Source organism: Miscanthus floridulus, chromosome 1 (assembly GCF_019320115.1).
Source record: "Miscanthus floridulus cultivar M001 chromosome 1, ASM1932011v1, whole genome shotgun sequence".
Taxonomy (NCBI): Eukaryota; Viridiplantae; Streptophyta; class Magnoliopsida; order Poales; family Poaceae; genus Miscanthus; species Miscanthus floridulus.
The window spans coordinates 22,561,594-22,631,191 of record NC_089580.1 but is presented as its reverse complement, the minus strand read 5'-3'; the positions used below and the strand labels follow the sequence as shown (position 1 = coordinate 22,631,191).

Genomic DNA, 69,598 nt, shown 5'->3' with positions numbered 1-69,598 from the left:
AGAAAACCTAAGGGAAAGTCACCTGAGTGAAGATGTAGGCTATACTTAAGATATATTTACACAGTACTTCATGGCCTTTCAGATGCTCTGATAGCAAGGGCAGAGCAACTTTTTTTTTCAAAAAACTTGGCACTTTCATATATCTTAGGCTAACATGGGGTGCCTCTTATGTTTGCATTGTGCTATGGCCTATAAAAATGAATGTCTATTTCTAATATTCTTTGTTGAGCTCATGTGTTAAATCTAGCTTACTAATAACTTATGATCATATATTCATGTTAATTTGGATTTAACTTCCATCTGCTAATATTCTATGGATATCATGTTTCTCCCTACACCTAGACATGCCATAATTTAAAAATAGGTAACATAGAAACACGCATATTTTAAATAAATTTATTAGTTTACTAAGCATACATATATATGCTTCCTAATTTTTCTTCTCTATGGCAGGGCCAAACAGCTAACAACAAGGAAACTAAACGGAAGGATATTTTGGTGTATAGGGCAAGGCAATGTGGATGGCTGCTTTCGCTTACAGTTGTGGATACAACTTTTGTTAACTGATGCTCTTACTATGTAACTTTTGGTCGAAAACATGGCTTTCGACAACCTAGAACTTTTTTGGGCAACATAGAACAACATAGATGATGCCTATCTACCTTTTGAGGAGTACTATATTAGTTTCTGTAATGGCAAGGTTGTAAGCTGCTCTGTTGAGAATTTCTCACTGCCCACAATGTTGCCATAGTTCTTCAGTTAAGGAACTAAACCTTAGATGCTAAATTACCATCCTGGTTGTTGAATATTACCAATCTCCAATAATACTGTGTATATGAGCATTACCTCCTTGGCAACCAATAATGGCTATCCAACGAAAGGAGTTTCCTGCTGCTACTCCTTGCGCTGGATAGAAGAGGACGACATGTATGCTTGCTGGATGGATAAGAGAGAGAGAAACTACCGCTCTACAGAGCAACTCTCGCAACACCACATGATCCTTCATCTTCAATAGATGCTCTCACTTGGGGATAATTTTATCCAATAAATTTGATTACGGGAAATTTTACTTTTAAAGTAAGGAATACACATGTATCACTTGGGGATAATTTCATCCATTGAATTTGATTACTAGGAATTTTACTTATATAAAGTAAGGAACAAAGCCACACACTGGCCATATGCGGCAAGGCCGCGAGCATTTTTAGTGTTTTCTAAACTCAACTCAAGCAATAGCCCCCAAAATCAGAGCCCTTACTTTTCTTATTACGATGTGTGGGACACATCTGTCATTAACATGATGCGTGATGGGTGCTGTTTGGGGTGCGTCAGATTCGAATGTGGTCGAGATGGCCATGGTGGCTCTTAATTCGTCAGGGGAGGATAGAGGCGACTGGGGAGGGTGGAGCTCAGGTGAAGGCTACCAAAGGAGGGTGTGGCAATAGTGGATGCGACCATGAAAGGGGAAGAGTTGGGGGGCAGAGGTTGGATAGAGGATGACGGTGAGAGCATAACAACAATATAGGTGGTGAGGAAGATGGTTTAGGGTTGGGGAGATTTTAGCTAGTGGGGACGACGAAGGCAGTGCCCTAGGCTGGATTTTCTTAACAACGACGATGGGGTAGCTCATTGTGTCAGATTATTTTGCCCCGACAATATCTAGCAACGTGATCACATAGATGGAATCAAATGGTAGCACACGAGACATAGAGATTTTTACTGGTTCGGGGCGTGGTACATGCTAATCCCTACTCCAGTGGTGCGACTACTCTTGTATTCGTATGCTTAATTACAGGGGTTGTTGCTCCTAGCTACGAGGTAGATTGGAATGGTGAAGGTTGGATCCCGAGCTCGAGGTCCCTAGCCTCCTTTATATTGGCAGGAGAGGTAGGGTTATAGAGAGGATAATCGGGCTAACAGATTATGTTCCTAGTTTGTTATAACAGATTAATCTTAGCTATCATCCAGATACGCCCACCTTGGTTTGCCTTGATCTCCACGTTGGTCGACCGTGTCAGCCCTTGTGGGCCTCCCCTTGATGGCTGCTATGCTAATAGCTCGGTGGTGGTCATGTATACAGGCGGTGCAGGTACGCCTGGCCCATATCTCTGACAGTAGCCCTATAGGACTTAATGATAAGCTAGCATGTAGCTTTAAGCCTTTGGGACATCGTAGTTTCCCTATAAGTTCTGCGTACTGTGAGTACACAGTGAGCATCTTTGGGTGCCAAAGTCTCGAGCAGTGCAAGTAGATATTCCCAAGTTTTGGGGAGCCAGCATGTTGTCATTTGAGTACCAAGAGCATTTCTTAGGTAGCGAGAATCTTCTTCAAGCATCGAGTGTGGTGGTGGTACACTGTACATCAAGGGATGTTGCCCCCTAGCAGCTGTAAGTGACTGGCTCGAGTGGTTCACCCCATATCGAAAAACATAGTTTCCTAGGCGTAGCCCTTGGGACGTTGTCAATGCCACGTTCGGGTGGTGTACCCGATAACCAGAAGCGTAGCTTCTAGGACATTGTGGATGCCAAGTTAGGGTAGAAATACTGTTGTACTCGAGAAGCTGGTTCCCAATGTATTCCGGTGTATAAATAGTGGTTGCACATCATTAAGTCCTAGTCGCAAAACAATAATGAGGATGGGTAGGTGCACCTCCATCGCCCGTGTGTCACTAAGCTAGTTGATTTTTAGGGTGACCTATTGAAGGTCGTTTTGTTATCAAGCACTAAGGGTGTCACATTTTTCTTTGAGACCTGTTAAGCAACGTGGTACGAATTGTTGTGAGCCTCGCTAGTGGAAGAATAAGTACATTGTCCTAGAGCCCTGAGGCTAATGTAATAGTGTCCTGGTGTGGGCACTACTGTGGGCGAGTAATGAACGCGTGAGCAGCTGTCGGCAGTTGCGTGTGTTACTCTTCGAGCTGATAATGGGTAGAACGAGTGAACATCCACTTGACTGAAAGGAAGCGGTAGGACAAAGCTAGACCAGTGGGGGCACATCATAAAACTCTTTTTCTAGATTCCAGGAGCTCGTACTTTGGTTACAGCCATGGGCCAACTAGTTTTCCGGTTTCCCCAAAGGGGCACACATCCATTGAAATAAGGTACTTCGAGCTCGTCTGGGTATTGGGAGATTTATGTGACACCAAGTGTCAGAGGTTTTAGAGCTAGACTAGTGGCCCTCCTGAATACCCCCTGACTCTAGAGGGGCAGGGTCGATAGCAAAAGAATCGCTACTACTTACACCTACTGAGGGGGTGAGCCAGGCCGAGTACACGATCAGAGTGTCAGACCACTCGCCTACACCAACTCGGGTGAGAGTGTATTAAAGGCAGACTACCAGGGTCTATGGATGAGTATGCTTACCAGAAGTCGAGGCGTCGGTGTTTACAACACATTTTCCTACGCACTAGCGTGTGCGGTTGGGATGCCATCCGTGCACCGGTTCCTGCTTATATAAAGAAGGGGAGGCATAATTTTATCTATGCACTGTTGATCTTACCTCCCTTTCTTTAATTCTTCATCTTCCTCTACCTCTATCCCCTTAGATCCGGTCTGATGGAGAGCGTGGGGAGCTCGAGAACGGAGGTTCCTAGATGGGCGGCAGGCGAGCGCTATCCACCCATCCGTCCTGCTTTCATTAGGTAAGTCCTTGGACTGACCCAAATTGGGTGAACTTGGGGCTTTGTGCATCTTCTCACTGGGTGTTCCTCTAGGCTTCCTGTGCTTGATGATGTAAGTCCTCCCAAATCACTGGGCGATGCTACGGTGATGGAGGTTGTAGCTTCACCGACAGTCGTGATGGCTGGGGATGAAGTGAGCCATCTCTGAGCGTAGTTGGAGGCCATACAAGAAGCGATGGCTAGGTTAGAGCAGGAGGTAGCCCTTGCCATGGCGTCTCACACTAATGCCTAGGCACAACTTCTTGGTGAGTTTCTAGTGAGATTTCCCTGTTCATTCTTCTGGAGATGTCTTGCTTTGATGAGCGGTTGCTTTGATCATGCTTCCTAGTCATCCAAGAGCAACTGGCCGCTGCCCAAGGCAAGGTGGCGAGGCTTTGTGATGCCAACGTCATTCTGGCTAAGCAAGTGATGGAGGTGGAGCGCGACCCTGATGCTACTATGGCTGATTCTTCCATCGTGGTGGGTCAATTTCGGGACCATCATGCTGCCTTGCTGGAGACGCATGGTGGTGCTATTGACGTGCTCTCACCGACAGGGGTGAACATAGAGGAGTGCCTCAGCAATGTCCCGAGGTTGTTTAGAGAAGTGGTTCGTCACGCGGTTCATCATGGAGCCACGTTGGCGTTGGCGGCCGCTACACTCTAGAGCGGCAAGGACCTTCGCGACATGGCAATCAGATTTTCACTAGTGGAAAGACCTGATGATGTCGGTGTGCTGGCCGTGGAGTTTAGGGGCACGATGGGCGCCATTGCCGAATATGAGAGAGTAGAGGATGTAATCCAGTCTGCTCCCCATGATGTGTAAACTGCATTAGCCTTGGAATAAAGACTTTTGCACTTTATGGTTTGCGTTCTCTTGAGTAATGGCTTGGTGACTCGTGTAATGTTAGTTATAGCCCTTGGATCACCGCAATAGGTTATCATAATGTATCGTGGTGGTTGACTAGAGACCCTAACATGACTTGCCCAAATGCTGTATACTCTTGGAAATTTTTTGATCGGGTAGCCCCTAAGTGCCTTGGCAGATCAGTGTGATCTGCTAGGGTGCTTAGTTTAAGCTAGGGACATACTGATTGTCATTTTGATTAGAGCCTACAACCTTTATTACGGGTTGGTGGTCACACTGCCCATGATTTGGACCCTAGTATAGGGCTGCTTTTTTAGGCGTAGAACCGTCGCAACAAGTCGACGTTCTAGGCGTTCATGTAGACTTAACCATTCATGTTTGCTAGCTTATATGTTCCTATCTTTAGCACTTCGGCCATGATAAACGGTCCTTCCCAAGGGGGTGTGAATTTATTTTTCCCCTTGGTTGTCTACACTTGACGCAGAACTAGATCACCTTTCATGAAGTTTAGTGGCCGAACATGCTTGTTGTGGTACTTTTCGCAGCTGTTGCTGATATCTTGCGGAGCGGATGAGTGTCATTCCATGATGCTCATAGAGCCTGTTGAGGGAATCCTATAAGGCTTCCTCTGTTGTTTCCTCATCATAGGCGTGGACACGAGGAGAGGCGTAGTCGATCTCCTCGGGTAGTACCGTGTCTATGCCATAGATAAGGAAGAAGGGAGTGAACCCCATTAGCCTAGTAGGAGTGGTCCGTAGACCCCATAGGACTAGCTGAAGCTCCTTGACCCATCTACCCATGAACTTTTTCAGTTTCCTAAAGATTCAGGGTTTAAGGCCTCGAAGGATGGAACCATTCGCCCTTTCTACCTGACCGTTAATCTGGGGGTGGGCCACTGCAACCCATCTTATGTTGATCTATTGTTCATCATAGAAGTTGACAAATGCGCTCCCTATGAACTAGGTGCCATTGTTAGTAATGATCATGTTCATGACCCCATACTGGTTTATGACTTATTTGATGAACTCGACTATCGCCTTCGAGCTAGGTGTAGCTATAGGCTTGGCCTCGATCCACTTGGTGAGATTGTTGATCATGACAAATAAGTGGTCAAAGCCCTCGAGGGAAGGCAGGAGTTTCCCAACAAGGCTGAGTCCCTAGACGGTGAAGGGCCATGTGATTGGGATCGTTTGGAGTTCTTGAGAGGGGACGTGTTTTTGCTTGGCAAAGTACTAACATCCCTCACAAGTCCTCACGATGTGTTGTGCGTCCTTAACCGCGGTAGGCCAATAAAACCCTTATCGAAAGGCCTTACCCACCAAGGTGTTTGGCACTACATGGTGACCACAAGCCCCCAAGTGTATATCTTGCAAGAGTCTTTTCCTGTCTTCCATGGGTATGCACCGTTGCAAGATTTCACTCGTGCTTTTATGATGGATCTCATCATCCCTCATAACGTAGGATTTAGCTCTTCGATGTACTCGATCGGCCTAGTCCCTATTGATAGGGAGGATGTTGTGTCGCATATAGTTGATGAGCTCCTGCACCTAGTCTAGGTTAAAGCCTATGGCCTTGGTGATGTTGAGTATGCTTGGCTCGGGGAAAGGTTGAGTTTCAACTTCCCAGTGTGCCGAGGGTCTCGTGAGCTCATGGAGGAACACGCCGCCTAGGGGCATGTCTTAGGTCAAGCCGATTCTAGCGAGGCTGTTAGCCTCCTCGTTGTCCCTTCGAGGGATGTGGTGTAGCTCGAGTCCATCAAACTTTGCCTCAAGTTTTCTGACCTCAACGCAATAAGATTCCATCTTGTGGTCGTGGCACGCTGAGTCTTTCATTACTCACTCGATGACAAGCTCAGAGTCTCTCGAGGCGACAAGTCTCCTAACCCCAAGGGTGACTATGGTTTGTAGCCCATGGAGCAAGGCCTCATACTCTGCTATGTTATTGGTAGCTCCCTCAAAATTTAAATGGAGTACATACCTCATTCGGTTCCCTTTGGGGGAGACCAAGACAACTCCCGCTCCTGCTCCTTGTAGCATCAAAGAGACATCGAAGTACATGCTCCAGTACTCTAGGTCAGCTGTAGCTGGTTCAACGTGTGCTTCTATCCATTTGGCAACAAAGTCCGCTAGAGCCTAGGATTTTATGGATGTGCGTGGCACATACATGATACCATACACCATAAGTTCTAGGGTCCATTTGGATATTCGTCTGATCATGTCCCAATCATTGATGATCTCTCCTAGCGAAAAGGAGGTGACCACGGTAATTGGGTGTGCATCAAAGTAGTGAACCAGCTTCTTCTTTGCCAAGTACACCCCATAGAGTATCTTTTGGATGTGCGGGTAGCGAGTTTTGGTCTCGGCCAGTATTTGACTGAGGAAGTATACCGGTCATTGGATGGTCTGAATGTGTCCTTCTTCCTTTCTCTCTACAACTATAGCCATGCTGATCACTTGGGCGGTAGCTGTGATGTACAAAAGTAGGGGCTCTTCTTCATGAGGAGCCACCAGAACGCAGGGGGGTTGGTGAGGAAGTCCTTGATATCATCAAAAGCTTTTTTAGCCTTTAGGGTCCATCGCCAGTCTGGCATCTGGCGTAAGGGTTTGTAGAGGGGGAGTCCCTTCTCGCCTAGTCTAGAGATAAACCAGCTTAAGGAAGCTAGACATCCCATGAACTTCTGGGCATCTCTCAATGCTTGAGGAGGTCCCATATCGAGGATGGCTTTGACCTTCATTAGATTGGTCTTAATCCCATGAGCCGATATGATGTAGTCATGCAGTTTGCCGGATGGTACCCCAAAGGTATACTTTTATGGTTGAGCTTGATCTTGAACTATCACAGTTTTTTGAAGGTCTTCGAGAGATCTTGAGTAAGATTCCTAGCTTTTGATGATTTTACGATGATGTCATCGACATAAGCTTCGGTGTTTCTACCGATTTGCTCATGGAGGCAGCGCTTCATACAGCACTGGTAGGTAGCCCCCACGTTCTTTAGCCCAAACGGCATGGTGACATAGCAGTATGCTCTGATTGGGGTGATGAATGAAGCAACTAGTTGGTCAGACTGTTTCATCCAGATATGGTGATAACCGAAGTAAGCGTTGAGGAAACAGAGTAATTTTGATCCTACAATGGAGTCAATGATTTGATCTATATGTGGTAAAGGGTAAGGATCCTTCAGGCACGCCTTGTTAAGGCTCGTATAGTCAACACACATTCTCCACTTATTGTTCTTTTTAGGCTCCAGAATAGGGTTTGTGAGCCAGTCTAGATGCAGTACCTCCCTAATGAAGCCTACATCGAGGAGCTTGGCTATTTCTTCTTCTATAGCCCTATGCCTTTTGTCATCAAACCATCTCAAGCGTTGCTTGACTGGCTTGGTGTCGACTCGGATTCTCAGGGAATGCTCGGTGATCTCCCTCAAGATTCCCAGCATGTCTGAGAGTTTCTAGGTGAATATGTCCCGATTGTCAATCAAGAATTTGATGAGTTCATCTTGTTGTGCCTGGTTCAGGCTCCTCTCGATGTTCATGGTCTTACTCGGGTCGCTTCTCTCCAAGCGGACCTTCCTTGAAGCTTCCCCAGGCTTGAATGATGGGGCAATGGTTGGCTCCAAGGCCATGAACTGGGCTGGTGGCAGCCTCTTTTCTTTAGGAGGTGGAGACTAGAAATCAAGACGGTGCTGTCATTAGAGGCCTTGAGCCTTGTCCTTGCATGAGGACATAGTGAGCTCATGCTGCGCCAGATCCAAGTTTTAGACCATGTTCTCGTAGGTCACACTTATAGGCATTTTGAAGATCTCTAGAGATCGTGATGACACCGTTAGGCCCCAGCATCTTCATCTTTAGGTACGCATAGTGAGGCACAACCATGAATTTAATGAAACACGGTATGCCGAGGACGGCGTGATGCGTGTTCGAAAAATCCACAACCTCAAAGGAAAGTATCTCCTGGCAAAGGTTCACCACTTCGCCGAACGTAACCCGTAGATCTATGATGCCGAGAGGCATCACCTGTCTCCCTGGTACTATTTCAGTGAGCATGCCCTTCAGCGGGTGCAGTTTGTCTGTACCAATCTTTAGTCTTTCAAAAGTGTCCCAATATATCAGATTAGAGTCACTTCCTCCATCCATGAAGATCTTAGTGGCATGGATGGTTTCGAGGACTACACAAATGATGAGGGGGAACTTGTCGCCGTCTATCGAGTGTTCAGGTTGGTCACTTTCATCGAAAGTGATCAGGTGCTCTGACCAAGGTAGCTGAGTTGTTGCCATGAGTACCGCGATGTGCACCTCCCAAACAGCAGGTGTATGTCCTGAATCTGACTGGGTCCTAGTATGGGCACAAATGGTCATCACTCGTTTGAGGGTTTGTTTTGATTGTCACTTACACCACCGATTGTCCCCTCGAGGGGTGCTCCATGAGAGAGTCACCATAGTGGCCATTGCATGGTGCATCTTATAATCTTTGGCGAGGTGAGCTACCGGGTATCCGTGGTTCTGACATGAAAGGTTCATGGCGTAGCCAAGATTTACCCGATAACTTAGCTTTTGGCTTCACTTAACGCTCAGCCAGTTGGTTCCGTAATTTCTCTTTGTTATCCAAGGCATCCTGGCCCTATTAGGGTCGATCATGGGCATCAGGAAGAGTTCCCAGATGCGTGGCATTGCGGCGCTCTTAAGCCTATCAAAGAATTTAGGCAAGGCAGCGTCTAGCGATGGCGATGGTAGTGCATCATCTGGGAGGTGTGATTCCTACTAGATCGTGCGTGTGGTGTTGAGGAGGTACTCTTGATAGAATTGGGAAAAAGTAGACCCAGCGTAGTGACTTACATGACATGCTAACTAGAGCGGTCCTACGACGATTGCATTCCTGAGTCCGGTGAGGTAGAGCTGATCAAGCGATGATGACATCGAGGCAGGCGCACGAGTCTTGAGGTTACCACACCGTGGAACTCTCGATCGCGTAGAGATGGTGGCACCATGGCCGTCCTTCTTCGGTCACCTCTTGATCACGCCCTTAGTCGACCTACAGAGAATAGCCATCCGAAACATAGAAATGAATCTAAACATGAAAGGCCCCTACCTGGTGCGCCAACTGTCGGATTGTTTTGCTCCAGTAATATCCAGCAACGTGATCACGTAGATGAAATCTGATGGTAGCACACGAGACAAAGATTTATACTAGTTTGGGGCATGGTACACGCTAATCCCTACTCTAGTGGTGCCACTGGTCTTGTTTTTTGCATGCTCAATTACAGGGGCTGTTGCTCCTAGCTACGAGGTAGATTGGAATGGTGAAGGTTGGATCCCGAGACTAAGATCCCTACCCTCCTTTATATTGGCAGGGGAGGTAGGGTTACAGAGAAGACGATCGGGCTGACAGATTATGTTCCTAGTTTGTTACAATAGATTGATCCTAGCTATCGTCTAGATACGCTCACCTCGGTTTGCCTTGATCTCCATGTTGGTCGACCACATCAGCCCTTGCGGGCCTCTCCTTAACGGTTGCTAGGCTAATAGCTCGATGGTGGTCATGTATACAAGAGGTGTTGGTACCCCTGGCCCATATCTCTGACACATTGTATATAGGGGGGTGAAATGGGCTAAGCAGTAGGCTTTAATTGTTGCAAAAATTTTAGATTAGCCCAATTCATCCCTCCCCCTCTTGGGCATATTGATCCTTTCAATTACAACACAAGAATATAAGAGTATGGGCGGCGATACCCAAGGAAGAGGAGGTGCCCAAGTTGGAGGATGACCTAGGGCACCCTTGGGGTCATGCTCCACATTGGGTTAATGTTCCATGGGTGGTTAGAAGTCCTAGGGCCAGATAAAAGGTGACACGACACATGGCATAAACAACAACAACATGTTTGTAATGATTTTGGGACCTCTTGCCAACGTGATACAAAAGTGGGACTAGATCCATTAGAAAACCCATTTGGTATTTCAATCAAATACTCATGGGCCTCAATTGAACTCCGGATCAAAGAATTATGGCCTTTGCAATACAATAATAATGTTAAGCTACCGATGAACCAAACATTGGGTTTCTTCAAAACGGGCCTTGCATACGATGAATCCACACCCCATATACTATAGATGCCATGGAAGATGTATTTCCAAAGTTTACAACATCCTTCTCTACAGACAAATGTATGTTTCACATTAGGTAGCGACATGTTTTTAGTTATTTCACAAACATAAAAATAGGCTCACCTTTGTTTAATTTGAAAGGTCATATTCTAGTGTATAATGCCCTCATCAATCCGCCATAACCCATAAGAGAGCTTTTGCAAGCTTTTATGAAAATCCCACAAGAACCCTATAGTTTTTTGTGTTATTCATGTGTCTTATTCATCTTTTAAATAAGGGAAAATTGGTTGTGTAGCATCAAAAGATCGCGATCTCCGTAAAATACCACCAAAAGTTTACGCCCCCGTGAAATAGCATCAAAAGGATCCACCGTGAACTGGAAGTACCATTTCGTCAAATTTTGCTTACAAAAACATTAACCTAAGCTAAAACCCAGATATGAAATTACATATTTGCCCTTACCTTATCCTATCTTACCCATCCGAGATAGGAAGGCACTCGAGCCGCTTGGTTCTTAGCTCAGCGCGCTCGCTCACCCCTTCTGCTGCCACCGCAGTTTCTAGCACATGGGTCAGGGCATTGCCTCTGTCAGCCACTGCATAGGTATAGGCATCACCTCCATCGGCCACCGCGCTACATGCACGGCGCCTTAGCCAGGCCGTCGGGCGCCCCTACACGGCGCCTCCGCTAGGCCACCGGACACCCCTGCGCAGTGCCTCCTCTAGGTCACCGGCATCCCCTGCACGACGCAGCGCCTCCGCTAGGCCACTGGCATCCCTGCTCACCACCTTTGTCGCCTGCCAGATGCCCCTCCACACTCAACTACATAATGCATGAATCTAAGATTCCTGATGGGTAAAAATGAAACCTTAGCTATCTACTGCATCTTGTAGCACAACTAAAATTAGTTGTGGCATGCGATTGTTTGTGATATCTGGTTCATTTGTGTGTGCGATCTGGTATGAGAATGGTCTATGATGAGAAAGGACTTTTGGAAGCAGTGCTAATTTGTTTGCACTGCTACTATTTTTAGGATCGATCCGACCAATGCATGTAGAGTAGTGATTGATGTTTTGTCCTACTCAACTATTGAGGATGATCGATCCGTGTACAAAAAGAGCAGATGCTTGGATTGGTGGGTGGATGTAGAAGAGTACTCCATCATTGACATGGAGAAAGATGTTTTCAAGCACTTTAGTTGGGCCAGCTATTAGGAAGCAAACTTCTAGTTTGTGGGTTAGAATAATATAATAGTTCGCCTTAGCTTCTAACTTTGCTGCGAGCTTCAAAATTGGTGGAGTTTATCATGAATGTTGATAGATGTGAGCATGTTGATATGGCTTGTACTGTGACTGAAATGGAGAATGAAAGACAAGTGCCAAATGAAGAGAATGACCTACAACTTTAGGTCACAGAAATGTTTCAAGGGATGCATGTGAGTATAGAATTGGATGGTCTAGAATGGGCCTTGCAACCGCAACTTGGTGTTACAACTGTTGGTCCTTCCAGAGTAGAGGAGGAGGAGGAGGGTGACCATTATATGGAGCCTGGTGTTGACCATGAGGGAGATGATCTAGTTGGAGCTGATGAAGAGTGGAGGTATTTCAATAAGGTACATGAAGTAGGAAGTAATGAGAAAGTGCAGCAAGAAAAGAACAAAATGGACAACAATAAATTTGTAATTGAAGACATAGATCCTAAGGATGTGCCAAGTAATGAAGCCACCATGTTGCGGGATGCTCCGTATGTTCCACTCACTACATATGACAGAGACAACCCTGATATAAAGGAAGGTTCAACATTTACTGATAAAAGGCCTTCATACTGATGATCAAGCAATATGCCATAAAAAGGGAGTTTCAAACATTTGTAGAGCATAGTGATAAATCAAGATATAGGGCACGATGTGCAGATTCAGAGTGTGGATGGAAAGTTCATGCAAAGAAACTTCGTGGTTGCCCCACTTTCATGGTATACTAATTTCATACTGTCGATGTTTTACCACCGATAGCCTGCCACAGGAGTACCCGGGGCAGTATGTTCGGGCTTCAGCGTATGCTGAACTCGATGGTTAACGTAAGAGACAGTCGATTTATCCTGGTTCAGGCCCTCGATCGTAGATCGAGTAATAACCTTACGTCCAGTCGGCGTTAGCCTTTGCGTTGGATTGATCGTGATATGTTGTGTTGTACAATTGTCGTCCTTTTCTCTCAGGAGCCCTGCCCTCCTTTATATAGTCAGGAGGCCAGAGTCCTAGTCGGTTTACAATGAGATTTCCTAGTAGGATTACTTAATAGTTCTACTACTAAGATTACATGGGAAGAATCCTAGTTGAACTAGATCTTCTCTCTCCCTTGCGGGGTATCCTGTGGGTCCCACATCGATAAGCCCCCGAGCACTTCATGGTTGAGCTCTGAAAGTCTCGCTTTGCTCCTTCAAGTCTTGTTGAGTAGGAACAAAATGTCATCCGAGTGCTTTTTGGAGTGAAACCTTGTAGCGCTTCTTGGGATCTTCGAGTGGTGAGTGCTTTTTGAAGAAAAAGTACATCCATCTGGTTGTAGCCCCCGAGCCTCTTGCTATTTGGAACAAGGAGCTGGAGGATCTTGTCTTGAAGTTGCTCTGATTGTTCATTGAAGTTTTATCAAAAAGAACTCGAATATGGCTCGTTCCGGGTTCTTTTTGTCGTAATGTCTTGGAGTGGTCTGCGTTAAGGAAGTCTTTTGGCGACGTGCGCTTTTTCGAAGAAAAAGGGCACTCACTGAGTGTAGCCCCCGAGCCTCTTGCTATTTGGAACAAAAAGTTGGAGGGTCTTGATCTTTTATGTTGTTTAAAAATTTGTGTCCTGAAGTAGTCCCCGAGACTTGGATTATGTCATCATCCGAGTAGTTTTGCGGCATCTTTCTGAAGCGGCCCTTTAGTCTTGGATTAAACCATCATCCGAGTAGTTTCGTGGCATGCAGCCTCTGAGCTTATGTCTGGGTTCTTTTTGGGTGGGTGCAATTTTTTGTAAAAATTACACTTACTGAGTGTAGCCCCCGAGCCTCTTGCTTTTGCTTGCAAAAGTTGGAGGGTCTAGGTTCTTGTCTTCAAAAAATTCTGGGCTATGTGTCCCGTAGCCCCATGCTTTGTCCGAGTTCTTCCCTTTAGAAAAGAAGTCGAATGAAGAGTCTTGATGTGTCATCGTCGTTGTAGTCTTGAGTTTCTTGTATTCTTGGTCCTTTGTCTTTTGGTTCCGAGCCTTCGGGAGTAGTTGAAATGAAGGTCGAGCTCCCTAGCTTAGTGTTGATTAGGCTATGATGCTGGCCGAAAAGAACTCGGATGAAGAGTCTTGATGTGTCGTCGTCGTTGTCAGATGTAGTTGTATGGTGGTGGTTGAGTGTAAATGCCTTTTGTTCACGGGTTGTACTGTGCTGGTATATTCTTCCGAATATGCCTGTCTTCGAGTACTGCTTCCTCTTGCCTGAGTCATCCATTATTGAGTCCTGTCTTTTCACTATGTCCTTTGTTAGGCTTATTTTGTTGGTACTCCTAGTCCATGTGCGCCGCTCCTTTGGTCTATAAATACTGTCCTGGAGTGCTTGTTTTCATCCATTGGACATTCTGTTGAAACCTTCGTGGTTATGAGCATGGTAGTTTGTGAAGTAGAGTAGCCCCTGGGCATATTTTGTAGTTCTTGTGTGTCTTGTCATAGCTGGAGGAAGTCTTGTGATAGGGATTAGAGGTAGGCTAATCCCGCGACAGCATTGTGCCAGGGTGTACGTGGTGGTAGTTGGAGGAAGTCTTGTGATGTGGGCTTCGTTCCTTTATCCGGCAGTTCTAGGTTGATCCTCGTCGCCTGTCTTGAGACTATCCGGTGCAGATCAACACCATATCCAGCATCACATCGGTCTTGGGTAGAAGATGCCCGCCGGCCTTCTCTGCTCCATGTTGCCCTACCGTGCTGCCGATTTCTGCCTTGGATGCACTGCATCCGTCCTTTGAAGAAAACAGTGTAGCTGATGGTGGTTTGTCCTTCCGAGTAGTAATTTGGGACACGTAGTCATTCCAGAGCCTAGCCGTGTTCGTGTTCCTCTTTGCTACTTTGCTTTTCATGGCGCCGAGTTCGTTGGGTCTTGTAAGATTTGTAATCTTTCATTTTTGAAGTTGCTTGTAATGTAACGAATCTTGTCTTCTAAGTTGTCTTTTACTTTTCTGCTGTGATCTCTGTCGTTCATGAGGTTACCGAGTTCTTTCTTAAATAACCGGGTTACTTTGTTCCTTGCGAGGTAGCCCTTTCTTTCTTCTTGGTTTGACGAGTTGTTCTTGTAGTTCATCTGATAACCCTGCCGTGGTGCTGTGTGGATAAGTCTGAAATCTGCCCGTTGGTTTGTACCATTGTATGGATTCGTGCCCTCCGCCATTTTAGCTGCGTCGGTAAATGGACCGTTGCGTTCTCACACTGTGTTTTAACGGGCCTTGTGGGCCGTTTTTGTTACCGAAAAATCTATTTAAAGACCTTTTATCTTCCTTTCCCTTGCTGCCTAGCTCTTGCCTTTAAACCCTAGCTTTCAGAAATCCGCCGCCGTCTTCGTCGCTGTCACTCGATCACCTTCATCCTAGCTTCCTCTTCCTAGTGCCTTCTTTGCTTCCGCCAGTTCATGGGAAAGAAGAAAACCGCAAGCAAGTCTCAGGCGACCTTCGTGGACGAGGAGTCGTCCCTTTCTTTGATCGAAAACCAGGAGTTCAGTGGCCATGAGGGCTGCTCAGAAGGTTTGGCCGGCTCCAACAACAAGCGAAGACCAGCTGCGCGAGCTCGTTAGCGACTGGCTTGATCCAAAGCAAAGTCATCGCTGAATGGAGAGTTCCGGGCGAGCATCGGGTTCCGGCTCCGGGTCCTGGTGAGATTGTCCTCTTTGTTTCCTTTGTCGCGCCGGACTTTGTCTTCCTGCTTCCGCCTTCCTTCATCAGTTTCTTGGTTATTTCGGGGTTAGTCTGAACCATCTAACCCCCAATGCCGTTCTCCATCTTTCTGTTTTTGTTCACCTTTGTGAAGCCTTCCTTGGGATCCCTCCTTCTCTATCTCTTTTTCGCTTTTTCTTTCGTCTGAAACCTCAACCCCACCGTGAAGAAAACCAGTGTTCTTGGCGGTTGCGGGATTCAGTTTCGCCAGGGTCTCAAGATTAAGTTTTTTGACTATGACCTGGTCGACTCCGTAAAAGATTGGCGTGCCGAGTGGATTTTACGCTGCCAATTTGATCCCTTCCCTCGTCGTCCACTCTAGATCTAGTCCTAGTGGTGAACGACCTGATGGGACAAGAAGCTTGAGTCACCTAGCTGAGATTCAAGTGATCCAGCCGCTCCTTGATAGGATTAGCATGCTGAAACAGCAGGGTTTGACCGGCTTCGGTATCGTTTCGAGCTTTCTTCGTCAGCCGGGTTCAGCCTTTGAAGGAGCGGGAACATCTTGGCTTTGAGTATTCTGGGGCCGAGGATCCCTCACGCATGGTCCCAGCTCTTGAGCTGACCGGTGAGGAGGTACTCGAGCGCCTCCAGAAAATGCTGAAGGGAGTGAGCGTCATTCCTCCTGCCGTCTCTGAGTTCTCAGCCAATAACCCGCCCCCAGCTATGAGTTGTCTATCTTCTTGTTTGAGTACTTTATGTACCCTTGCTGCATCCATTCTTGCTTAGCCTTTCTTTGTCTCGGTGTTTTATTCTTTTTCGCAGGAGCTTGGGTGGAACTTTGTCGATCCGATCCCCCTTGATGCTCTCCCTGCCGTGGCGGAGACTGGGGATCGTCTAGCTGGAACTTCTGCAATTAGTAAGTCCCAAACCTCTACAGCCCTTCCTGGGGTTTCTTCAGGATTTGTTGATGTATATGAAGAATATGTTCCTCGTCTAGTCCCTCACGGTCCTCGCAGTGTCCCGAAGAGGGGGCGAACGGATGGGTCTTCATCTGGCCTGCCTGTCTCCAAGAAGCCTCGCAAACCAAGTACTCCCTCAGGTACTCTAGTCGTTGCTAGCATGCTCTTAGGTGAGCACATTTAATACTCTTTGTTCCTTTATTTTCCTATTTCTCTCTTGAACCGAGTAGTTTTTATCCTCTTTTCAGCAGGTGCTCTAGGTTTCCTTGGCTGAGGAAGAAGAGGATGATGAAGTACCCCTCGTCATGCGGCGGTGAGTTGTTTTTCATATTCCTGTTGTATTGAATTTCTCTTCTTTGTCTTGACTTTCATTCTTGAACTTTTTGAAGTAATCGGAGGTCGGGTGTGAGTTCTTCCGAGGCTCCCGCGCCAACTTCTTCTGAAGCTCCGGTGTCAAGTTCTTTGGTTGCCTCTGTCCCTAAGCTCTACCGCTCCTCCAGTGTGGAGTTCTTTCATGGTTCTAGCCCCGGCTTCTTCCGTGGCTCCATTGTCGGCTATCCCGCTCCCGTCATCGGGTGGTGGGGACATTTTCGCTGTCGTGGTTCCCCCTGCGAGGCCTTCTTTTGGCTTCGCGAAGAAGAAAGTAGTCGGGTGAGTAAATTCTGGCTTTTATCCTTTTGGCTTCTTTCTTCCTTCTTCTGGTTCTTATCGGTGCTTTCTTTTGTCACTTTTCAGTGTTTCGTCTTCTCTCGTTTCTTCATTGACTTCTTCTCTACCTCCCGCCGTACCAACGAGTTCTGAGCCTCAGGACTCACAACATTCTGTTGATGAAGTTGCCACGGGAGCTTCGGAGCTACCTGGCGAAGTTGCGGATTTGGCCACTCCGGAGGTGACTATGGCCGTCTTGCCGGGTCCTTCTGAGGGTTTGGCTCTGGCTTCTCTGGAGGTTGCCTTGGTCGCTCCTTCTTCGCCCCAGCCGGCCTCTCCTTCCCCTTCTCTTGCTTCCGGCGGTCCCTCTTTTTCCGGTGGTGTGGTGCAACAGTTCGATGCCACTCATCGGTTATCGGAGCTGACCATAGCCTGGGGGAGCTTGTCGACCCTCACGACTTCTTTTGGTGAAAAGCTCTAGGTAGGTTTTACTGCCGCTCTTTTTTGTGTGCTTGTTTTTCTTCTGTTCTCACGCCTTGTTTCTCTTTGCCTCTTTTCGCTTAGTCTTTCTCTCGTGATCATTCTGGCTTCTTTTTCTCATCTGAAAATGAGAGAAAGTTGTCTTCTGAGGTGGACGCTCTGAAAGCCGATCTCGACCTTCTCCGGGCTGAGTTGGAGATAGAGCGTCAACTGCATCAAAAGGAGGAGAAGACCCTTCGTGCCCGGGTAGTGGAGACGGAGAAGCAGAGAGATGTCGCGGTGGAGTCTGCGAAGGATGAATGCAAAGGTGCCGTGGGTTCTGCCTGTTTCTTCTTGTATTTTGACTTCTTTTTCCGCTGACTTGTTCTTGGATGTCTTGTCTAGTTCTCCGAGTTGAGAAGCAGAAGCTCTCGAAGAGTATTGATGAAATGAAGGCTCTTGTCCGCTCCAGTCATAATAAAGCTGAGGAGGTAATTACTCATGCTGAGGAAGAACTCGCCCTTGCTAAGCTGATTAGGCGCGGAGCTGACAGAGATCTTGTGCAGGCCCAAAAAACTATTGAAGTTTTGTCTAGGAAACTGGCGACGGCTATTGAAAATTGGAACGTTTTGTGGAAATCTTTTCGCTCAGTAGCCGATGTTCTCCGGACTCCAGCGGATGATGGGCAATCTTGGGCGCAGTTCATTCCCCAGATTCCGACTCGTTTCCAAGAGTTCGCAAAGAAGTGTGCTCAAGTATGCACCAAGAATGTGCTGGCCCAGGTCCGGGTCCTTGCTCTAGAGGCGCCTCTGTCCAAGATAGCAGAAGAAGCTGAAAGTCAAGAATACCTTGATGCCGTTGAGAGGATGGAGCCTGAGGTCGAAGGTTTAGCCAGTAGGGTTGTAGACAGTCTAAATATTGACATTTCTCTTTCTGATGACAATGCCTGATTCAACTGAGCATCCCCTTGTAATATTACACTCCTCTTTAAATGAAGATTCTTTATTTTTGTTGATGTATTCTTTGCCCGGGTGCGGTTGAAGTTACTTGACTTGCTGAGTACTTTGTCCTGTTTTCGTCTCTGCTCTGCAAAACAACTCTGTGCGTTATTCTGACGAGACCCCTCGATTTGTCGAGTACTTTTCTTTTCTTCCCCTTTTGTGATCCATCGAGTGCTTTGTCCACGCTATGACTTGTTAGATGTAAATCTTTATGTTGATAACCATTCATCTACGCTATGTAAAAACGACTCGACATAGAATGTTGCCTTGATGAACTTGGCGCTTGTGCTTTTCTGAGGAAAAAGTATTCCTGTCTAGATTTAGCCCCCGAGCCTCTTGCTTTTCAGAACGAAGAGCTAGAGGGTCTTTTGAAGTTCAATTTCGGTTGACTAGTTTTTAGCTTTTAGCTACCCTCATCGGCGGGCTCAAGCGTGTTTTCAGCTATTTTGCTCTCGGCCAGGATGCTCAGGCATGTTTTCAGCCATTTTGCTTTTTGTTTCGGGTGTTAGCTTTTAGCTACCCTCATCGACGGGCTCAAGCGTGTTTTTAGCTATTTTGCTCTCGGCCGGGATGCTCAGGCATGTTTTCAGCCATTTTGCTTTTTGTTTCGGGTGTTAGCTTTTAGCTACCCTCATCGGCGGGCTCAAGCGTGTTTTCAGCTATTTTGCTCTCGGCCGGGATGCTCAGGCATGTTTTCAGCCATTTTGCTTTTTGTTTCGTGAAAACAACTCGTTGGAAGTCATGACAAGACGTGCTGTGGATGAATATCATCTTTATTGATCATGAATATAAATTAATACATATGTTGTTGAAGAGTATTGTCTTTCATCGATTGTGAACGTTGGTCCCTTGTGGCTTGCATATCTGTTTTTTGTTGAGTTATTTTTACGCGTAGAATCTTCTTAGCTGGCTGATGTGCCATGTATTGCTGACTTCTTTTCCATCTTCGGTTATTAACTTGTATGTGCCTGGTCCGATGACTTTTGTGACGATGAACGGACCTTCTCATGGACTGAGTAGCTTATGTCGTCCGTCAGTCTTTTGTATCCTTCTTAGCACTAAGTCTCCGACTTGTAGCGATCGAGGTTGGGTACTCTTGTTGTAGTGCTGTCTTAAACCTTGTAGGTATCTGGCTGATTGGAGGGTAGCGTTTACTCTGACTTCTTCTGAGCTATCGAGTTCTAATCTTCTTGTGTGTTCTGCTTCTCCTTCATCGTATTGTTCTATCTTTGGTGATGTCCAGATCAAGTCGGTGGGCAGTACGGCCTCTGACCCATAAACTAGGAAGAAGGGTGAGTAGCCTGTTGCTCTGCTTATTTGAGTTCGTAGCCCCCATACTACTTTTGGTAATTCTTTGATCCATTTGGACCCATAGTCCACTAGTTCTTCGTATAACCTTGGTTTTAATCCAGCTAGTATGAGTCCATTAGCCCTTTCTACTTGTCCGTTGGCTTCTGGATGTGCTATAGATGCATAGTCTATACTGAAACCATAGTCTTGTGCCCAGCTCTTGAATTCTGTAGCTGTGAAGGGGGAGCCTAGATCTATGATGATTCGATTGGGCATGCCGAAGCGGTGCATAATGTCTTGGATGAACTCGACTGCTTTGGTTGCACTGTATTTCACGAGTGGTTTGTATTCAATCCACTTGGTGAACTTGTCGATTGCTACAAAGATGTACTCAAAACCGCCTTTTGCTTTCTTCAGGGGTCCTACTTGATCCAGCCCCCAGTAGGAAAAAGGCCAAGCGGGTGGGATGCAAATAAGATTGTGAGCTGGCACATGGGCTTGTCTTGCGAACATTTGGCAACCTTTGCATTTTTTGACAAGTTCTTCTGCGTCTTTCAAAGCGGTCGGCCAGTAGAATCCGGTGCGAAATGCTTTGCCAACTAGTGTTCTTGAAGCAGCATGATTTCCACAGCAACCTGAGTGTATTTCGTCTAGGATCTCTTTTCCTTCTTCAAATGAGACACATTTTAGGAGTACTTCCGATGATGCTGCTCTTCTACAAAGTCTATCTCCTACTAGAACATAGTTTTTGCTTCTGCGAACCACTTGGGTGGCTTCTGCTTTATCTGCTGGCAATTTATTTTCTTTGATGTAGTCGATGAAAACTTGGCTCCATGAAGTGTTGATTACCAAGATCTGAACGCCTTTGCTTGAATTTCATGGGTTGTTTCACCGGATTGTTTGATAGAGGGAACTGATAGCTCTTCTATGAATACGCCGGGTGGAACCTTCGCTCTATCTGATCCAAGCTTAGCGAGGACGTCTGCTGCAATGTTGGAATCGCGCAGGACATGTAGAATTTCTAATCCTTGAAAATGTTTTTCGAGTTTCCGTATTTCAGCACAGTAAGCACTCATGTTTTCTTTGGTGCAATCCCAATCTTTGTTGACTTGGTTGATGACTACTGCTGAATCGCCGTATACGAGTAATCTCTTTATTCCGAGAGTAATTGCCACTCGTAACCCGTGGATGAGGGCTTCATATTCTGCTTCGTTATTTGTAGCTTGCCATAATATCTGAAGGACATACTTGAGTTGTTTTCCTTCTGGAGAAATGAGGAGAACGCCTGCACCGGCCCCGCCTAGTTTGAGTGATCCGTCAAAGTACATCTTCCAGTGGTCAAGGATTGTATCTGATGAAGGCTGTTGAATCTCTGTCCATTCGGCCACAAAATCGGCGAGGGCTTGAGATTTGATTGCTTTCCGTGGGGTGAAATCGATGTCAAGAGCTCCGATTTCAACTGCCCACTTGGATATGCGCCCCGTGGCATCTTTATTGTGTAGGATGTCTCTGAGTGGAAAATCTATCACCACGGTAATCTTGTGGCTTTCGAAATAGTGGCGAAGCTTGCGTGAGGTGATGAGTAGAGCGTAGAGTAGTTTTTGTACATGCGGGTACCGGATTTTGGATTCTGACAGTACTTCGCTGATGTAGTATACGGGATGTTTCACTTTATACACGCGCCCTTGTTCTTCTCTTTCTATGACTATTGCCGTGCTGATTACGGTAGGAGTCACCACAATATATAGCATCATATCTTCATCTTTCTTTGGAGGGGTCAGGACAGGCGACAAGGTGAGGTATTCTTTAAGTTTTTTGAAAGCTTCGTCGGCCTCTATTGTCCACTCGAACTTGTCTGTCTTCTTTAGTAGTTTAAAGAAAGGTAACCCCTTTTCGCCGAGTCTTGATATGAAACGGTTGAGGGCCGCCATGCATCCTGTTAGTTTCTGCACATCTTTGACACTTCTAGGTGGGCCCATTTCTGTTATAGCTCGAATTTGCTTGGTACTGGCTTCGATCCCGCGCTGACTGACCAAAAATCCGAGTAGTTGTCCTGAGGGAACTCCAAATACACATTTGTTTGGGTTCAATTTCCATCTCCATCTCTTCAAGTTTTCGAAGGTTTGCTTTAAATCTTCAATCAGGGTGTCTGGGTTCTTTGTTTTTACCACTTTCACCGATTTAATTCCCAAGGCAAGTTTGGATAGCTCTTTGGTACGTGGCGCCAGCGTTCTTTAGTCCAAACAACATGGTCTTGTAGCAGTAGGCACCAAACGGGGTGATGAAAGATGTCTTGCTCTGGTCTTGTTCTTTTAGTGCGATCTGGTGATACCCTGAATAGCAATCGAGAAAAGATAATAGTGCAGATCCTGCTGTTGAGTCAACTATCTGGTCAATGCGTGGTAGCCCGAACGGATCTTTTGGGCAATGTTTGTTGAGATCTGTGTAGTCGACACACATGCGCCACTCGTCCGTGTTTTTCTTCTGCATAAGGACCGGGTTTGCTAGCCAGTCTGGATGAAGGATTTCTCTGATGAATCCGGCTGCCATCAGTTTTGTTATTTCCTTTTTAATTGCTGCCTTTTTGTCGGGTGAGAATCGTCGTAGCCATTGCTTTATAGGCTTGGAGCTTTCATTAACATCAATTCTGTGCTCAGCCAACTCCCTTGGGACTCCTGGCATGTCGGCCGGCTTCCAAGCAAAGATATCTTTGTTGTCCCAAAGAAAGTTGGTGAGCGCAAGTTCCTATTTTGTCGAGAGGTGAGCACTGATGGTTGCTGTCTTGGAGGTATCGCCTGTGCCTAAGTCGATTTGCTTGACGTCGGCTTCTTTTGGTGGTGCGACGATGCTGGGCTTTTTAGCCGGTATTTCTAATTCTTCTTGGCTTGTCTCTGCAGCAATTGCGGCTATTTCTTTTCTTCCCTTGTCGGCTTGTGCCTTAGCTGCAATTTGGATCGCCTGAACGTCGCAGTCAAAAGCACGCTTCAAATCGCTTCGAAGAGAAAGGATACCAATGGGTCCTGGCATCTTAAGCAGTAAGTACGGATAATGTGGTATTGCCATGAATTTGGCCAGTGTTGGATGTCCGAGGATTGCATGATATGACTAATCGAAGTCAGCGACCTCAAATTTGATAAACTCTGTTCGGTAATTTGAAGGAGTTCCAAAAGTAATGGGTAAAGTAATTTGTCCGAGTGGCATGGCTGCTTTGCCGGGTACTATTCCGTAAAAAGGTGTGCTTGTTGGTGTGATCATCCCGGCGAGTTGTAGTCCCATTTTCCTTAGAGTTTCTGAAAAGATGATGTTGAGTCCAGCTCCTCCATCGATTAGTACTTTGGTGACGGTCATACCAGCAATAGTTGGATCTAAAACCAGTGGATAATGGCCTGCGTTTCCCACGCTAGTCCATTGGTCTTCTCTGGTAAATTGGATAGGATATTGTGACCAATTGAGGTATCTTGGTGTAGCCGGTTCTGCTGTCATAATGGTCCGTAGTGCTAGTTTTTCTTGATGTTTGCTTCTGCAATCCGGAGCCCCTGAGAAGATCACTGCTACCGTTCCCCTGGGTTTTTGGAACCCTTTGTCCTCGTGGTTGTCTTCATCTCTTTTCTGATTGTCCTCTTTGGTGTTTTCCTTACTATCTTTTCTTGTGTATCGATCATTGAAAGTGTAGCAATTTCCGATGGTGTGCCTCCCATTAGGGTGCAATGGGCAATGTATGTTTTCAATGTCATCATATCTTCTGGGTTTGGAAAACTTCTTTAATTTGTCAGCCATTGCCACAGTATTGTCTGGTCTACGTTTTCTTTCTTGATGTCTACTATTTCGGTGATTTTGCCTGTCCGAGTTGTCCTGGTTGCTTCTGTCCGGGAACCTCTCTCGTGTTTTTTCTTCTGCGGTAATCATCTTTTCTACTGTTTGTCTGAATTCTTCGTTGTTTCTCGGATTTTCTTTGCAGAAGTCTTGAAATTGCCACCTAGCCATGATTCCATGAGAGAAAGCTTCAATTACTTCTCGTTCGGTTATGTCATGCACTTGAGCTCGTAGTTCGCCGAATCGTCGATAGTAATTTTTGAGGCTTTCACCTACCTTTTGCTTGAGTCCTTTCAGTTCTGCATGAGTGATTGGATGTGTAATGATTCCTGTGAAATTCTCACAAAAAGCTTTTTGCAAATCCTCCCAATTTCTGATGGATCCTGGATTCAGTTTGTCGAACCATTGGAGGGGCATGGCTTCCAGTGCCATGGGAAAGAACAGGGTTTTGATATCGTCGTCTCCTCCGGCTAGTTCAATTGATTGTGAATATATTCTGAGCCATTGCCTTGGTTCAGTTTTGCCATCATACTTGGAGTGGTTAGACGGTTTGAATTTGTGAGGTAATCGTACCAATGCAAGCCTGTTCGCAAAACAGGGGAATCTATCGTGTGTCCTAGTTTCTTTGAATTCGGATTCAGCACCTTCTTCTGGCCAACTGTTGTTTTGATGGGAATAATCTTGCGAGGTTGTCTGGGTAGGCACCCTACTCTTGGTCTTCCTTGGTTGTTCAAATCGGTGACCTTGGTTATGTTCCTTCCTACTTCCTCCGTCATGGCTTCCACCCGGCCCAAGTCTTTCGAAAGCAGATTTCCTTTGATTTTGATCTTCTTGCTGGTGGGTTGTTGATCTGGCGGGTAGTCTTGATCGAGCTCTCTCTTCATGCGTTCTCGGGATCGTCGAACGGAGCAAGTTCTGGAGCTGTTCATACTTCTCACCGGGGTGTGAAGTTGCTCCGAGTTCTTCTAATGCTTCTCGAATCTTATCGTAAGGCGTATTTGCCGTGCGTCTTCCTTCGACTTCTCATTGCGATTTTTTCTTTTGTCATACTCAGCCAACTCTGACTCATATCTGATCCAAGCTTCCCTGCGCTGCCTAGCACGATGTTGGCACCCTTGCTTCAACTTGTTTTTTCTTTCTCTAGCTTGTTTCTGACTCTCGGTTTCTCCATCATAGCCCTAGGCAAAGGGTGATATGTTGGATTCTGATTCATCTGATGACCTGACATCGGGTGCTTCCGGGAGATTTAATGGTGACCGAGGACGTCGAACCATGAGCACTTTTCGTGTGTGAGCCGTTCTGTTATTGGCGTTAGTTTTCATGCTGTCGGAGCCGCTGATAACTTTAGTAGATGCCTCGATGTCATAGATCGAGTCTCCTTCTTGGTAAGGTAGAATAGCTGTTGTTGTTGTGCCGACTAGTTGGGTTCTACTATCTTCAGGAATGGAACCTGGCCAGTGGATGATACAATCTTGTGATGTTATCGTTAGCACGAGACCCTCCTGGGCTCCTGTCAGTGGTATCCCGAATATTGGATTAAAGGATCTTTCGAACTGTCCCTGATATGATTTTGCCATGTTGTCGAGCCCAAATGGAAAAGGACTCGACTTCTTGAAGGAACTCTGAGGGTAATCCGAGTTGTTTTGGGTTGTGCTCTGGAATCTTGCCAAAAAAGAACTCGGTTTCTTGAAAGCACTCGGATGACACTTCGCCTTGGAACTTGAATTCGAATCGGATACGTGCGGCCGTGAAATCTGATTTGAATCGGATACTATGAGCTGTGCGAATCTTCTGGTGAGCTGATCCGTCGTAGTTGTTGAAATAGAAAACTCTTTATGATGATCTGGATCTTTGAAAAGATGGCTCTGGAGCTTGCCGTTGTTGTCTGCCTCGCAGACCCATGAGCCGAAGATGAAAGTTGATCCCATTGGGAAGATTATGTTGTCAAGGTCCATCGAGCTCTTGGATGCTAAATCACCGAAAGCCCCTACCTGGCGCGCCAGCTGTCGATGTTTTACCACCGATAGCCTGCCACGGGAGTACCCGGGGCAGTATGTTCGGGCTTCGGCGTATGCTGAACTCGATGGTTAACGCAAGAAATAGTCGATTTATCCTGGTTCAGGCCCTCAATCGTAGATCGAGTAATAACCTTACGTTCAGTCGACGTTAGCCTTTGCGTTGGATTGATCGTGATATGTTGTGTTGTACAATTGTTGTCCTTTTCTCTCAGGAGCCCTGCCCTCCTTTATATAGTCAGGAGGCCAGAGTCCTAGTCGGTTTACAATGAGATTTCCTAGTAGGATTACTTAATAGTTCTACTACTAAGATTACATGGGAAGAATCCTAGTTGGACTAGATCTTCTCTCTCCCTTGCGGGGTATCCTGTGGGTCCCGCATCGACACATACTATACAATTGTTTTTTTCATGTTCTATCAATAATTTTAGACTATGCAATTCTATTTTTTTCATGTTCTATCAATAATTTCAGACTATGCAATTGTTTTTTCCATGTTCTTTCAATAATATCAGACTATGCAATTTGTTTTGGCTCATGTTCTATCAATAATTCAGATCCCATATTTAAACACTAAATTCAGATCCCATATCGTCTATTTTTTAGGTTGTCAATAGGTTCTAGCCATACTTGTGCTAGCACTAGCCAAGTGAGGGGTAAGGAGGCTACTAAAGCGTGGATAGCGAACAGAGCAACAGAGGTACTCAAGTATACTCCAGAGTTGGGAGCAAAGAAGTTGCAAGTTGAGCTTGAAAGACAGTTCCTGATCAAAATGTCATATAATAAGGTGTGGGAAGAAAGACAACTTGCACTAAAAGGCCTACATGGCACTTGGGATGAAAGTTTTAGAATGTTATGGAGTTTCAAAGCTGAGTTAGAAGCTACATGTCCTTGAAAGCATAGTAGAGATTGATTGCAAGAAGAACAAAAAGGATGGTCGAGTCTATTTCTGTAGGATGTTTATGGCCATCAAAGCATGTGTGAATGGATTTCTTGCTGGTTGTAGGCCATACCTTGGGGTTGATTCTACTCACCTCATAGGTAAATATAATGGATAGCTAGCTGCAGCAACAACAATTGATGGACATAATTGGATGTACCCGGTGGCATATGGAATTTTTTACAAGAAGACAAAAGCTGATTGGACATGGTTTCTAAAGCAATTGGAACTCCACATGGACTCACAATACACATAAATGCTTGCAAAGGCTTAGAGAAAGTAGTTCATAATGTCTTCCAAGGTGACGTTGAGCATAGGGAGTGTTTTAGGCACCTCATGCATAGTTTTAGAAAGCACTTCGATGGAGATGTGCTAAAGTACATGTGGCCTTGTCCTTGGCCATATAGTACTAGTAGGTATCAATGGCTTTGGGACAAAATTGGAGAGAATTGTCCAGCAGCAATTCCTTACTTGCAAGCATAGCACAAACATCTTTGGTCTCGAGCTAAGTTCTCAAGGGAGTGCAAGGTTGATTATGTAAACAACAACATATTAGAATCCTTCAACAACGGGATTAAAGAGACCAAATGGTTCCCAGTGGATGTCCTCGTGGACACAATTAGGGGTATGATCATGGAAAAGATAGCTATGAGGCAGCTTATAGCTAACAAACTTGAAGGGTCAATTCTCCCTAGTGTTATAAATGAGCTGAAGATGAAGAGTAGAAACTTGAAGTACACAATTAAAGGGAGTGATGGTCTCAAGGCTGAGATATCTGGACTGACTAAAGACAACTATCCTTGAGGCATGCTGTGGACCTTGAAAGCAAGACATGTTCATGTGGTCAGTGGAATATTTCTAGGAAACCTTGCACTCATGTTATATCATTTATAGGTTCTCTTAGATAAATTAAACTTGAGGACTTTGTTCATGATTACTACTCAGTTCAAGCGTTTCAAGGCTACTTATCAGTTTGGGGTCAACCCAATGGTTGACAAGTCACAGTGCCTATTGTTGATCCCGGATTTGTAATGGTGCCTCCGAATCTTGAAATGTCTTACAGGTAGGCCAAAAGTGAAGAGGATCAAAAGTAAGGGTGTGCCAGGAAAAAGGGGTCCTTACCAATGCAAAAGATGCTTCTAGTTTGGGCATATTGAGAAGGGTTGTAGTGAGCCGCCTACTGAACTCGTTGTTGAATTGTCACCGGCTAGCTCCTACTGAATTCAAGATAAATTGACCCCTGTACTTTTGTTGTAACATGATCTTTTATTAAATATGGTTGATACCTTCCTGATGTGTAGGAAAAGGAAAAGAAAAGGGCAGTACATCTAGCTGCAAAAAAGCTCTAAAAAATCTAAGAAGTATCTGCACCTTCTACTTTCTTAATCACACAACCATCTGTTAGTCCAAGACCAACAATAAGAAGGATGGTAACTTCCACTAGTCCTCTCAGTCCAGGATCTATAACAAGGAGTAGGGCATCAGCAGACATATCCCTAGGAGGAATTACAAGAAGGCTTGTCGTAGGACTAAGCAATGGCTTTGTTAGTGCAAATGCTATGTATTGTACTACTGTTATGATATAGTTAGACTATGGATGCATAGTGTGTGAACTATTGCATGTGTTAGCAGACCTGTCCCCTTTGCTGTCTTAACTAGTACTTTGTTGAGAAATGGTTGTTGAGAAGTGGCTGATGTGAATCAGCATGTTCGCTTGTTGGTTTCAGCCAGGGCTTATCAGCCATGGTACAATATTTTTCTCTCACAACAAACCAGCACCAGCCGGGCTTATCAGCCTAGAAACCAACCAGCCATATGGCTGAATGTACGTGTTCATGTGTGTTTATATTAAAGGGATCCCTATATTAAATGTCTTCATATGTGCCAAAATGTATGTGCTGGAATGTGCTTATATTGCTACTGAAATATATGTGTTCATTTATGTTTAAATTTTGGGGCACATACAGCTGTTTATTTGGTTCTCACTGGAGGTATCTGTGTCCAAGTTAACAACTCTGTGACTTCATTTTAACGGAACGATACTTTCAGTTTATAGTCCAACCTTTCATTGGTAGTTTACGGGGGCGTAAACTTTTAGTGGTTTTTTACGAAGATCGCGATATTTCGATGCTACACAACCAATTTTTTCCATAAATAACCCCTAGAATGTTTTGAGTTGATAAAATCCAATCAAGCCCGCCATTTTTAGAGAACTAACCCCATCCGTATTCATGAACAATGTTCTGCATGCTTTGTTATCCTTTCATTACTAACCCATTTTGTTCATGACTAATTCAGATATAGTTCTTAGATCTTTTCCCCATCCGTATTCATGAACAATGTTCTGCATGCTTTGTTACCTTTCATTACTAACCCATTTTGTTCATGACTAATTCAGATATAGTTCTTAGATCTTTTATATAGCACGCTTTTTAAATTTAATCATGTGTATATATAACAAGTTACTCCGTAAATACCTAAGGGTATAAATGGATATTTTGATCTATTCCGTCTATTACTAAAAAACAAAACAAAACCTATTTTGTCATTATTTCCAATGGACGAGGCTCCAAATAAGTCCAAACTCGGTTGCCGCTCTCCTGAGCCGTCCACCGCCGGTCCGCCGCTAGCGCCACTCGGGTGGCCGCGACCGCGAGCCGTGAGAGCGGTGACAGTGCGTCAGTGCAGCGTGCAAGCGTCCAATGCCGGCACAAAGAACTGGAATATGCCAATCGCCACCGGGGCCGAGCTGAAGCCCTGGAGTCGTTCGTTCCGTGGCTGGCTGGTGGCTGCGGTGGGCCCGCAGAGTCCCATGAGAGGCACGGGAGCTTCCAAAAGAAGCCAACAGCGGGCGAGGCGAGAACGGCAGGCGGAGGCGACGTGTGGATGTCAGGCCTCGCGCCGGATAGCGTGCCGACTGGCGAGCCAGCGAGAGAAACCCCTCCCACTCCTCCCACAGACTTCACGCCCACCCGCACTCACTGACAGCCCCGCCGCACTCCGCGTAGGGCCAACAGATCAGTGAGGCGAACCCGTGCTGAGAGAGCTTTTTACGCGTCGCTGCCTCGCCTCCCGTTCTTCCGCTCCACCTCCACCGCCTCCATGCCGCTGCCGAGCGCTGCTGGAAAGTTTTAAAACTCACGGGGAGCTTGGAGACGCCACGACGACCGCCGCTTCTCTCGGCCATTGTCTAGGGAGAGAGCGCGCGAGCGACCTAGGTCCAAGTCGGCTTCGGGTGTTCGGCGTCAGCTATCCGCGACGATGGGCCTGCGCGTGGCCGCTACCGCGCCAGCTGCGGCCGGCGTGCGCGTGCTCGGTGGGGGCGCCGCGCGCGTGACGCCGCGCCCGCGGGTGTCGCCCCGCGGCAGCAGACGCCTCTCCGTGCGGATGTCCGTCGCGACCACCGAGACCACCACCTCCGCCACCGCCGCCGTGGGCGCCGTCAGTTTGCTTTCTCAGCGTCAATTGTTTTTTAGTGGTTCTTTTTCTGCTTCTGCTTCTCGGCCGTCGCTCTAGCTAGCCATGAGCCCATGACATGTTCACGAGGGTTTGGTTTGGGGTGCGTGGTGCAGTCGGAGGACCAGGCGCTGGAGGCTAGGAACTCCAAGACGGTGGTGGCGGTCATCCTCGGCGGTGGCGCCGGGACCAGGCTCTTCCCGCTCACCAAGCGCAGGGCCAAGCCCGCGGTGAGTGAGTCGGCTGTGTCTGAGGATTTAAATTCGTGGAATGGGAGACATGCAGCTCATCCGTTCCTCTGCATTTCAGGTGCCAATTGGCGGCGCGTACAGGCTGATCGACGTGCCGATGAGCAACTGCATAAACAGTGGGATCAACAAGGTGTACATCCTCACGCAGTTCAACTCGCAATCCCTTAACCGCCACCTCTCCAGGGCCTACGATTGCACCAATGGAGTGGCCTTCGGAGATGGATTCGTCGAGGTGTGATTCCAGATCATGTATATAGTACTCTAGGGAATGACTGACAAAGCCACAAGGATTCGTGGTTCAACACTTCAACTCTGGTGATCTGAAAAGGGCATTTGACAGATCGGGATTCAACTGTTTTTCAGGTTCTAGCAGCGACCCAGAGGCCTGGATCGGAGGGAAAGAGGTGGTTTCAGGGTACTGCTGATGCAGTTCGGCAGTTCGACTGGCTTTTCGATGTAAGAGTTCGGTTCGATGCTTTCTTTTTCGTGACGGTACAAACATGCCCATATGGTTTCAGTTTAGTATCAAATACCCAAAGCAGTTATAAAAAACCCGAAGCGAAAGAAAATATTCTATTACTTGCATGACAAAAACCATCTTTGCCTTTTTTTTAATCATCAGTTCAAATCTGAGGGTCATCTCATCCCATCAATTAAAGTTCAGTTCAGAGGGATTGCCCAGTTCCCTATTGTTTTACTTTATAATATTATACCACTAAATTGTTCCTTATAGAAATGGTAATACATTAATGTTTTATAGGATGCAAAATCTAAAGACATTGACGATGTGTTGATTCTTTCTGGTGACCATCTCTACCGAATGGACTACATGGACTTTGTTCAGGTAACTACCTAAGGAAAATATTTTTTCCCAGTAAGTAGTACATTTTAAAATTGTTTTTTTGGTGATTTCACTTGCAGAGTCATCGGCTAAGAGGTGCAGGCATCAGCATCTGTTGTTTGCCAATTGATGGCAGGTGAGTCTCTTTCCATTTCAGTAGCCTGTAGTCACTGTACAGGACTACTCAAGTGGCTTTTCCATAGAAGATGTTTAGATTAATTATACTTTCTTTGATATGGTACAGGCAAAATCTTGATTTTGAGCATCTGCTAAACTCTCTTTCATGTATTTCCATACCCCTTTTGGTCCTAGTCTCTTTGTGGATGTGATCATGAATGAGTTTCTTTTCTATGTCAGCCGGGCATCTGATTTTGGCCTAATGAAGATAGACGACACTGGAAGAGTTATTTCATTCAGTGAGAAACCAAAAGGAGACGAATTAAAGGCAATGGTAAGTTGGACTTTGTTTTCCTGCATTCCAACCAACTGACCTGTAGTTCTTAGGGTGCACAAATTTTAGTTGTCCTAGTATATTACACTAAAGTAAACAGAAGCTCTTGAGCCATTTTTATTATTTTTATGGTCTGCAGCAAGTTGACACCACAGTGCTAGGCTTATCAAAGGAGGAAGCAGAAAAGAAACCTTACATAGCTTCAATGGGGGTCTATATTTTTAAGAAAGACATACTCCTAAACCTTTTAAGGTATGTGAATTGAACTCATTGGAACTCACAAAGTTTCATTAAATTATCTATGTGATTATCCAGACAAAGGGGATTTAGGATTCCTCCATTTATGTCCTAATATTCTATTCAGTTAACTGCTTAATTGCTCAGTCAATCTTAAGCTGGACTGTATCATCGTTTGGTCAGATGGCGTTTTCCCACTGCAAATGATTTTGGTTCTGAAATTATTCCTGCTGCAGCAAAAGAAATCAATGTAAAGGTACGTGCACATACGAATTTAGCATATTGGGCTCCAAGTAGTAATTGTTGGAATACAAGTGAATTGCCCATCTCTTCCCATCAGCTTAAGCTTTTGGGTTGAACTGATCGATACATGCAACTTAATATGTTATCAGAGCCAGATGTCTCGATTCCTGGTTAACGCAATTAAAATAAAATAATTGTTGCTTGCTCCTATTCTACGTTTGAGGCCTGAGGGAGCCTCCACATGAGGGGGAGTGTTGGAAGTATAAGTGAATTACCCATCTCTTCCCGCCTCCACGTGAGGGGGAGTGTTGCAATATAAGTGAATTGTCCCATCTCTTCCCATCAGCTTAAGCTTTTGGGTTGAACTGGTCAGGTGCATTCAACTTAATAGTAATTACACTATTTAAGCATGGTTGCATAGTTCAAGAAAACAAAATCACATCACTTTGCCATTCGCATTCCTGCTAACAAACAGTCGGAAATTTAATATGCCATGCATGACCATTCAACAAAAAATGTCATGCATGCTAGTATGTCAGAACTTTTTCAGCAACACCTTCATTTTCCTTGTTAAGTTACAGTTGTGCTGCAAATCTTGCACAATTTAAAGACAGGCATATCACCATCTTAGTTATGTATTAATCCGGTTTCATAATCTTGTCCCAAAATCTTGACTTGATATCATGGTGGACACTTCAGGCTTATCTTTTCAATGATTACTGGGAAGATATTGGAACTATTAAGTCCTTCTTTGAGGCAAACCTTGCTCTTGCTGAACAGGTATGCCTTTTATGATTACTGGCTTACTGCAAACTCTTCGAGTAACTCTTTGTACTGCTTTGCTTTATGTTTTTTATATTTCTCTAGAAAAGGAGTACTGAAGCAAACCCTTATACCACACCTGTTCATTCATGTTCTGGCATTATTCTTTTATTTGTGGTGTTGCGGTGATTGCGAAACACTGAACTCTTCTGCTCACCTTTGATTAAACCATGCAGCCTCCAAGGTTCAGTTTCTACGACGATGACAAACCAATGTACACATCACGGAGAAACCTACCACCATCTATGGTCAACAATAGTAAGGTGTTATGCCCATCTGTACTAAAATGGGTCATCACGGTCGTCCTTTTTTGCACTTTATTATATTATTTATTTCACGTTTGTTATTAATTAGTACCATGCTTCCATGCCTTTGCTTCCTTATTTTGATTTTTGGGGCATTCATTTACTATTCCTTGAAGGGCAGGCCTGGTGCAGTGGTGAGAGCTGTCTCACCGAGTCATCAGGTCACGGGTTCGAAGCAGCCTCTCTGCAGATTTTGTGGGGGAAGGCTTGCCTCGGTTTTTCCCTTCCTCAGACCCCACTCATGTGGGAGCCTCCGGCACTGGGTGTGCCCTTTTCATTTACTATTCCTTGAAATCCTATCTGCTTGATGTGGCTCCCTTCTAACACGTTGGTGTCACTGCAGATCACTGATTCAATCATTTCCCACGGATGTTTCTTGGATAACTGTAGGATAGAACATAGTGTTGTTGGAGTTCGTTCTCGGATAGGCTCCAATGTGCACCTCAAGGTTAGATCTCTTCCTTTGTTGGCTGAAGTATTTCATTATACAAATATAGAGAAACAAGTAGCAAGTGTTATGGATTTGATCCAATGTCCTGTAGTTAGCAGCTAATGTATCTTTTCATCTTTTTCCCTGAAGGATACTGTAATGCTTGGCGCTGATTATTATGAAACTGACGCGGAAAGAGGAGAACTGCTTGCAGAAGGAAATGTTCCTATTGGGATCGGAGAGAATACAACGATTCAGTATGAATGCATATTTTATTTCTACCGCTAACTCATTTGACTATTGAATCCTAATATCTTCATTTTTGTGCTCTGAAAAAGTTTACTTCTACCACCAACTCCTTTGACATCATCTTTTACTATTCAATCCTAACATCTTTCTTTTTGCTCTCTGCAGAAAGTGTATCATAGACAAGAATGCGAGGATAGGGAAGAATGTGATAATCTCCAATTCTGAAGTAAGCTTGATCTCTACCTCTTTATGACTAGCAGACTAAAAGTATCTGAAATCAGTCAAATAACCAGCAGTTTGCAACTTGCAACAAAATAAGATGGCCACAATGTATGTGTTATCGCAAGTTGTAGTATCTTCCTTCCCTCTGCCAGCATTGTTCTTTTTATTTTTCTAACGCATACATCTTCATAGAGAATGTATCATCAACTCTAAACCAAATCTGGCTGGCTGTTACGTTTTACAGGGTGTAGAGGAAGCTGATAGAACCTCCGAAGGCTTCTACATCCGAACCGGCGTCACTGTCGTACTGAAGAACTCGATAATTGCTGATGGATTGGTCATATGAACTGAAAAGGTCTCACAAGGCTGGTATTTGCGGCAGAAACAACCATAGGAGTTCTTTGTAGTTTACAATAAGATGCTGTATAGCAGTCAAGAGGTTCTGCTTGTCTATACAAGAGAACTTTTGTCTACAAATCTTGTCTCACTATGCTGTATTTGACTCAAACAACGTTGCAGATCTTTTTACGACGTGTTTTTTCATTATTAAGAGGAAACAAAGATACAAGGTTCAGGCACAAATCACCAGCTCTAGTGCAGTGACGCGAGGAGCGTTTGCACTAGGCCTGCGACCGCTGAACTGCCCTCACCCGAGGACCAGCTCCCTAGCTACTGGATTCAGAGTCATCCAAGAAAGGAAAATTGCTGATGGATTGGTCATATGAACTGAAAAGGTCTCACAACGTTTCAGATCATGAATGAACATTGTCCGTTCCATTTTTTTCTTTCTTGGACATTTACACAAACCTTTTCAATTTTTCTTTCTTAATTAACACCAAACGTTTTTATTCTAATCAGTATGCAACCAAGTTTCAAGTTTCTTGTGCCAAATTCAATGTGCTTGATCATGTATTCACATTACAGGTTGCATGTTTGAAACTGCATTACCGATGATTTTTGAAAGTAGAGGTAGCCTGCCTCTGCCTGGTCCTGATACTTTGCTTCAAACATGCGGCATGCCATATAAAACTAAAGTCAGATATAAAAGTGATGTAATACTTCTTGTGATCAATGCAAATAATAAGTAATAAATGGCACACTATTCATACTAAAGCTCAACAAGAAAATGATGTTGAACAATTTACCAATTGCCTGTTTAAATTTTAGATATGGTGTCAGCTTGTCGAACCATAAATCCATAATTCCACTACAACATACCAAAATATCACGGGATTTTTCTATAAAATAAATTGCATTGAAGTTGATGCAAATTACCATTGAAGTGGTTTATACAACAATAAACAAACATTTCCCAAGAATGCCATAGTATTCAGGAAAACATTTTGAGTTGCTGCCCAATCACCTGGTCAGGTTGAAACAGGGTAAGGAGTAAGAACTGCTTTACTGTCAGGAATACAATATGAATCGGGTAGGGAGATAAATGTGGCAACACACTGCATGCATTTTTTTTTAGCAATGGTGCTGCCTTTGTTAGTTTCTCTGCCTTATATTGTCATCCTAAACTCGGGAATTTCTGACAGAAACCTATGTCTCAATTTATATACACGTTTGAGCATTTGTCATGAAACTGCCTTGATATCTTCTTCGGTGGGCGGGCGTATGTCCAGTTTCTGCTCCTGTTTTGGCATCCTGACCAATAAATTAAGGTTTAGTGATTGTGTATTTCATTATATACGAATAAAGTTTTGGAGAGACCTCTTGAGTAAAAAAATAAAAGCTCTCTAGGCAGCTAAATATGAACTGATAAAGCAGATGAAGAAAATTCCAGCTAAATTGTGTCATGAGAGTTTAGTCCCTCCCAGTATGAACTTATCTCAAGAGAACTTGAAGTTCAGATTTGCTGATTTGCACAGCCGACCAAACTACATCACACAGCTACGAGACAATGATTTCACATACAGTAAAGAGCATGCTTACATCGAGTCAGTTTTGACTGTGGCTTGATTATATTCCACAGGAAGAACAATTGAGTTTTTGTCATCAATATCTCCCTGCACAAGTAAATCAGAAGTGCAGTGTTCAGATAAACTTTGTTAAAAGAAAAGGTGTTCAAATAAACAAGTTTGTATTACAAACGTAGCACACCATTTTACTTGGATTGGCAAGATGCTGCTGAGTCATTTTTGGTGCATTCAGAGGACTTCTTAGAGTACCCTGAAAAATCCAAAGGTTAACTAGTAGGAATGTTGCTAATAGGGCCCACAAGCACATGCTAATCAGGTAATTTGTTGACCAATCATAATATGTTATTGGGAAGTTTGTCAAATTAAGGAGAATGATGTTTTTCTTTGACATGAGGAGGAAAAAGGTACCAAACAGAAACAGGACAAGAGGTGCTATGATTGGCATAGAGAAAGATGTACCTTATTTGCCCACATTAAGCCGCAAGCGTTGCAGAGGGACCTTGGACCAGCTGGGCCCCGACGCATTGCTGGAGTAAGCCTTGAGCTGATGCCACAATTTTGGCAACTAGCAAAACAGGCCAACATTAGTCAATACATGAAGGCAACAAACTTCTGCATATGAAACTGATGTAACACATACACATAATCACAAAGTGAAAGTTGGCACATGACAACTAACTCACTGGGTTTCTCGAAAATGATCATCCTCGCCGTTAGCTGGAGAGACACAAGCTGCAGAAGAAGAGGCACCATCACCAAAATCTGATCTCCCAGCAAATTGACCTTTACGCCGTTTCATCCTAAAATATTATTGAGATTGTGCAATTCAAGATTCAGAAATAGTTTGCAACAAAAACATCACCGAGTAGCGATCACTTGAATGCAAAATATGGTTATGCAATGGTTACGGTAAATAAACCTGGGATATGTTCCCAGTGGTGAATGGTGGCGAGCAGCAATAGGTAGGCCAGGGTTTGTTCCCTGGCAGCTGCAACAGAATGTAAACAGGATGATGAAAAAAAAACAGAAGCACCTTTTCTAGCAAGATTAGAACAAAAAACAGTAACTGGATTGAACCAGGTAGGAATGAAAAGAAACACATTGGTTCCGGAAAAGGAGTGACAAATGGAAAATCAGTGCCTGGCATGGTAATGGCAAATCATAGAACCCATCAGTTCCATTCTCCATGGAATCCATATAAGCCTTTACATGATACTTCTTCCAAAATCCTAGACTAAAAGGCATAAAAAGAAAGTCCTTGTTCATTTTGATATCTAATTGAAATAAGTCTTTTAAACATTCACATAGCTTATGATGACCATGAATTTCTAGCGATTTCTCAGAGCACATTATCTTGAATAACATGCCTGTACCTTTAGTGCTAAGTACTCCAATAGGTAGATCCATGGTATCACTGCTATTTAGTTTTTCTCCGATGTTAGTACTTGGAGAAACTATTCAAGACAAAAAGGCAACCTAAGATTGGATAGGATAGCAGTGATAATAGTCTTGAATATGGCATGCGTGTTCCTATTTAAACAGAGACCAAAGAATATTCTCACATTAGGAATGTAGAAGGCGGGGCACATCCTATTTATGTGGTATAGCAATGTCAAAGTCAAGCATATTCAAGTCTGCAATAAGCTAATAAAGTCCGCAATAAGCTGATAATTTTATCTAGCGTGGAGATTAACAAACGCAGACATCTTACAATTTATATCTCAAATCCTCCAAATGACAGAAGACAATTTGTTAACCAAGAATACTTTCAAAATTTCATTATGCGGTCTTTTAAAATTTTAAATATGCATGGACCCTGGTAGGTTATGATGGTCATTTCACATGCAGCATAATTATATCATTGCTAAACATAGAAGGGCATTATTCTGTCCTTACTTTTGGGCAACCTCCTTGCGCACACTGTATCTAATCCTTTTATCGAAACATCTTTCCTTTCTCTTCTCACGGAATCTCATTAAGGAAGCAACCCTTCTAGCAGCCACAGTTGTATTCTGCACATGAGACAATGCTTTAGGAGAAACTGGAAATACCTATCCTTACTGCAGGAAGTGTGTGGATACCTTCTCATCATTTGCCGTAGGAACAGCCATGTTTACCAAACCAGGAGGAACCTCGTACCCTCCAAGTACTAAAAGAACAGCCTGAACCTGTTCAAGAGAAAATATTTAGGATATATAGCTCGCCTAGGTTGAGTTTCTGCATATGCAACTCCCATATCTCACTGACACGCTGGCTCACATGTGGCCCTGGGATACACGTGTCAGTGAAACAATCTCATCCCATATACACTCAAACAAATCAATAATGACATAGGCATATGGTCACCCTCAAAACCTTCAATATGGTTGCATCATGCTTACTTTGTTCTTGGTTTATCTTAGGACATGCATCCCAGTGAAGCTTTTCACTACACCATCACTAGGGTCCATGATTGCATTTACAAGCATTCTCACTAATACAGTTGCTAAGGAATTGAGATAGACCCCCCCCCCCCCCCCCCCCCCCCCCCCCCAAAAAAAAAAAAAAACCACATTCCAATTGAAGACTGGCAAAACCACCTTGTAACTGTGAAGACCAAATAATCATGTAGTTTCATGATTAGATCTCTCGTAAAATTATGAAAGTTATGACCATGACTTTGACCAATCCAGGTAAATCATCTCAATTTCTCACTTACAGAAGCTTCCTAATTTAGTTGCCTCCAGCTTTCCAAAGAATCTTCCCTAATAACTAGAACAAAAAGAATCCTCAGCTTGCCAATGAGAAAAGTAAATCATATGAATGAATCCAATTTAGTCCAGGACCACGATGAAACATGCTTGCAAATTTTCATATTTGGGATCACAACACTAATAAGACTTAAGGAACAAAGAATATATCTTCTGATATAAAAAAGAATATGCAAGCTTCTATTGGAATTTTATTCAGCAAATATAACATAAACACAAATATGTTATAATAGTAGCAGAAGAAAGAAGACATCTACTCCACTATTCAGCAAACAGGCGACTTCACCACAACGCAACTAAAAACATATCAATATCAATACACACAAAAATTGTCTACCTATTAAAGGAATGGACCAACCTTCACTGAAAAAGATCATACAGAAAACAGTACGATTCAGCAATCAAGCATTCAGCTCGATTCCACTCGAACAGTAGAACGGTATATCCATACTGATCGAAAAATGGCCAAACCAATTCATAATAACATTAGTCCCTCCCCTTACAGGATAACCAAAAGCACAGTCATATCATATAGTACGCATATTCTTTGGTGCAATTCAGCAAGGGGACAAAGGGATATGGTCAATTCACAATAGAAAATCAGAAACTGTCCCCTTAGAATTCAATCAAGGACGATAAGGACAGAATTTGATTATGTGCAACTCGACAGCAGAGCGCCTCTGCAAAGCCGGAACAATATTTGCGAATTCATAGCCGGCGCCCGGCGCACGCTAATCTCCGGCTAAGAACGATTAACGACGATCGCAACAAGTCAACGCAGCATATAGGAACCAAGGAGAGAGAATTTGGGAGGGGGCGATGGAATTTGCAGGGGTGCAAGAGAGGCGCGACCTTTTGGGGCGGGACGGGGTCGAAGATGTAGACGTCGCCCTGGTACACCAGCGTTAGCTGCTCCGACGCCGCGCTCATCAGCGCCTCCGCCGCCGCCGCCGCCGAGGACGAGGAGGCGTCGCCCCCGCCGGCAGCGGCGGCGCCATCCGCCAGGGGTGGCCGGGGATCGTGGTCGTCCGCCGCGGGCTCCGCCGCCATCGGCTGGGGATCGGACGGTGGAGATGCGTGCCGACAGGGGGCGGGCCGCGGACAGGCTCGGTTTGAGCGCACGTGTGGAGGATGGACGAGAGGCGCGCACGTGTGATGGTGGAGTGGAGACATATACACTGCCGGTGTACGTGTCTGCCCGTGGGGCGTCAGAACTCACGAGCCAACGCGTTCTGTGTTTTCCGCTTCTGATAAGTAAGCAGAAAATATAAATCAACATTAGGAGTACGCTATATATGGATATGGATTTGCGAATGTGATGTCTCCGTCATGATAAAGTAGCGTGTGAAGTTTGTTATGATGAACCCGTGAGAATTGAGATTGAAAACATAAACCAAGTCTGCGCTTGCGGTCCTAGGCTCCTAGCAACTCGAATCGTGTATAATGGCTGCTCTTAAACCCGGCTTGATCTGTTTATTTTTTTATCTGGAACAGTATTTTTCTCTCACAAATTCCTCCAGCATTCCTCCAAACCATCCAGATTTCTCCAGAATTTAGACAAGCGAACAGGCCCAATGTTCTGAAACGAAATCCTAATTCAGAAATTCAAAACTAGACTTTGGCGGAGCGAAGAAAAAAAAATTGGACTCTGGATTGTCTCAAATCTTTTAAGGCCTATTTGTTCGAGATAGCTTAAAAGCTGGCTTTCTTGCTTTTAGTTTTTTGTTGCTTTTTTTTTTGGCTTTTGTAATAAAATTTAAGCTTTTTAGGATAACAAAAAAAAATCCTCAAAACATTTTTTTTAGCTTTTAGTTTTTTTTTAAAGCCAACTCAAAAGCTAGGTTGCTTATTTTAGCTTTTAACTTTTGGTGGTAAAAACCAAACAAAGGTTAAAACAAATAGGGCCTTAGCCACATACGATGAACTATACAACCTACTTAGGATAGGGTTAAGTCCAATTTACACCCTCCAACTTGCATCAAAGTTTGGATTTCAACCTCGAACTTCAAAACCGGACAACTTTGGCCCTCCAACTCTTGAAAAAGTTTAACTCTCAACCTTCTGGGCGGTTTTACGGATGAACAGTAACTTTTGATATTTTTGGGAGATGCCGAAATTTTATATTATTTTTTCGAGCATCTTAACGTCCTCAAATGAAAAAACTCAAAACTACAAAGTTGTAGATCTCATCGAGGTCTACAATTTACATATAAAAATTATCTTCATCTGACATCGTATTGAAGGATTTTCTATTTTTTGAAATTTGAGTCTCATCACGCGATAAAATATGGTGCTGAAATTTTATATTATTTTTTTGAGCATCTTACTCTCCTCGAATGAAAAAACTCAACTACAAATTGTAGATATCATCGAGGTCTACAATTTACATATAAAAATTTTCTTCATCCAACATCGTATTGAACGGTTTTATATTTTTTGAAATTTGAGTCTTCATCCGACATCACGCGATGAGACTCAAATTTTAAAAAATAGAAAACCGTTCAATACAATGTCGGATGAATATAATTTTTATATGTAAATTGTATACCTCGATGAGATCTACAACTTTATAGTTTTGAGTTTTTTCATTTGAGGACAGTAAGATGCTCAAAAAAATAATATAAAATTTTAGCACCATATTTTATCGCGTGATGAGACTCAAATTTCAAAAAATAGAAAACCCTTCAATACGATGTCGGATGAAGATAATTTTTATATGTAAATTGTAGACCTCGATGAGATCTACAACTTTATAGTTTTGAGTTTTTTCATTTGAGGACGTTAAGATGCTCGAAAAAATAATATAAAATTTCGGTGTCTCCCGAAAATATCAAAAGTTACTGTTCACCCACAAAACCGCCCAGGTTGAAAGTTGAACTTTTTCAAAAGTTGGAGAGCTAAAGTTGTCCGGTTTTGAAGTTCGAGGTTGAAATCCGAACTTTGGTGTAAGTTGGAGGGTGTAAATTGGACTTAACCCCTTAGGATATGTTTAGATCACTAGGGCTAGTTACTAGCGCTTAAAAATTAGCCTAAACTAGACGATACCTTGTGCTGCTGTCAGGGTTATAAGAAATTAAAATAAAATTAAGTGGAGATGACGTGGATAGCTTGCATTAGGAGATTGAAAGTTAGTGAAATGACATGGCTAAGTAGGGATGTGGATAATTAGTGAAAATGATGGGGATGACTTGCATGTTTGACATAGAACTTCTAGTGTGAATTAACTTTATAAGAGATATAGATATAGTTGGCAAGCTTGTTGGTTAACAACCAATTAAAGGTATGGCTAACACCTATTAGCTCTCTTTTTAAATGTACTAGGGGCTAGTGCTAATTTTGTCTAATTTTAGCTAACTTACGATTAGCCCTTATATCCAAACATGTTTCCTCGTTAGGATGCCAGAACATGTGCAGAAGTAGTTGGGCATGCACCCATCTACGTACAGTAGAAGTTATCAAAGCCAATCTCATAGCAATTACGTACCTTGTGGTACGGTCGTGAAAAAAAATCTCATAGCAATTGATTGACAAGTTCTCGAGCATTGTATATCCTCAAATAGAGAGATAGGCTTCGCCAGAAAATTACTTCACGATAGCACGTATGGCAGAGAAACTAACATAAGCAGCTCCAATGCAAAAGAAAAAAGAAAAAAAAAGTAATGCTAATGCATGCATTCCAAGTTGGCATTTGCATATGTTCCAGATAGTAATGCAATCCATTTTATCTGAGTTGTTGTCAAGAATTTGTACGCGGAACCATCTTCCACCTTCTATTCGTTGTTTTACAACAGTCTACTTGTGGAGTACACATTCAGTGCTCCAAGCCTTTAACCTCGTATGTCACCTTGCAGTAGCCAATAGCTGAGTTCTGATATTTGGCGAGTCATTTCATCACACCAGGCCAGCAGCTTACAGAACCCAAAGATTGACCTACAACAAAACACGACGATTTATCATAATTAGAAATGAATTTGTGTGCGGTAACAGCTAGAAAACAAAGGACAGAGATTACTTGGTATATTGCTCAAGATCAACCTATTCTCCTTGTACTCAGGCGTACCAATTAATGAATAAAGTTGCTAATTAATTAATGGCGTGTTTTAAGATCCGTGTAATTTTTTGAAATATGTGTACCAGAGCCATTCTATTAATGTTTTATCTACATTCATCCAGTGACATCCGGACCAGTTTGGATTTGGTCCATATTGACCCATGTTATGTAATAATGTGAGATTGTAGGGGCTTAGTTGTACCTGGTTGTTGAAAGTGGAAGCAACATATAAAGTTTTTAGCTAGAGTCCTTGCCACCATCCCTGTGTTGACATTTTTACGTGAAGTAAGGGACGAAAGTATAAGTTGGTGGTAATGTGCGGTTCACTCAACGTGCATAGTGTATCTAAGCTGTTTGAACTCTAGGGGTGTGTAAATGGTATCTAGGCTGACCTTCGCGGACACACACATGTGCTGGTACTGGATGCACGATCGCATATACAAAGAAGAAATATTTTTGGTCATCGTTCCGGTCATTGCCCAATTGTAAGTGTGTTGGACTAACGAGGACGTTGGCCCAATTGAGAAAAGGAGGAGGGGTCATATATGTGACATTCAGGGGCTGTTTGGTTATACTTCTTCACCTAGCAACTATGTTGACTCGTTGGGCGAGGATATAAAGCCAACTTATTTGTTTGGATGGCTAACCAGAGTACTTAGGGACCTGTGTGGGTAGGATTTGCTTTGCCATTGTGGGAGAGCCAAATTGTGTCTCCTAGATGGGCAAGCTTCTCGTTGCTTGCACCAAGAAGATGAGGCAAGGCAAGCTAGCCACACCTAGGAACCAAACATGCCTTCAATCAAGTTGGATTTAGTCTATAGTGATATGTATTATGTATTAATGTGAGATTGTAGGGGTTTAATATCACCTTGGTTGTTGAAAAGATTTGCCCTTATCCTTGCAAGAGAGCCAAATTGGCTCTCCTAGGTGGACAAGCTTCTTGTTGCTTGAGCTAGAGAGGTGAGGCCAGGCAAGGCTAGTGTAACGCCCCAGCCCTGGAAATACGGCTAAGATCCACTCTCCCGAGGAATGGATCACGCCTGCTAATTAACTCACTTGCGCTTTCATCCTCGCTTCGCGCAAAAGGTTCGAACCGAAGTTCTATTAGCTTTCCCAGGCCGAGACTTTTAAGCTGGTTCGGCTCTCCCTCTACTTCCGATGTGGTACTAATTCCGTAGCTACAGTGTTCCGCGAAGCCACAGTAACTCGCATCACCTCTATTGCTACAGTACGCGCCTATTTGGCCCAGCCCGCCATCATCAGACTGGCCCAAGGCCCATTAGCAGGGTCTCACATACACTCACCCTTAAGGACTCGACGTCCTCGTCGAGGGCCGAACCAACCTACCCAAACGGGACGAAAACCGTGAGATTCTCTGGGCTCACGTCCATATTCCCAGCTCCCCGACCCAGGTGCTATGCTCAACCTGTCCGAGCTCCCGAGCCATATGTCCGTGAAACCGCGAGAATTGGCTCTGATTACCATTTGTAACGCCCCGGCCCTGGGAATACGGCTAAGATCCACTCTCCCAAGGAATGGATCACGCCTGCTAATTAACTCACTTGCGCTTTCGTCCTCGCTTCGCGCAAAAGGTTCGAACCGAAGTTCTATTAGCATCCCAGGACCCAGGTTTTTAAGTTGGTTCGGCTCAGATTCATCTTCCGAGGTGGTACTACTTCCGGTGCTACAGTGTTCCGCGACGCTACAGTAACCATCAACCCAGGCTATGCTGCCTCACATCACCCTGCGCTACAGTGTCATCCATTCGGCCCAGCCCACGACCGGCCCAGTTAGGGGGTCTCACATACACCCACCCTTAAGAACTCGACGTCCTCGTCGAGGACCGAACCTACCTACCTACCTAAACGTGGGACAAATGTCCAGAATCGCCTCTCTCTTGGCCCACGTTTTATATTCCCAGCTCCTCGGCCCAAGTGCTACTTGTCCGAGCTCCCGAGCCATATATCTGTGAAACCGCAAGACTCTCGGGGCCCACGTCCATATTCCCAGCTCCCCGACCCAAGTGCCATGCTAGCCATGCGCTACCTGTCCGAGCTCCCGAGCCATACGTTCGTGAAACCGCGAGAGTTGGCTCTGATACCATTTGTAACGCCTTAGCCCGGGAAAAACGGCTAAGATCCACTCTACCGAGGAATGGACCACGCCTGCTAATTAACTTCCTTGCGCTTTCGTCCTCGCTTCGCGCAAAAGGTTCGAACCGAAGTTCATTAGCTTTCCAGGGCTCGGGTTTTTAAGTTGGTTCGGCTCAGATTCAACTTCCGAGGTGGTACTACTTCCGGTGCTACAGTGTCATCCATTCGGCCCAGCCCACGACCGGTCCAATTAGGGGGTCTCACATACACCCACCCTTAAGAACTCGACATCCTCGTCGAGGACCGAACCTACCTACCTACCTAAACGTGGGACAAATGTCCAGAATCGCCTCTCTCTTGGCCCACGTTTTATATTCCCAGCTCCTCGGCCCAAGTGCTACTTGTCCGAGCTCCTGAGCCATATATCTGTGAAACCGCGAGACTCTCGGGGCCCACGTCCATATTCCCAGCTCCCCGACCCAAGTGCCATGCTAGCCATGCGCTACCTGTCCGAGCTCCCGAGCCATACGTTCGTGAAACCACGAGAGTTGGCTCTGATACCATTTATAACGCCCCAGCCCGGGAAAAACGGCTAAGATCCACTCTACCGAGGATTGGACCACGCCTGCTAATTAACTTCCTTGCGCTTTCGTCCTCGCTTCGCGCAAAAGGTTCGAACCGAAGTTCTATTAGCTTTCCCAGGCCGAGACTTTTAAGCTGGTTCAGCTCTCCCTCTACTTCCGATGTGGTACTAATTCCGTAGCTACAGTGTTCCGCGAAGCCACAGTAACTCGCATCACCTCTATTGCTACAGTACGCGCCTATTTGGCCCAGCCCGCCATCATCAGACTGGCCCAAGGCCCATTAGCAGGGTCTCACATACACTCACCCTTAAGGACTCGACGTCCTCGTCGAGGCCCAAACCAACCTACCCAAACAGGACGAAAACCGCGAGATTCTCTGGGCTCACGTCCATATTCCCAGCTCCCCGGCCCAGGTGCTATGCTCAACCTGTCCGAGCTCCCGAGCCATATGTCCGTGAAACCGCGAGAATTGGCTCTGATACCATTTGTAACGCCCCGGCCCTGGGAATACGACTAAGATCCACTCTCCCGAGGAATGGATCACGCCTGCTAATTAACTCACTTGCGCTTTCGTCCTCGCTTCGCGCAAAAGGTTCGAACCGAAGTTCTATTAGCTTTCCCAGGCCGAGACTTTTAAGCTGGTTCGGCTCTCCCTCTACTTCCGATGTGGTACTAATTCCGTAGCTACAGTGTCCCGCGAAGCCACAGTAACTCGCATCACCTCTATTGCTACAGTACGCGCCTATTTGGCCCAGCCCGCCATCATCAGACTGTCCCAAGGCCCATTAGCAGGGTCTCACAGCTAGCCACACCCAGGAACCAAGCATGCCCTGAGTCTAGTTTGGATTTGGCCCAGAGTGATCCGTATTATGTATTGCGATGAGATTGTAGGGTTTAATATCACCTTGGTTGTTGAATGTGGGTTAGACCAACATATAAAGGTCATAGAATCATTATCACCATCCCCGGTTAATTCTTTTGCGTAAAGTGAGAACGAAAACATGAGTCGGTAATAATGTATGGATCTGAGCTATTTGGACTATGGTATTATTCCTTCTGCTCGTTACGTATATGGATCTCACATCTCAATAAATAGTAAACATCATTTCAGGTTCTACAAGAAAGAAAAGAGTGACGATTTTATTTTTCTTCAGGATCTACAAGAAAGAAGAGTGACGATTCTTTGACTAGACCATCTTAGCTTGGATCCAGATCACACTCTTAAATTCTGGGTCAGTGCTTACCTACAAAGTCAAAAGGAGAAATCAGAAATACACGCTAGTCAGACGCAAAGCCAGATTTTGCTGACTTATTGCAGCTCGCCTTCACACAAGTTGCATATCTTCAATCTTCTCTTTTTTTTTGGTGCTGCTGCAGGATATATTGACGAAGGCTGTGTTTAGTTCGCGAATTTTGGGAATTTGGCTACTGTAGCACTTTCGTTTTTATTTGGCAATTATTATTTAATCATGGACTAATTAGGCTCAAAACGTTCGTCTCGCAATTTCCAACCAAACTGTGCCATTAGTTTTTTTTTTCGTCTACATTTAATGCTCCATGCACGTATCGCAAGATTTGATGTGATGACTACGGTAGCACTTTTTGGAAAAGTTTTTGGGACATAAACAAGCACCAAGCTTCCTATACACTATATATAAACTTCACTACTGCAGAGACCATGGGCACCATCAGAAGCTGTGAACATGGCCACCATCAAATCTTGCTCTTCCAGACTTCTTCCGGTGGCTCTCCTGCTGTGTGGTAAGCTGCCTCTACACCCTCTCTTCTTGCTTTGATTCTTCTCTGCCATCGTTCTCTTGCTCCGTCTTGAATGATGCTCATTTCTTAATTATGCAGGGCTCATAGTGATGGGCTCCACTCCAGGATTGGAAGCAAAGGACAAGGACGGGAAGGTGTGCATCGAGATCTGCCTGGAAGCGGACTACATGACGTGCCCGTCCACAGGCAACGCGAAGCTCAACCCGGCGTGCAACTGCTGCCTGGCCAACGAGGACGGCTGCACCATCTACTTGAAGGACGGGACAGTGGAGAAATGCCCAAGAACCTGATCGGCGGCCTCTTTTGTATGGCCAAACAATAAGATATGTCTTGATGTTGAATAAAAGGTCTCTCCCTTTACGTACTTACATGATTGGGAGAATTTCTGTTGAACCCAAGTCATCTTGCAAAAGTAAACGAATTGTGTCATAAACAATGATTCAGTGGCTCCATATGATTCCATCATCAGGTGACTTAGAAGTTACATTCAACCATTGATGGATAAATTTATATGAACACAGGCAGTGCCATAAAAAATAGGAACACAGAGAGTGAAACCAAAAAATACCAAAAAAAAACAGAGCTAATTCTGCTAGAAAGTTCAACATCCAGTTCAATACAGTTGAAAATGAATCGGAAGTGGTTGCTGAAGCTGCTGCTACAGTAGCACCCCTCAACAGAAACTGTAGTAGCAAAAAGCCACAGTTGCCCCGCTCCTAAAAAGGGCCGCCGAGCAGGGCCGTGTGCTATCAAATCTCATAATTTCACAACACAACACATTGCTGGCTAAACAATGACAAGTCACAACTAGTACATGCACAATGTACAAGAAAGCTAACCCCGTTCCCTTGATCGTTTCTGAGGCTTATAAGCCGGCTGATGCTGTTTTGTTGTGACAGAAAAACACTGTATCATGGCTGATACGATCAAGCGAACAGGGTGTCACAACATGATTACTCACATGAATCATCAGAATGTTACAACATGATGCCAACTGAGAGCATAACTCTTTTTATTCAACAATACTAAATTATTTAGCAACAGAACGAAGTAATGTTTTTCACCTGTCTTCTCCAAACTCAACTCACATTTTTCAATTAGTACACTGAGATTTACAATACTAACTACTCTCATGTCAGAAGATTTAAATTTGCCTTCAAAGCAGAAATGTAGCAAGTGTAATATGCAAAGGAGATTACTTTGGTTTGTCTAATCCTACAACCTACAAGGTACCATGGTACAACAATGAGATTAAGAGCACAATTGCACAAATTTATGTAGGATAAGAACAGCGTATTCAGACAACACTTGAGATTTAGTTAGCAGAACTATATGAGAAATGTCTCGCTTCATTTGGTCTAGAGGTTAAGCATGATTAATTTTCTTCCACAACGTTGCAGTGCTTGCATTTCTGAAATCTTGATGGGAAGAAATGACTTTCTTAAAGAAAATTCCCCTTAGGATACCCATGCTATGCAATCTATCTACTACCACTTTCTCCTGTGCTAGCAGCCAGACAGGCCATGCACTCCAATGGGGCTTTTCCTTTCTCCTTGGCATCCCCACCCGTCTATATGCTGAATCTAGCTAATTATTTCAGAAACTCCTTATCACAACTGTATACAGAAGAATTTGAAGACCTTAGCAATTATTGGTGGTAACATTGGTAATTCTGCAGAAACAACTAATTAGATTCACAAGTCAACTATTTTAAGCTAGCCAGAAATTACTGTTGAAACTGAAGTTCCACAAGCGTAATCAAATGTTAAGCATACCCGGTTTTGATACCCAGAACATTGACTCCAAACATGGGACATTAGCAAGATCTCAACTATAACCACGATATAGCAACTCTACGTCTCTACATTCATATGCCCAATTGACAACCTCGGCTCAACAGATCAAAGTTACGTATTTCTCAAACTGTGGTGCTATAAAAGTAGTTTCACCAGGCCATGATCATTCCAACTAGTAGAGTCTCTAGTAGTTCAAATTTCAAACCAAATTCTGCAAAAGAAAAAGTAACACCTATCTTAAGAAACACAGTACCACCAATTTGATTCAAAATGCGACTACAGTAGCCAGCCAGAAATTATTGTGGAAATGAACTCACTCATGCATAATGAACAGGGTTCTCAGAAACATAATATTTGTTAATTAACTGTTAAGCATGGCCCTGAGCATGCACAGAACTAGATTGATTCTCAATACCATTCTTGGAATCTTATGAATGGCCAGACTTCAACTACAAGATAGCAACATTACATTCATCTTAACACTTGACTTCGACTACCTCAGCTGAAACATTTCAAAACTTTATAAACATTTTTGTGCACATAAAAGTACTCTAGACCACAATATTTCAGCAGACTACTCCCCTCTAGATGAAAACTTCTATAAGTTCATAGTTCAAACAAATATTGCCAGGAATATACTTATTGAAATGACGTGCATCTCTCCTGCGTTGTTCAACAAAAAAATATTGTCAGAAATGATTGGCCTGTTCGCTGGTTGGTTGCTGGACTGATTAGCTCGGCTGGTGCTGATTTCTTGTGAGGAAAATACTGTTGGCTGGCTGATAAGCCCTGGCTGAAACCAACAAGCGAATAGGCTGGATAACTCACCGAAGTACCAGTTTTTGTCCCAGCGCAAACAACTTAACAGTTCAAAGTAACCTTACTTGCAAAACCTTACCTAAAGATATCAATGATTGCAGCAACCACAGATCGGCAAGTGAAAGCCATCTAATTGCAATCCTATCCTTAAAAATAGAATCAGCAAAAGAGGAACTCTGATGCAACGAATTCACTATATGTCATACATCTCATAAAAAGCATTGATACAGAGCTTGAAACTTGATCACTAAGTCTAAGTTCGTATTCCCCGAAGCCCAATTGGTGTTTGCACTGGCAGTGAAAAGATCTCCAGTCAAATTTACTAATTATTGACTCCTTGTTCCAAAATTCTCTCTTTTTCGTACAAGAAACAAAAATCAAGAAACATACACAGCTCTCGTCGTCTCACTCGAGAACAATCTTGGCGCCGACCGCCCGCATCTTCTCGGCGATACTCTCCGCCTCCTCCTTGGGAACTCCGGCCTTCAGCACGGCGGGCGCCTTCTCCACGAGCTCCTTGGCCTCCTTCAGACCCAAACTCGTGAACGCCCTGAGCTCCTTGATGATCTTGAGCTTCGTCGCGGCGTCGAACCCCTCCAGCTTCACGTCGAACGCCATCTTCTCCTCCTTGGCCTTCGCCTCCTCGCCGGCCGCCCCGGGACCTGCTCCGCCGCCGACGAGCGGCGCGGCGCCGCCCGTGAGGATAGCTAGTGGGGGCAGCTGGTCCACGCCGAGGCGGCCGAGCAGGGCGTCGGCGAGGGAAGAGGCCTCGAGGAGGGTGAGCCCGCAGATCTCGTCGACGAGCGCGGAGACGCGCGGGGTCGGGGTGACAGCGGTGGAGAAGGAGGCAGCGGGGAGGGGGGAGGGGGGAGTCAGGAGGCGGCGGAGGTGGAGGAGGCGGGACGCCATTAGGGTTTTAGTGGGGGAGCGAGCTGACGCCGTCGCGGCGACCGGCCGGAGCGGAGCAGATCGCTTGAAGTGAAGGGGGAGAACGTTTCATGAGTTTCATCATCAGTTCGTCACTTGAAGACAGAAAGGCGGATTAAGTTGATTGCGTCTACTGAGTATGAAGGCGTATTAGAAACAACCAGATTTGTGAAAGAACAGTCCACGAAAAAAGAAAATTGTGTCAAGCTTGGTCGTCCCGTAAATTCTGCTGGAAATTCAATATCAATATTTGAAAAACTTAAATGGCCGAACCGAGATTGTTCATTGGTTACTCGACTCGCAACGAGTACTTACAGCTTTTCCAAATTTATTTCAGTAATAAAAAAAGGCTATGTGTTATAGTGGATACAATTGCACGATCTGGACCCATGTCAAGTGGTATTCGACGATTAAACATGCATGATTGTGTCGGTGTAGTGGAAATGCAAATTCAAACACATTTCACATCGCTCAACAACTTTCTTGTCCCACGACTTGTAAATGCGTGTTACTATTGCTCAAATTGATTGATTTCTAATAGTTTAATACACGCCCGATTTTTTTCTTGCCTGTGGCTTTTCGAAAAAAAGATTGATGAGGATGAGAGAATGTAGTGAGTATGTGTAACTCACTAACGCTGAGTTTGTTTTCAACTATAATTTTGCCATGGTAACAAGCAAGCAAGGAGGATCAGAGGCAGGGATGGGAATGGAACTCCAATGGATATACATGGATCTTCTCTAGTTCAACTTGATAAAGTAAGTGCTTCCATTCCGAATTCCGAAATATAGGCTATTTAGTTTTGTCCTAAGCAAAATTTATCTAGCTTTTACTAAATTTACATAAAAATAGATTAATACCTAAGATACTAAATAAATGCACTGTTAAGGTATATTTCAAGGTGAATTTAACAAAAATAAATTAGTGATAATATATTAGTGTGTTTTCTATAAATTTAGTCAAAATAAGTGAAATTTGATTGAGGATAAAATTAAAACAATGTACCATTTGAAACAGTTGGAGTACACCATCTAATTGGCATGTTATTCGATGGTAAGGTGTTCGATCACAATTTCCGAATTCCTTTTGTCTTTGCCATTTATCTTAATGTGTTTTTTTTCAAAAATGAAATTTCTATGTGAAAGTAAGAAATTTGAAACAAGAATCTTCGAGAATACATTCGAGTTGAAATTTAAAAGCATTCAAATCTATTTTTTTCTTTCAGAAAAATCACCGTGATGGAGAGTATAGTATAAAGTTGAGAATAGAATTTCTACGAATACCAATGGTTGATCTCTCTTTTAGGCTTCCCCAAGGCACCACCGTGTACTACTGCCTCAACTTCCACGTCTACTCCTCTGGTCCAAATCATCATGAGTAGTAGTCCCGTAGTGCGCCAGAGCTTCTTGCAGAGGAGTCCATGGCTCGACCTGACAAAAAGGATGAAGCATCATTTGTAGCGCGCGTTGCAGCCGAGAAGGGAGCTGCCTGCCTGCCTCCCCTGATCCCCAACAAATAAAGTTGAATACTTGCAGTAGAGAGGGAGATGGGAGCGCTCGGCGGGTGGTAAAGCCGCGAGTACTCATCTGTATGGCTAATTTTTTAAGAGAGAAAATACTATACCATGGCTTATAAGCCAGCAAATAAACTGGCTGAAACAGCCAGCCGAACACTCCCAAACCACCTGCCTCTTATGCGAGTTTTGACAGCTCTACTTTTTTTTTATCTACAAGTACAATTGCTTTTGGCCGAGGGCAACGTAGCCCGCTGTCGGGTATTGATATTAGAGATACCCAAAGCAAGGAAGTTAGCGTCCACGCTGACTTCCCCGGATGGCTCGAGACATATTAAAAGGTCTCGCCCGATCCTAAGGCCGCGGACACCGTCTCGTCCGACCTCGAGGTCGCGGGCTCCGTATTACCCGACCTCGAGGCCGTGGCCTTTGCGGGCCCTGTCTCGCCCGACCCCTTGGGTGCAGGCCCGTCTCGCTCGACGCCAAGGACGCGGTTTCCGTCTCGCCTAAGATCGCGGGCTCCGTCTCACCCGACCTTAAGGACGCGGGTTTCGGTCTCGTCCGACGGGGACCCATACCGCCGCCAACCACTCCAGGTCCAAGCGTATGGGCCTGGGTTAAAACTCTGACGCCAGGGAATAGGCTGGCACGTCTCGATGTAACCCGTGGCCATGACGGACCATACCTAGGGATTCACATCAAGAACAGTGTTGGACGTGCCGGTACTGTTCTGCCTAATCCTCGTGCGGACGCTTACAGGCACGTCAGTTCACCACGACGTCCGCCGAGACGGAGTAGAACGCCATGACCGGCAGATGACGCCTGCGCATGGCGCTAGTGACGAACAGAGCCACGACATGGAGCCTTCCCTGTTGACATCTACAGGATCGGCGGGACCCGCGTGAAGGAGAAGAAGGACCCGGCATTCCTAGAAGCTTTCGTCTCCCTCTCGTTCTTCTCCTTTTCCTCATCTGTAAACCGTGTTTTTCCTTCGTCTATAAAAGGGGAAGCAGGGCGCCCCATGAAAGGGGATCGAGATCTCGACACGGAGATCGAGACACAAGAGCACGACACGAGCACACGGCTGAGTAGCAAGCGAGCTCTCAACACCCGTTCACTCCTTCCACCAGAGACTTGGGATCCTCTCCCTCTCTCGCCTGTTTGTAACCCCTACTGCAAACCAAGTGCCGGTAACACGAGCAGCAGCGAACTGGACGTAGGGACGTTCCGTCCGAACTAGTATAAACATTTGTGTCCTCCGAGTACATCATCCAAATCAGACGCGCAAATATAAATTTACTCGTCGGTGATAAAAACACCGACACCTGTGTTGCGCGGACGATAGAAATGACATCATGGAGGCCATGCACAAATACAGGTAGTAGTTGAGTGAGAGCATGCGATGTCTGTGGACTCGTCGTCACCTAGGGCACCCGCGGTGGTGAACCGACTCATCCGGGAGGCAGGCAGCCACGTAGACAAAATAGAGGAGTCGACTCCTAGCCCAACAAGTACCGTGGGCCCACAACAAAATAAAAAATCAGATGTAAGGCGAGGCGTACCCGTTTCTTCAACATCGGTCCCGTGTGTCTGCTCGAGGAGTAGCCGCGGAGAAGCGCCCGCACCTCTCACCCACGTTACAGGCTGTCGGAGTTCGCGTACATGGAGTGCGTCCCTCCCTCGCCGTCGCCAGGGGCCGCGTCCGAGATTTGGGGTACTGCCGCGCCACCACGCAAGGCGAGATTCCTCGGGGGCTGACGCGTACCGCCGCGTCGCCGTCGCCCCTCGACTCGTACCGCCGCAGCCCGACTTGCTCGCTGCACCACCGCTTGGGTTGCTCCACTGCCGCCGTTGCCGCCGGACTCGCTCCAACACCGCTCGATTTGCTCGCTGAAATCATTCTTTATTCGGGAAGAGTCGACTCTGAATCCTTAGTCGACTTTTCTCTCTCCTCGCCATGAGTCGATTCCTCTAGCCCTTGGGTTGATTCATCTAGCTCCCACGTCAGATGAGTCGCTTTTTCTTTTCCACGGGAGAAGCCCTCGAAGAATCTTCAGTGCAGTGCTACTTGACTGGGTCTGGAATAAGACCATGTCGGACTTTCACCTGCTTCCTTCCCTCTGCATCACCTAACGCAATTCAGAATGTTTGAATAATGTTACTGCTAATCTCCATCCCATCCCTGTCAAACAAATTGCGGTGTTCATGACCCTTCTGAACCGTCAACCTTGCAGTCAGTCCGCCCAAAAACGCGCCGATTGTCAAGCGTCGAGTTTTCTCGTTGCGTCGCTAGTAGTAGGTGACACGGTCCACAAGCTTTCGTTGAAGTTGAAAGTTTCCTATGCTTCCATCCAAGTTCTCCAAAAACCTAAGCTCCAATTAATCCTCCGCCCCTTCCAACTCCAAAGTCGATTCCTCCAATCCGTCCACGATTGGTTTACGGTAAAGCACCAGCATGAGCATAGCTGCGTCAGGTCACCCTTAACTCTCCACTGTGCAATCTCGTGCTGTAAAATTGAACATCGATCAAAAGTATAGCAAGCTCATCGATATCCCTCGAATGATTTTTTATAGGGGCTTGATCAATTACAAGTTCCCGATCGACACTGTCTCTGTATACAAAACTACAAATCAAAGAATGGAGTAGACATGAATGGTCACATGGATCATGTACAGCTACTTCTCCCAAAACTTGTCGCAGGAAATCTCTCCTAGCTCAGACAACCTCGTATACGACGACCTGCGCGGTGTCGAACTCGTGGCGCTGGAACCCCGGCCGGAACTCCCCTGCCGCCGCGGACGCGAAGGGCCGCAGGACCGCCGCGGCGTCGAGACCGAAGGTCCTGGCCTTGGCGGCGTCGTCGGCCGCGCCCGCCGAGGAGGAGGAGGACGACGTCCCCGCCGACTGGGTCTGCGGCGGCTTGTAGTACAATCGCGCCGTCTGCGGGCAGTGCGAGTGGAACCTCGCCGCGATGCGCACGCCCATGTCCAGCATCTCCACGTACCGAGACATCTCCGGCGGAGACCTCTCTCGCTCGTTGTCTCCTCTTCCGCAGGCCTCCAGCAACAAGGCGGCTGGCGGCGGATCGGATGCCGAATTGCCGAGCGGAGATGTGGTTCAGTTGGTGGGGCACGAGGACGGAATTGAAGAGGATTCGCATGCGGTGTGTTATATAGCTGGGCCGCGCGAGGAGCTCGGAGCGCGTGGTGGGGTGGGCGGGCGACCGGGCGCGGGCGGTGTTTCGCGTGCCTTTCGTGCGGGTTTGGTCTTCCGCGGTGGGGAGTTGACTAAAAACGTGCCCTTCTACGCTGTGCTTTTGGGTTGTTGGGTTGGGGTGTGAGCGTGTGTGGCTTCCGTTTCAGTGCAGGCGCTAGCTCTGACCCCGTCGTTCCGCGCCGGACGACCACGTAAAACTGGAGGGGGAAGCGTGGTCGCAAGGGCACGCAGTAGTGGCAGTCCGCAGAACGCACGCACTGGGCTTGCGGCCGGAGTGGGCGGAAGATTTCGCGCGGCCCCATCGGCCCGCGCGACCTTTTTGGAGCTCGTTTGCCTGCCCCTTTGGCCCTTTCACTGACTCAGCGCTACGGATGACAACGGGATGTGAACGTTGGGATCGCCGGAACGTTTTTTTCCCGCTACGAAGAATTCATCATGTGTCTGTCCCCGTTAACTGTCTCGGATATAGATTCTTGTCTATCCCCGTACCCATCGGGCATCGGTCGGGTAACAGATACCCGACGAGTACTGTATACCCGATAAACAAGGACACTTGAGGTCGCAGCTTTGCAATCGGAGACGTTTCTTCTTCACCCGGGTATAAGTGTCGGAGTCTCGGAGATGCTGAGGAGAAAGAGCGATGTTGCGAGGAGGACGAGCAAAGGTTGCAGAGAGACCGAACTGAGGAAGTGAGGGGCACGAGTGCTCGTGAGGCAGGCGTGCTTGTGCTGCTGGCGGAGATGGTGAGGAAAAATTAAACTAGGGTTCCTATAACACACAAACTATGTATATGATTGTTCTGATTTGGACCAAAATAGCTATGTTGAGCTTCTTTGGTCTAATACTCGCATGATAGCTCAAATAGTTAGGTTCCCCAATGGGTAACGGGGACGGGTAAACAGGGAACATTTCCGTACCCGCTATATCTGTCGGAGATAAATTCTTGTCTATTTAGATACCCACAGGTAAAGATATGATTCATCTCTATTTTCTAATGAATTAAATACCTATCGGGTACCAGGTATCGGGCCGTTGCCATCTTTCCTCAGCGCCATCTTTGCTCAGCACCTCGGCGGCCGACTGGCCGAGCGAGGAAGCAAATATTATCGCAGAGATGAATGGCGTGTCGCTTTCATTTGATTTGTCTCCGTGTCTATTACGTCCGCACCGCTTCGTATTCTCGGCGCTCCAGGTGTGAACTATGCTGGCTGCAGTGCTCGTGCGTTCGCTCATAGAAACATTTCAGATCAGTGGATGTGACTCGTGCTAATTGCACTTCCATTTCTTTATTTTCTTGTCATTCACTTATCGAAAGATACAGCATACCAGATCCTAAATGTTTAGGGTTTTTTTTATCTACGCCATTGCAATTTTTTTAAGTACAATTCACCTATTTACAAAACTGCCATTATAATTTCATCTCTCCCTGGTTCATGTCATTTTCTACACATCTCGCATACGTGGACCCACTGTCAGATACAGAAACGCGTATATATGTTAAGCCACCGTCTCTCCGTTACAACGAGCCTGCTCGTGGCGGACGAGCGCTCGCCCACGGCGAGGTGCACGCGAGCGGAGCAATGGCCTACGCCATTGCCCGCGGCGGCCTGCGCCATCGTCCCCGGTGGCGTCCCCGTGCCCTTGCCCACGCCATGGCTAGAGGCCCGGAGCCACCCTTGCCATGGCCGTGGCCGCCCTCTTCGGGACCGAGAGCTCGCCTACGCCATGGGCCATGGCTAGAGCCGAGCTTTCCTAGCAGCGTTCCCGTCCCCGTGAGGCCTGGCGCGTGGCCTAGCAAGCCAGCTCCTGGTTGGAGGACGTGCAAACAAACTGGGGCAAGGTTGCCGAACGGCAGCTCCCGTGGGTCGCCGTCAATGAAGCCCAGCCGCATGAGCGTGACGAAGTTGTTGGTGATGGCCCGGTCGACGTCGGCCTCCGACAGCTTGCCGGCCTGCACGGCCGCCACCGTGTGCTGCGCCATGAAGTTGCCGCAATTCAGGTCCAGCCCTACCGGAGTTAGCACTCAGCAAACATGTGAAGAAGACTTACGGATAATCTCATCGAAATGGCAAACTGTTCTCGTGGTAGAGAGAGCATCAGCATGAACGAACATGGTGAAAGGTCCTAATATAGCTAGAGGGAGATGAATAGCCTATTTAAAACTCTACAAAACCACTAGAGTGATTTGTTAGTAAACTAAATGGCGAAATGCAAACTTGCTCTAGCTCTATAAGGATTGCAAGGCACACACCCAACAATTCTAGTTGCTATGATCTCTAGGCATACAAGAGACTAAGTCACTACTCACTAAGACCTCTCAACAAGGCTACACTAAAGAGCTCCACTAGATGAAACTAAGCTACAAAGCAAGCTCTCAAAACTAGCTACACTAAAGAGCTTGCTATAACTAGTTTGCAAGAAAGTAATGGAGTGAGTAGGGTGATTATACCGCCGTGTCGAGGAATGAACCAATCACAATATGAAGTCAATCCAATCACTGGGAGAATTCCAATCACACAAGAGACACAAGATTTTTCTCCCGAGGTTCACGTGCTTGCCGTCACGCTAGCCCCCGTTGTGTCGACCAACACTTGGTGGTTCGACGGCTAAGAGGTGTTGCACAAATCTCGTCCAACAAATGGACACCGCAAGAACCTACCCACAAGTGAGGTAACTCAATGACACGAGTAATTTCTTAGAGCTACCTTGCGGCTCTTCGCCGGGGAAGGTGCAAGATCCCTCATAATCACCGGAGCCGGCCACGAACAATCACCAACACATTCCGAAGCTCCTCCGCTGCTCCAAGCCATCTACGTGGCGGCAACCACCAAGAGAAACAAGAAATCCGCAGCCACAACGATCCCCAAGTGTCACTAGATACAATCACTCAAGCAAATACACTTGGAATCACTCCCAATCTCATTATCATGATAAATCAATGATGAAGATGAGTGGAAGGTGTTTGCTTAGACTCACAAGGATGTTAGGATGTCAAAGTGCCAAGAGAGTGAGCCCCAAGCTGGCCAAACCCTTTAAATAGGCGCCCTCAAAGAATAGAGCCATTGGCTCTGCGTAGGACTGATCGGACGCACTGACCGGACGCGCCCCTGCGTCCGGTCGGCCAGCGTCTGGTCGCCCACAGCCGTCCATGTGGCGCCCCTTCAAACCTCAGTCGTTCATCTCCAACAGTCAAGTCTCGAGCGCGCGACCACTTAAGTCATGATCGGATGCGCCGTTGCGCATGACCGGACCCAGAGCACCCCAGCGTTAGGTCAGTTCTAGTAACGGTCCAGAGCGTGTTTTTCTCGATCGGACGCGTCAGGTCCAGGCTGACCAGACGCGTCGGTGAGTCCGATATTCACTACGCCACTCCACACGCACCGGTGAAGCTGACGCAAGCGTACGTGTCGACAGAATATGCTCGGCAGTCCACCGAGGGGTATCCCACGATGGTAGATTTGTCGGTGGGGGTGCGTGTAATCAGGAACCAGATGGTGACACAAGGCGCAGAGACAGCGATTTAGACAGGTTCGGGCCGTCTGATCGACGTAATACCCTACGTCCTGTGTCTTTATTGTATTGTATTGATCTAGACAACCAAGGAGCTTGATGTAGCCTATCCGCTAGGGGATCCCTGCCTCTCCTTATATAGTCTGGAAGGGTAGGGTTACAAGTAAAGTATCCTATTTGGTACTATACAATATCTTGCGGTGCACGCCGAGCAGCGCCGTGCACGCCTTGATCTTGTGGGCGGGGCCACCTCCGATGGTGCGGCCCATGTCTTGGGGGCCATACCCCCACAGCTAGTCCCTGAGCCTGACAGTAGGAGACGCAGTCACGTGGTGTCAGGGTCATAAAGTAGAAGACCAGCCGAGCAGGCAGCCAGTCCCTGCGCGTAGCCTCGAGATGAGAACAAGCACATTCACCGCAACGTGAAGTGTGCCCACTTAGTCCCCGAGCCTACTGGAAGATGAAGAATGAATCTTGTAGCAGGGTCAAAGAAGTCTGAAAGCTTGCCGACGTCGTCTGACATGTGCATATCAAGACCCTAGACGTGCTGCCCAAGATCAGCACCCCGATCCAAACAGCATGGAGCAGCTTGATAGCACACCGATGAGACATAGCAAGATCCGAGCACCGAGGAGTCCCTGGTGTAGCCGGCGATGTTCGACCACTCAGGGAGTTTCTGGTGTAGCTGGCGATGACCGAGAACTGAGGAGCGAGGAGTCCCCGGCGTAGGCGGCGATGACCAAGCACCGAGGAGCGAGGAGTCCCCAGCGTAGGCGGCGATGACCGAGAACCGAGGAGCAAGGAGCGAGGAGTCCCCGACGTAGGCAGCGATGACCGAGCACCAAGGAGCGAGGAGCGAGGAGTCCTTGGCGTAGGCAGCGATGACCGAGCGTCGAGGAGCGAGGAGTCCCCGGCATAGGCGGCGATGACCGAACACCGAGGAGCAAGGAGCGAGGAGTCCCCGGCATAGGCAGCGATGATCGAGCACTGAGGAGTGAGGAGTCCCTGGCGTAGGCGGCGATGATCGAGCACCGAGGAGCGAGGAGTTCTCGGTGTAGGCGGTGATGACGAGCACCGAGGAGTGAGAAGTCCTCAGCGTCACGAGCGATGACCGAGCACCGAGGAGCGAGGAGCAAGGAGTCCCCGACATAGGCGGTGATGACCGAGCATCGAGGAGCGAGGAGTCCCTGGCGTAGGCGGCGATGACCGAGCGTCAAGGAGCGAGGAGTCCCCGGCGTAGGCGGCGATGACCGAGCACCGAGGAGCAAGGAGCGAGGAGTCACCGGCGTAGGCAGTGATGACCGAGCACTGAGGAGCGAGGAGCGAGGAGTCCCTGGCGTAGGCGGCGATGACCGAGCGCCGAGGAGTCCCTAGCGTAGGCGGCGATGACCGAGCGCCAAGGAGCGAGGAGTCCCCGGCGTAGGCGGCGATGACCGAGCACCGAGGAGCAAGGAGCGAGGAGTCCCCGGCGTAGGCAGCGATGACCGAGCACTAAGGAGCGAGGAGTCCCTGGCGTAGGCAGCGATGACCGAGCACCGAGGAGCGAGGAGTTCCCGACATAAGCGGCGATGACCGAGCACCGAGGAGCGAGGAGTCCCCGGCGTCGCTGGCGATGACCGAGCACCAAGGAGTCCCCAACGTCGCTAGTGATGACGACATAGGCGGCGATGTTCGAGCACCGAGGAGCGAGGAGTCCCCGGTGTTGCTGGCGATGACCGAGCACTGAGGAGCAAGGAGTCCCTGGCGTAGGCGGCGATGACCGAGCACCGAGGAGCGAGGAGTTCCCGGCGTAGGCGGCGATGACCGAGCACCAAGGAGCGAGGAGTCCCCGGCGTCGCTAGCGATGACCGAGCACCGAGGAGCGAGGAGCGAGGAGTCCCTGGTGTAGGCGGCGATAACCGAGCGCCGAGGAGCAAGGAGCGAGGAGTCCCTAGCGTAGGCGGCGATGACTGAGCGCCGAGGAGCGATGAGTCCCCAGCATAGGCGGCAATGACCGAGCACCGAGGAGCAAGGAGTGAGGAGTCCCTAGCGTAGGCAGCGATGACCGAGCACTGAGGAGCGAGGAGTCCCTGGCGTAGGCGGCGATGACCAAGCGCCGAGGAGCAAGGAGTTCCCGACGTAGGCGGCGATGATGGAGCACCGAGGAGCGATGAGTCCCCAGCATCGCTGGCGATGACCGAGCACTGAGGAGCGAGGAGTCCCTGGCGTAGGCGGCGATGACCGAGCGCCGAGGAGCGAGGAGTCCTCGGTGTAGGCGGCGATGACCGAGCACCGAGGAGCAAGGAGCGAGGAGTCACCGACGTAGGCAGCGATGACCGAGCACTGAGGAGCGAGGAGTCCCCAGCGTAGGCGGCGATGATCAAGCGCCGAGGAGCGAGGAGTCCCTGGCGTAGGCGGCGATGACCGAGCACCGAGGAGCGAGGAGTCCTCGGCATAGGCGGTGATGACCGAGCACCGAGGAGCAAGGAACGAGGAGTCCACAGCGTAGGCAGTGATGATCGAGCACTAAGGAGCGAGGAGTCCCTGGCGTAGGTGGCAATGACCGAGCACCGAGGAGCGGGGAGTTCCCGATGTAGGCGGTGATGACCAAGCACCCAGGAGCGATGAGTCCCCGGCGTCGCTGGTGATGACAGAGCACCGAGGAGCGAGGAGTCCCCGACATCGCTGGCGATGACGGCGTAGGCGGCGATGTCCAAGCACCGAGGAGCGAGGAGTCCCCGGCGTCGCTGGCGATGACCGAGCACCGAGGAGCAAGGAGTCCCTGGCGTAGGCGGCGATGACCGAGCGCTGAGGAGCGAGGAGTTCCTGACGTAGGCGGCGATGACCGAGCACCGAGGAGCGAGGAGTCCCTGGCGTCGCTGGCGATGACCGAGCACCGAGGAGTGAGGAGCGAGGAGCGAGGAGTCCCCGGCGTAGGCGGCGATGACCGAGAGCCGAGGAGTGAGGTGCGAGGAGTCCCCGGCGTAGGTGGCAATGACTGAGCGCTGAGGAGTGAAGAGCGGGGAGTCCCTGGCGTAGGCGGCGATGACCGAGCGCCGAGGAAAGAGGAGTCCTCGGCGTAGGCAGCGATGACCGAGCACTGAGGAGCAAGGAGCGAGGAGTCCCCGACGTAGGCAGTGATGATCGAGCACTGAGGAGCGAGGAGTCCCTGGCGTAGGCGGCGATGACCAAGCACCGAGGAGCGAGGAGTTCCTGGCGTAGGCGGCGATGACCGAGCACCGAGGAGCGAGGAGTCCCCGGTGTCGCTGGCGATGACCGAGCACCGAGGAGCGAGGAGTCCCCGACGTCGCTGGAGATGACGGCGTAGGCGGCGATGTTCGAGCACCGAGGAGCGAGGAGTCCCCGGCGTCACTGGCGATGATCGAGCACCGAGGAGCAAGGAGTCCCCGGTGTCGCTGGCGATGACCGAACATTGAGGAGCGAGGAGTCCTCGACGTAGGCGGCGATGTCCGAGCACCGAGGAGCGAGGAGTCCCTGGCGTAGGTGGCGATGTCCGAGCACCAAGGAGCGAGGAGTCCCCGGCGTAGGCGGCGATGTCCGAGCACCGAGTAGCGAGGAGTCCCCGGCGTCACTGGCGATGACCGAGCACCGAGGAGCAAGGAGTCCCCGTCATAGGCGGTGAGGTCCGAGCACCGAGGAGTCCCCGACGTAGGCGGCGATGTCCGAGCACCGAGGAGTCCTTGGCGTAGCCGGCAAGGTCCGAGCACCGAGGAGTGCCCGGCGTAGGCGGCGAGGTCTGAGCACCGATGTAGCTGACGATGTTCGTGCGGTGAAGTGTGCCCACTTAGTCCTCGAGCACGAAGAATTCGAGGGCTGAGGAGTAACTGGCGTAGCTGGCGATGAAGCACGAGCGGCGAATAGTCTGATCAACTGGTCAGCGATGGAGTCCATGAACCAAGCAGTCCGACCAGTTGATCGTGGAGAAGTCCGAGCACCAGGTGGTCCGATCACCTAGACGATGATCCTGCAATACAAACATGTAGAACGGGTAGTACATGATGTAAAAATAAATAAACTCCGGAGAAAAATCAGCAATGGTGATGAAACGACGTATGCAGTTCAGCGATCAGTTGGTGTGAAAATATATTTATGTTTAATATAAACCGCCCGAACAGTTAGTGTGTAGCTGAGTCTCCAGCCCTAGCTAGCCCATAGTCCATAACATTGAGCACGGAGCCCGTGCACGTGTAGGAGGAACAGACGTGACCAAGGAGCCGCTGCCGACCACCCATAATGCAGAGCGCGGAGCCCGTAGCACGTGTAGGGAGGAGTCGGAGACAGGGCTGTCTCTGGAGGCGTCCGAGCATCAACGTGACTGTTCGAGGGTTCAAAAAATCATTTGGAGAGCAAATATGGAGAAAATAGTTTGGAGAAACATTATGACGATATACGGAGATTGGAGAATATTTAGAAAAATATTAAAGCATGACTTAGCTTTGGACGGAGCGTCTGATCGGTGGTGTATGGTGTTATCTGGTCGGCGACCTGGGCAGCTCGCATAGCGGCTCGCTTGGCTGCTCGGATGGTTCGCTTGGCGGCTTGATGCAGTCGGATGGGTGCGCAGAGTCGGAGTTGTAGTCGAGCAAGCGTAGTCGGGGCCTGACAGAGTTACCCCACGTAGGGAGGCGAAGCCCGTGTTCGACAAGGCGAGGCACAGTCCGAGGTCTTCGTCCCGCATACATGCATTGCGATCCTTGTTGATTTGCTTGCTGGTCGATGAGATCTTGTCGTCTGGGCGCTTGGGCTCAATTCGGGCGTACAGTATGTTGTGCATGCACGGATGTACGAATTTTGCCTTGGTTAAATATCTTGCATGACGGAACGATGCTCTGGCCGGATCTTCATGGTGCTGTAGAGTAGACTAGACGTATGCTTGACTGGGATTATTTTTTAGGCAGCCGGGCCCGATGGTAATCACCAATCATTGTGCACGTATCGAACTAGAGCAGGACTCCTATGCATGTCTGATCGGGTCAGAGTAGGATTCTGTATTCCCATGTGGATGCAGGTCGGCATGTTTGTCGAAGCCAAGTGAGATCGATCGAAGGAGGATGAGAGTCACGCCGTCGTGTAGTTTGTTGTCCTGTGATTGGATCTGGAGAACCGTGATGTCGCCCGTCGCCGTTGTAGATGGAGCGCTTGAGCCGAGGGATATCAAGCCTGTTAGGCTATTGAAGCACACCGCCGCAGGAAGTCAGGTTGCCACGAGCGGCGTCGATCTTGAGATCCCATCTGGTTCGCCATATATCAGCGCGCACGAGCCCCTACCTGGCGCGCCAACTATCGACAGAATATGCTTGGTAGTTCACCGAGGGGTATCCCGCAATGGTAGATTTGTCGGTGGGGGTGCACGTAATCAGGAACCAGATGGTGACACAAGGCGTAGAGACAGCGATTTAGACAGGTTCGGGCCATCTAATCGACGTAATACCCTACGTCCTGTGTCTTTGTTGTATTGTATTGATCTGGACGACCAAGGAGCTTGATGTAGCCTGTCCGCTAGGGGACCCCTGCCTCTCCTTATATAGTCTATAAGGGTAGGGTTACAAGTAAAGTATCCTATTTGGTACTATACAATATCTTGCGGTGCACGCTGAGCAGCGCCATGCATGCCTTGATCTTGTGGGCCGGGCCACCTCCGATGGTGTGGCCCATGTCTTGGGGGCCATACCCCCACAGTACGTCATCATCGACCTGATGTGCCCCCTACATGTCCGATTGCATGAATCCTCCTGAGTCCGATCGCCGCCAACCACTGCGCCACCTCTACAAAAGTGACTGGACATGATGCTGGAGTCAGGTCCAGCGTCCGCTCGCTCCTCGGCCCTCTCAGCCAACAGCATGCCACAGCCTATAATTGACCGAACACGCATGTCCTCCCCAACTACTGCGTCCGGTCATAGACTTTCTTCTCATTTTCTTTTTCTAAGTCCTCAACTGCTTTGCCCTTGCTTCCAACTTGCTAACCACAAAGTGCATAACTTGTGTGCACATATGTTAGTTTTTTTCAAAGCATTTTACAAGGGTCAAAGTTAGCAAACTAGGATCCTAAATGCATATGCAAGAACAATGTCACCTAGTGGCACTCGATAACCATTTAGCTAAAGATCTCCCCTCTTTATAGTATGGCTATCGATCCTAAATGCACTTACACCCTCTATGGTGTCTTAAGTGCCAAAACAAAAACCTATCTTATACCTTTGCCTTGATCTCCTTAGTTTTTATTTTTTTCTTTCTTCTTTTTCAAATGTGAAGCACTTGATCATCTTTTGGTCATCACCATCCACCATGATCATTCTCTTGCTCCACCACTTGGCATGGGACCATCCTTTCATGTCTACACACTTAGTACACGGATTAATCCCTAGGTTTCATCAATTATCCAAAACCAAACTAGGGCTTTCAATCTCCCCCTTTTTGGTAATTGATGACAACTTATTTACAAAGATATTCAATTAAATCTTTTAGATTCATGCTACTTGCACAAGCATATTAACATGTGTAAAGGTTATGGACAAGTTTCATCAACCCAAATTGGTAGTATTAGCTCCCCATACATATGTGCTAAGAGTTTGGATTTGAAAGCTTGCACATATGCATGGATTGGAAGCTTGAGAGAGTAATAGCTACCAAATGATGCTAAGGTGTAAAGAATGGACCTTTGAAGCGTGATACCAATCGGAATTGCCATTTGAACACCATCCTTAGCACCATGGTTTGCTAGATAGCACTTTAAAAGCAAAGACAAACTAGATACCTTATGAGATCAATATTAGAAGTAAGGTTCTAGTACCACTTGAAAAAGATCAAGGAATATCTAGCCATCTGATGCATACTAGTTTTTTCATTTCATTAATCATTTTCTGCAATCTAGCATACACCACACAAGCATGGATAGGGAATTTAGAACTTGTGCCATGCATGCAAACATATGTAATACATATACAAATGCAACATACAAGTTTATGAGCTTGCTCCCCCTACTTGCGTGCTTCAAATTTTAATTGATCCCCTTATAATGTCAATGTCATTTTATTTGTTTGCTCCCCCTATCTTACTATCTTTGTGAATTTCTCTCCCCCTTTGTCAACAATTAGCACAAAAGGTGAGCTCAAATTTTAGATAGGTTGGGGTGAAACCATGTGAAGTGAGGATCATTTTCTCAATTTGGTTCAATCTAGATCACTTGCAAAAGATATTTAACTCGGTTTGATCCAAGGACAAGCTTCTTCACACCTCATTGCAAGGGTTATCTTGATCATGTTGAGTTAAACACTTATAGCTTATTCTCTAGATAAAACACTAGGCTCACAAGCCCACAAACATGTCATATGCTACCACTAGATTATATCAAGCATGGAAGCAATAGTGGTACCATACAAGCATCAAATTCATTTTGATTTTCATGAATGAGCCTAAGACATGATAGGAATGACTAGATGCTCTAAACAAGTCCTTAGTAATGGATGAATGACATGTCAATCAACTTTACTTTGCTTTGCTCGAAGGAGAGGCATGTCATATAATGGGGTGCATCAACACATATTTGAGAAGTCAAGTATGTTCAATTCATTCCTTAGCTTGCAAAACCTCTTCTCATCAAGTGGCTTGGTGAATATATCGGTAAGTTGATCATCGGTGCCCACACTCTTAATGCAAATGTCCCCTTTTTGTTGATGATCTCTTATGAAGTGATGGTGGACATCTATGTGCTTTGTTCTTGAACGTTGAACTGAGTTGTTGGTGAGCTTCACGGCACTCTCATTATCACATAGCAATGGCACTTGTTTGAATTTGCTTCTAAAATCATTCAAAGTAGCCTTCATCCAAAGTAATTGAGCACAACTACTGGCCGAAATGTACTCTACTTCGGTGGTTGAAAGTGCTACACTATTTTGCTTCTTTGATGACCAAGACATAAGTGATCTTCTCAATAATTGACATGTGCCTGATGTGCTCTTTCTCTTAACTTTGTATCCTGCATAATTGGAGTTCGAATATCCAATCAACTAAAATCTAGCTCCTTTAGGATACCACAATCCAACATTTTTGTGTATGCTTCAAGTACCCTAATATTCTCTTGGTTGCCTTCATATGACTTTCTCTTGGTGAGGCTTGAAATCTAGTGCACATGCATACACTAAACATCACATCCGCCCTAGATGCGGTCACATAGAGTAGGCTTCCAATCATAGACCGATACATCTTTTGATCCACCATGTTGCCACTAGCATCACTATCCAAGTTTCCATTTGTCCCCAATGGTGTACTAATTTGTCGGGGATATAACCCTAGGGTGTCTCAAGGCACTGATTAGTTAGCAGGCCATGAGGCCTACAATGCGTTAGCTGGCGAAGGCTCGAACGATTGAGGCCCAGTCAAGCCGAGCAAGCCAGGCTAGACGCAAGGGCCAGGGTCAGCCATGACCTCTTCCTCCAGCACTAGCCACGCGATGCTCGCAAAGCACACAACCTCTCCCCATTACGACCATAAGAAGAGATGGGGAGAGGTCGCGTCCGGCCAAAGGCTCTAGCTATGAAAAAAGAGAGCATGCCGCACTGACTCCACAAGGACCGAGGGGATAGCAGTCATCTTAGTTGTGGGGGTATAACCCCCAATACCCACTAGGTTGTACATGGGCCGAGCCATTAGGGAAGGCCTAGCCCACAAGATCATGCCACACGGGGCACGTCATAGGTCGGCATGCGCCGCAAGACTGCATGAAACTTCCTTGATGAAGAAGGAGAATCTAATCAGATATGCTAGATATCATATTCCTTGTAAACACGTATCATATAACCGATCAGGATAGATGCAACTGACCTATAACCCTACCCCGAGCTATATAAGGCGGGTAGGCACTCCCCTCGTTTTCATTCGATATCTTATAATATAACGTCAAGCTGATGGCCTGAACCTGCCTAATCACTGTCTCTCGCGTTCTGTGTCACTATCTAGTTCCTTCACGTGCACCTCCACCGATTTATCTACTACTGTGGGTATACCCCTCGGTAGACTACCAACTAGATTTTGTCGATAGTGGCGCGCCAGGTAGAGGGTGTGCGTGCTGATTCCATGGCGAACCAGATGACTTGACTCATGATCAATTTGATGTTCTCGGTGGGATCGACCTTCGATTTTGTATGGGGATTTCTTCGTCAACTTCGTTGACCAACAAGTGGCCGAGATGAGGTGGAGTCCTCAATGTGGTGTAGTGGCATTCGTGATTCAATCTAGGAGCCTAGCTTCACGTCGGATGTAGTGTGAAGAGAAGGCTAGCTACCGAGCTATAGGGCACCGCAACATCCCTGACGACATCAGCACAAGGCCCCGCCGCCACTCGTGCTAGATGAGGGTTCATCACCAAGCCCCGACCCAATGCGATCGTTCGCATCGATCGATGATGACACGGGGTCGCGTGTGCAGCAACATGTCTAGGCAGATGATCAACGCATTGATTATCCTTGCATGTCAATCTAAGTGTATATGCATATATGCATTACGCTTGCATGTTCGTGAGGGCTTTCTTATTTGCTGATCTACGCTTCAGGAAGTGACTCCAACCTCGTCGATCTAAACATGCTAAGTCATGCTTCACCATCGGTGTGCCCTCATATGTTTCTTTCAATCTCTTCCATGCCTCACTAGCTTTCTCACAATCCTTGATCTACTCAAACACCTTGGAATCAATGGCATTGTAGATGGTGTTGAGAGCCATTGTATTGCATCGCTTGTTGGCCTTGTCATTGTTGGTGAGATTGTCTAGATCAAGAATCACATAATCACTCTCGGTCACAACCCACACTTGGTCCATGATTGAACCAAGATACATCTTCATCTTTCTCTTCCATTAATCATAGCATGTGCCATCAAAGAACGGTGGTTTCAATTTGAGCCATCTTTTGGCATCGAGGTTGTTAAGCCTTCAGTCAAATGGTGACCACGGCTCCAATAACACTTGAAAGGTCCTAATATGGCTAGAGGGGGGTGAATAGCCTATTTAAAACTCTACAAAACCAGTAGAGCAATTTGTTAGTGAACTGAATGGTGAAATGTAAACTTGCTCTAGCTCTACAAGGGTTGGAAGCCACCTACCCAATAATTCTAGTTGCTATGATCTCTAGACACACAAGAGACTAAGTCACTACTCACTAAGAGCTCTCAACAAGGCTACACTAAAGAGCTCCACTAGATGAAACTAAGCTACAAAGCAAGCTCTCAAAACTAGCTACAATAAAGAGCTTGCTACAACTAGTTTGCAAGAAAGTAATGAAGTGAGTAGGGTCATTATACTGCTGTGTCGAGGAATGAACCAATCATAATATGAAGTCAATCCAATTACCAAAAGAATTCCAATCATACAAGAGACACAAGATTTTTCTACTGAGGTTCATGTGCTTGCCGGCATGCTAGTCTCTGTTATGTCGACCAACACTTGGTGGTTCGGCAGCTAAAAGGTGTTGCACAAACCTCATCCAACAAATGGACACTGCAAGAAC

The 69,598-nt window shown here is 46.5% G+C and overlaps 5 protein-coding genes across 11 annotated transcripts; 2 read left to right on the top strand and 3 right to left on the bottom strand.

The window, feature by feature from the left end:
- The first annotated feature begins 29,839 nt into the window (after positions 1-29,839).
- On the top strand, positions 29,840-34,658 carry LOC136454726 (glucose-1-phosphate adenylyltransferase large subunit-like). 3 transcript variants are annotated; one of them, XM_066455057.1, is made up of 15 exons: positions 29,844-30,069; positions 30,201-30,314; positions 30,394-30,567; positions 30,699-30,791; positions 31,096-31,179; positions 31,257-31,312; positions 31,534-31,627; positions 31,767-31,879; positions 32,048-32,120; positions 32,807-32,887; positions 33,106-33,228; positions 33,578-33,682; positions 33,815-33,921; positions 34,079-34,139; positions 34,380-34,658. In XM_066455057.1, exons 1-15 carry the CDS (start codon positions 29,890-29,892, stop codon positions 34,479-34,481), a joined length of 1,560 nt encoding a protein of 519 aa, XP_066311154.1. In that variant the 5' UTR covers positions 29,844-29,889; the 3' UTR covers positions 34,482-34,658. The 3 variants fall into 3 exon arrangements, 2 of the variants coding, with proteins under 2 accessions (XP_066311154.1, XP_066311182.1); XM_066455085.1 differs by having other exon boundaries at positions 29,845-30,069; positions 33,106-33,192; XR_010759122.1 differs by lacking the exons at positions 34,079-34,139; positions 34,380-34,658 and having other exon boundaries at positions 29,840-30,069; positions 33,106-33,187; positions 33,815-33,858.
- An 825-nt stretch (positions 34,659-35,483) lies between these two features.
- On the bottom strand, positions 35,484-39,966 carry LOC136475861 (GATA transcription factor 19-like). Of its 2 annotated transcripts, XM_066473504.1 has the most exons (9): positions 39,663-39,966; positions 38,142-38,228; positions 37,957-38,072; positions 36,980-37,048; positions 36,744-36,860; positions 36,520-36,625; positions 36,242-36,310; positions 36,074-36,147; positions 35,484-35,785 (listed from the first exon to the last, which is right to left on the bottom strand). In XM_066473504.1, the coding sequence occupies exons 1-9, from the start codon at positions 39,858-39,860 to the stop codon at positions 35,716-35,718; spliced, it is 906 nt and encodes a 301-aa protein (XP_066329601.1). In that variant the 5' UTR covers positions 39,861-39,966; the 3' UTR covers positions 35,484-35,715. The 2 variants fall into 2 exon arrangements, with proteins under 2 accessions (XP_066329601.1, XP_066329609.1); XM_066473512.1 differs by lacking the exon at positions 36,980-37,048 and having other exon boundaries at positions 39,663-39,961.
- A 7,261-nt stretch (positions 39,967-47,227) lies between these two features.
- On the top strand, positions 47,228-47,737 carry LOC136475854 (proteinase inhibitor type-2 CEVI57-like). Its single transcript, XM_066473493.1, has 2 exons — positions 47,228-47,299; positions 47,396-47,737. The coding sequence occupies exons 1-2, from the start codon at positions 47,242-47,244 to the stop codon at positions 47,605-47,607; spliced, it is 270 nt and encodes an 89-aa protein (XP_066329590.1). The 5' UTR covers positions 47,228-47,241; the 3' UTR covers positions 47,608-47,737.
- Positions 47,738-50,087: 2,350 nt separating this feature from the next.
- On the bottom strand, positions 50,088-54,786 carry LOC136475821 (uncharacterized). 4 transcript variants are annotated; one of them, XM_066473453.1, is made up of 3 exons: positions 53,935-54,786; positions 52,143-52,289; positions 50,088-50,992 (listed from the first exon to the last, which is right to left on the bottom strand). In XM_066473453.1, exon 3 carries the CDS (start codon positions 50,839-50,841, stop codon positions 50,338-50,340), a length of 504 nt encoding a protein of 167 aa, XP_066329550.1. In that variant the 5' UTR covers positions 50,842-50,992; positions 52,143-52,289; positions 53,935-54,786; the 3' UTR covers positions 50,088-50,337. The 4 variants fall into 4 exon arrangements, with proteins under 4 accessions (XP_066329550.1, XP_066329567.1, XP_066329575.1 ...); XM_066473470.1 differs by having other exon boundaries at positions 50,088-50,989; XM_066473478.1 differs by lacking the exon at positions 52,143-52,289.
- Positions 54,787-54,924: 138 nt separating this feature from the next.
- On the bottom strand, positions 54,925-55,524 carry LOC136475843 (uncharacterized). The gene has a single exon (XM_066473489.1). It carries the CDS (start codon positions 55,383-55,385, stop codon positions 55,089-55,091), a length of 297 nt encoding a protein of 98 aa, XP_066329586.1. The 5' UTR covers positions 55,386-55,524; the 3' UTR covers positions 54,925-55,088.
- Positions 55,525-69,598: the final 14,074 nt, after the last annotated feature.

What these genes read in the sequence shown, in the direction of transcription:
- LOC136454726 (XM_066455057.1), top strand. Translation starts at nt 29,890, where the DNA reads ATGGGCCTGCGCGTGGCCGCTACCGCGCCAGCTGCGGCCGGCGTGCGC. An exon ending in TGTTTGCCAATTGATGGCAG is followed by an intron (nt 31,313 to 31,533) that starts GTGAGTCTCTTT and finishes TTTCTATGTCAG; the next exon opens with CCGGGCATCTGATTTTGGCC. An exon ending in TACTAAAATGGGTCATCACG is followed by an intron (nt 33,229 to 33,577) that starts GTCGTCCTTTTT and finishes GTGTCACTGCAG; the next exon opens with ATCACTGATTCAATCATTTC.
- LOC136475861 (XM_066473504.1), bottom strand. Translation starts at nt 39,860, where the DNA reads ATGGCGGCGGAGCCCGCGGCGGACGACCACGATCCCCGGCCACCCCTG. An exon ending in GATCATTTTCGAGAAACCCA is followed by an intron (nt 36,626 to 36,743) that starts GTGAGTTAGTTG and finishes CTGTTTTGCTAG; the next exon opens with TTGCCAAAATTGTGGCATCA. An exon ending in ACAGTCAAAACTGACTCGAT is followed by an intron (nt 35,786 to 36,073) that starts GTAAGCATGCTC and finishes TTTATTGGTCAG; the next exon opens with GATGCCAAAACAGGAGCAGA.
- LOC136475854 (XM_066473493.1), top strand. Translation starts at nt 47,242, where the DNA reads ATGGCCACCATCAAATCTTGCTCTTCCAGACTTCTTCCGGTGGCTCTC. An exon ending in GGTGGCTCTCCTGCTGTGTG is followed by an intron (nt 47,300 to 47,395) that starts GTAAGCTGCCTC and finishes TTAATTATGCAG; the next exon opens with GGCTCATAGTGATGGGCTCC.
- LOC136475821 (XM_066473453.1), bottom strand. Translation starts at nt 50,841, where the DNA reads ATGGCGTCCCGCCTCCTCCACCTCCGCCGCCTCCTGACTCCCCCCTCC.
- LOC136475843 (XM_066473489.1), bottom strand. Translation starts at nt 55,385, where the DNA reads ATGTCTCGGTACGTGGAGATGCTGGACATGGGCGTGCGCATCGCGGCG.